General features: G+C 44.4%; 1 protein-coding gene across 1 annotated transcript; it reads left to right on the top strand.

The window, feature by feature from the left end:
* Positions 1-8146: 8146 nt before the first annotated feature.
* LOC139552227 (NMDA receptor synaptonuclear signaling and neuronal migration factor-like) lies at positions 8147-46762 on the top strand. The gene is made up of 15 exons (XM_071363743.1): positions 8147-8519; positions 24401-24462; positions 24699-25502; positions 25782-25848; positions 26304-26309; positions 31285-31337; positions 32022-32111; positions 34409-34536; positions 35311-35394; positions 35639-35672; positions 36539-36609; positions 36869-36948; positions 38156-38258; positions 39954-40029; positions 43224-46762. Exons 1-15 carry the CDS (start codon positions 8449-8451, stop codon positions 43319-43321), a joined length of 1827 nt encoding a protein of 608 aa, XP_071219844.1. The 5' UTR covers positions 8147-8448; the 3' UTR covers positions 43322-46762.
* The last annotated feature ends 6010 nt before the right edge of the window (positions 46763-52772 follow it).

Consider the following 52772-nt stretch of genomic DNA (forward strand, 5'->3'; position numbering starts at 1 on the left):
TTTTGCCCATAAACCCTTTCTTAAGGTTTATCTTAAAACTCCCTAGCATAGGTAGGGATTTTATATGGTTTGGTACACCATTCCATTCCTCTGTACCAGTGTTAAGGAAAGAGCTTTTTTCAGCCATGCTCCTATATCGCAGCGGTCTGATATTGGCAACACCGGGTCTCTTTGTGATGGCTACGAGTGTCTAATGAAATTAAAATAACCAGACAGGTATCTGGGGGCAAAAGTCAAGTATAACTTTAAAAACCATCAACAGTTTGATCTGCACCAACCGGATATCAACTGAAAGCCGGTTCAGTTCCCTGAAATGACTAGGACCTGTGCATTCTAGGGCTGAGCTTGAGTATAAATCTCATTTGTTTTGGGACATTTGAAGTTTGTCCTTCAGATTTGTTTTTATATCACTGAACCATAAGATACAAGCATAGTCATAGTGGCGCTGTATCAGAGATGTTGCCAGGGTCCTCATAGTTTCTGTAGCCAGGAACTTGGCTACCTTTGCCAGGAACCTTGTCCTGGAGTGAACCTTCTCAATGACATTCAGAGCCATGAGTTCACCTATCATGTGTTGGTCCAGCTCACATCCCAAGTATGTAACAGAAAAATGTTCCTTCACCGCTACACCATTACACTTGAACAAGAAGTTGGAAGAGATTCTCACTTTGTGTTTGGAACCAAACAGGATGCATTCTATCTTGCCTAAATGCAGAGACAGTTTGTTGTCAGATACCCACTTACTGACTTTAGTCAGTTCGCTGCTTAGGGCCTTTTCAACGGTCTCCTGATTCTTAAGTTAAACCAAGAGGGCAGAATCATCCGCATACAGGAACAGAGCGCATGAACAGGCAGTGCATGTCATTTACAGTGCATTCGAAAAGTATTCAGACCCCTTCACTTTTTCCAAATGTTGTTACGTTACAGCCTTATTCTAAAATGGATTAAATTGTTTTTTCCCCCTCATCAATCTACAATCCTCCATAATGACAAATCACATTTGCATAATTATTCAGACCCTTTACTCAGTATTTTGTTGATGAACCTTTGGCGGCGATTACAGCCTCGAGTCTTCTTGGGTATGATGCTACAAGCTTGGCACACCTGTATTTGGGGAGTTTCTCCCATTCTTCTCTGCAGAGCCTCTCAAGCTCTGTCAGGTTGTATGGGGAGCAATGCTGCACAGCTATTTTCAGGTCTCTCCAGAGATGTTCGATCAGGTTCAAGTCTGGCTAGCCCACTCAAGGACATTCAGAGACTTGTCCCAACGCCACTCCTGCGTTGTCTTGGCTGTGTGCTTAGGGTCGTTGTCCTGTTGGAAGGTGAACCTTCGCCCCAGTCTGAGGTCCTGAGCGCTGTGGAGCAGGTTTTCAACAAGGATCTCTCTGTACTTTGCTCCGTTCATCTTTCCCTCGATCCTGACTAGTCTCCCAGTCCCTGCCGCTGAAAAACATCATCACATCATGATGCTGCTACCACCATGCTTCATCGTAGTGATGGTATTGGCCATGTGATGAGCGGTGCCAGGTTTCCTCCAGACGTGACACTTGGCATTCAGGCCTAAGAGTTAAATCTTGGTTTCATCTGACTAGAAAATCTTGTTTGTCATGGTCTGAGAGTACGTTAGATGCCTTTTGAAAAACTCCAAGTGGGCTGTCATGTGCCTTTACTGAGGAGTGTTTTCCGTCTGACCACTCTATCCTAAAGGCCTGATTAGTGGAGTGCTGCAGAGATTGTTTTCCTTCTGGAAGGATGTCCCATCTCCACAGAGGAACTCTGGAGCTCTGTCAGAGTGACCATCTAGTTTTGGTCACCTCCCTGACCAAGGTCCTTCTCTCCCGGTTGCTCAGTTTGGCCGGGCGGACAGCTCTAAGAAGTTCCAAACTTCTTCCATTTAAGAATGATGGAGGCCACTGTTTTCTTGTGGCCCTTCAATGCAGCAGACATTTTTTAGTACCCTTCCCCAGATCTGCGCCTCGACACAATTCTATCCCGGAGCTCTACGGACAATTACTTCGACCTCATGGCTTGGTTTTTGCTCTGACGTGCACTGTCAACTGTGGGACCTTATATAGACAGGTGTGTGCCAAACCATGCCCAATCAATTGAATTTACCACAGGTGGATAACATTTCAAGGATGATTAATGGAAACAGGATGCACCTGAGCTCAATCTCGAGTCTTATAGCAAAGGGTCTGAATACTTATGTAAATAAGTTATTTCTGTTTTTTATTTTTTATTTTTAACACATTTGCAAAAATCTGTTTTCTTTTGTCATTATGGGGTAATGTGCGTAGATTAATGAGGATAAAAAAAGGCTGTAACGTAACAAAAGGTGGAAAATGTGAAAGGGCCTGAATACTTTCCGAATGCTCTATATAGAGCTAAAAAAGCAAAGGCCCCAAAGTGCTCCTATGGGGGACACCACAGTTTATTTCCTTAGCATCAGACAGTGTTCTGCCCACATCCACCCTTTGGACCATGTCAGTTGGGTATGACTTCACCCATAAGGGTAGGTAACAACACATCTGCCACGCTGATCCTCAACCCAGGGGCCCCTCAGGGGCGCGTGCTCAGTCCCCTCCTGTACTCCCTGTTCACCCATGACTGCATGGCCAAGCACGACTCCAACACCATCATTAAGTTTGCCGACGACATAACCTGATCACCGACAATGATGAGACAACCTATAGGGAGGATGTCAGAGACCTGGCCAGGATAACAACCTCTCCCTCAACGTGATCAAGACAAAGGAGATGATAATGAACTACAGGAAAAGGAGGGCCAAGCACGCCCCCATTCTCATCGACGGGCTGCAGTGGAGCAGGTTGAGAGCTTCAAGTTCCTTGGTGTCCACATCACCAACGAACTGTCATGGTCCAAACACACCGAGACAATTGTGAAGAGGGCACGACAACGCCTATTCCCCCTCAGGAGACTGAAAATATTTGGCATGGGTCCTCAGATCCTCAAAAAGTTCTACAGCTGCACCATCGAGAGCATCCTGACTGGTTGCGTCACTGCCTGGTATGGCAACTGCTCGACCTCCGACCACAAGGCACTACAGAGGGTAGTGCATACAGCAAAGTACATCACTGGGGCCAAGCTTCCTGCCATCCAGGACCTCTATATCAGGCGGTGTCAGAGGAGGCCCTAAAAATTGCCAAAGACTCCAGCCACCCTAGTCATAGACTGTTCTATCTGCTACCGCATGGCAAGCGGTACCAGAACGTCAAGTCTAGGTCCAAAAGGCTTCTTAACAGCTTCTACCCCCAAACCATAAGACTCCTGAACAGCTAATCAAATGGCTACCCCCCCCCCCCCCCCCATTTTTACGCTGCTGCTACTCTCTGTTTATTATTTATGCATAGTTACTTTACTTCTACCTACATGTACATATTACATAAACTACCTCAACTAACCTGTGCCCCCACACATTGACTCTGTACCAGTACCCCTAGCCTAATTACTGTTACTTTATTGTTGCTATTTAAATATTTGTAATTCTTCTATTTTCTTTTTTTTATTTTTTTTTTATTCATTTATTGTTTACTTCAGTTTATATAGTAAATACTTTCTTAACAATTACTTCTTCTTAAAACTGCAATGTTGGTTTAGGGCTTGTAAGTAAGCAATTCACTATAAGGTCAACACCTGTTGAATTCGGCGCATGTGACAAATAACATTTGATTTGATTTTGATAATAAGGAGTTGGTGACAAAACCAATTGCTTTATGTTTGTACAACAAAATATTACGCTTCACCGAATCAAAGCTTTTTGTAGGTCAAGCATGACCGTACCGCAGAGGTTGCTCCCTGTCAATTTCCTGCTTGATAAAATCTGTCAAGTATAGTAAACAAGTGTTAGTAGAATATATAACCTTTATTTAACCTTTATTCTAAAAAGCAACAACTCTTGCATGTTTCAACTCTTGTGATACCTTTCCATGTTGAATGGAATGGTTGATGATGTGTGTTACACGAGGTCCGACAGCTGGTATGTTATGCGGTCCTGTGGTTTCTGGTTGTCGAGATTTTCAAGCATCTTTGTAACGTCTGAAGTTGAAACTTGGGAAAATGGAAACTGTCCTCCGGAGAAGCCCCTGGCTTAATAATAGGTTTGAATATGATGGTTTCCAGAGGTGACAGTGCATTCTGGGAATTGGTCAACAAGGTTGCTGGCAATGGTGGTGAAAAACTCATTAAAATGATCAGCCACCTGTGCTCTGTCAAAGTTCCACATGGTCAGGTCATCTGAGGCTATGACTGTGTCCCAAAATGGCATTTGGGATGCAGCCTATGTCTATTGCTGTCCTATCTATATTTGATGAGTAGGTCATCCCAGCATTAGTATTCACCAGAAAGTACATCACAGTGAAATGTTTTCCACCTTTGAGAACACATCGCCATCCCATTCCAAACCCAGTGATGAAATTGAAATAGAAAACCACTGACTGACACGTTCAATTAAATCAAAAGCTGGTTTGGACAACATTGACATCATTCCTGATGATTTGCTTATGCAAATCAAACTGCTCGTTGGTGTTATTGGCAGCTGGTCTGCCTCAGTTGGTAGAGTAAATGTCACAAAGTTGACATCTGGTCCAGACAAGACAAGGACAAAACACTGAGGGACATGTCTTATGCTGCATACGGCCTCATCAGTGCTTCTGGATGTGCTCATAGCCGTTGATTATCTACATGCCTGGGCACTATAATTACATTCATAGCAGCCTTAATACCGTGAGATTGATGCTGTGGCTAGACCATGTGTTCAGGGGAAATGGATGAATAGTGGTTGGCTGAACTTGTTTAGCTGTTTGTTTTCTCTAGCAGCTTTGGCAAGATGGAGAGGAGAGCAGAGGCATAGCCAGGGAGATGAGAGCAGGCAACGAGCCCTTCCTCCTCTACATTCACCAACGCCTTCTCATATTACAGAACACAGATGGAGACGGAAAATGTGTGTGTTTCTGCATGCCATTCCCTTTCGTCTGTTGATCAGGGTAGTAGATCAAACATACTTATCCATGTAAGAGGCAGAGTGGAAGGACAGCATTCTGGATCCACACACACACACACACACACACACACACACACACACACACACACACACACACACACACACACACACACACACACACACACACACACACACACACACACACACACACACACACACACACACACACACACACACACACACTTTCTCACTCCTTGCCCGCTGATTGCACTCTCCATCATCTGTCTGAGAAAATCTCCCTCCTTGGGCACACTTAATTTCTATCTTATCCCTCCATTTCTGTCATTTTACTGCTGCCATCTATCTCCTACAGCCCTCCCCCTCTTGCTTTCTCCTGTCAGCTGATCTGTGCCTTCTAAGAGAAATACTGCCATAGGTCACTTTACCTAGGTAGAGAACCATTTAACTGCAGAACTCTGCCTACATTGTACCTCATTTATGATGAGGTAAATATCTTCATTTGCATTCTATATTTCTTTCTTTGTGATCAAGTGTCTTATCAGAAACAAATAGCAGGACAAAGGAATTGAATAATAAACAAAACCAGAGAAGCCATCAAGAAGCTAGACATCCTGTTTCCCTCCAACACTCCCACAGGAGCTCAGAGATTTGAACTATAACTTATGCTGGTAAGCGTGGCAGTTGAGAATTGATGGCACACTCTCTGGCATATTCTTTCTTAACACAGTCTGTTCTTCTCAGTTCTTAGTCTTTTCTAATTGTATCACCCTCTTTATTACCTTCAATTAAAAACTACCCCTCTTCTACAACTCCTGCTGAGAACGTCCTCATATGGACACCATACTCTTCAAAGGCTCGTTTTTTGGGGGGCAACCAAGGGACAGTTACCTTGATGTCTATGAGCAGCTCCTCTGGGTGAAATAGAATGGTGGGGCTCCGGTGCGCCTAACCGATTAAAACTGTCAGGAGATCAAGGTCCTGTGGGACTCTCAGGCCACTGTCTGTCTGAGCACCGTGTTGCAAACATACACTGACAGTAGAGTAGCTATCAGACCTGTGTGTATTGTTTCAGGACCATGGAAAACGAAATACTGTACATTGTCTCCTAGTAGTACAGCTGAGCTGATGTTTCAGGACCATGGAGAGCAACACACATTTTTCGCCATGTAGGTTACATCTGGATTTTGTTGGAGCATTGTCTTACTTTCTCCCTCCAGTCTCACAGAATTTGATCAAGTAAAGCAGTGCTTTTACTCGAGTGCCTTTCTTTTCAGGACCACGGAGAGTGACATAGTTTTTCTTACTGGTAGTGAGATCATCTCAGCTATCCCAAATCTAACTAAGATGGATGGTTGAGAGCAATATTTTCCCCATAATTGCTGATCATGTTAGATCTGAGATCAACTTGTGGAATGAGGAAGGAGGAAGGATGATGTCCTTTCATAGTACTCAATGGGGCAGAGCCAAACAAGAGCGACACTTCAGCCATGCACTATAGGCCGGTATAACTACCCGACTCAGACTCAAATATTGATCAGCTATTTCATCAGTCAAACATGAGTGGTTTAGGGGTTAGTGGAGACATATATCTCTGGCAGACTCATGAATTGATGCTTTTAGTGAAAGGTGTGGTTGGAGGTCAATACAGTAACTCTCTGACTCCTCTTTAACATTTCTCTCATCTCTTTCTTCACACACACACACACACACACACACACACACACACACACACACACACACACACACACACACACACACACACACACACACACACACACACACACACACACACACACACACACACACACACACACACACACACATACACACACACACACACACACACACTACCGTTCAAAAGTTTGGGGTCACTTAGAAATATCCTTGTTTTTTAAAAGAAAATCCTTTTTTAAAAGCCTTTTAAAATGATAAACTTGGATTAGCTAACATAACATGCCATTGGAACACAGGAGTGATGGTTGCTGATAATGGGCCTCTGTAGATATTCCATAGAAAAATCAGCCGTTTCCAGCTACAATAGTCATTTACAACATTAACAATGCCTACACTGTATTTCTGATCAATTTGATGTTATTTTAATGGACAAAAAATTTGATTTTCTTTCAAAAACAAGGACATTTCTAAGTGACCCCAAACTTTTGAACGGTAGTGTACACACACACACACACATTACCTATTTTCTGCCCGCACTAGTCATAGCCGCACCCCTATCTTTAGTCTGTACAAGGAACCACCCTGGTTCCCCTCTTCATACATCTCTCCTATTTCTTCCCTCGTCTGCCCCTCCTCTCCACTTTAGTCAGTGGAGCCACGCTGTCTGTTCTTCATTCATCCCTTGTATTCCTTCTTTTATCTGCTGCTTTACTTATTTGTATCCCTTTTGTCTCAGTGTGTGTGTGTGTGTGTGTGTGTGTGTGTGTGTGTGTGTGTGTGTGTGTGTGTGTGTGTGTGTGTGTGTGTGCGTGTGTGTGTGTGTGTGTGTGTGTGCGTGTGTGTGTGTGCGTGTGTGTGTACGTGAGTGTGTACGTGAGTGTGGAACAATGACTGAAAAAGATTCTATAACAAACTCCCAAGGACGTCCAGTGCCTTCATTTGTTTCACTAGCAGGTTGTTTTGTGGATTGATTGATTAGTATTCGAAGGCTGATGGACCGTTACTTGTTTGCTGTGTCTGCCGGTGGAGTGTGTGTAGACAACCACAATTCCCCAGTGTATCCTTCCCTGGGGGTTAACTATTTGTGTGTGTCTCAATCCCTCGCTTTGTGCTAGCTAGAAAGTGACTCAACTAAGCACCAAAAAGACTCGGGCACACCTTATATCTTGACTTTAGGCACCTTAGAATTTCACTGAAATGTAGAAATGTACTAACTAAAACGTGGTCCTCTAGGGACAATGCACTTGTACATACCTGTATTTGTGTGTACAAACTTATACTGCAGGAATTCACTTTGTGGTGTAGGGGATGACAGCTCCTTATATGGCTCTACTCAGTTTCCTGTCCACTGCCTCCACCCGCGCCCCCCCCCCCCCCCCCCTTGTACACACACACACACACACACACACCTGATGATGACAAGCAGGAGTCCAACCCCCTCACATCCCATTTTCTCTGGTTCTGATCAATGAATAGAGAGAGAGAGAGAGAGAGAGAGAGAGAGAGAGAGAGAGAGAGAGAGCGTGTCACAGTGTTTTCGTTCAGTACACGTTACCTCACACGCACTCTGAAGACACAGCAGCTAGAAAGGGCACCCGTATCTATCCGTTGCATTACTGTTTTCTTTCCGAGAGAGCTCTGCAGACGTGAAAACACCGCGATTCCTGCCGAAGTGGAACGCTCGCCAGTTATCACAGTCGTTCCTGGATTCCCTACAACCTTCTCACCGCATTTCTCCATCCTAGGTTTTCTGGAATGAGCTGTTTTCCTGCTTGCGTCGTTTCCATGTCAGCATGGGAACTGCCGTGTCCAAAAGGAAGAATATAAGAAACGATGCGACATCTTCCGTGGCAGCAAAAGTTAGGTGAGTGCCCTCTGTCCCGACCGACCAAACACCCACCGACAGACTAGCATTTCGGCATTACCGTCACACTGTAGCAGATATCTGCTGTGCTACAAAATTACTGAACATAGCGTGACATAGGACCTAACAGTGACATTAAGGCTACCTCTTTATGCAACAAGAACAGGTGTATTTAGGCTAACCAACGAAATTGCGTAATTGCGCGTTTATTAACGCCTAGATCTATTCATGGTGGGTCCCCCACAATTATTATACCTTATGTCGTCCCGTGCAGGACAGTTAGGATAGATATCATCATAATAATCGGGGAGCAACATCAACCCGTCACTGCGTCTGCAGCTTCCTCGACATGACTTGGTTGCACAAATAGCAATTGATGGGTTACACAATTTACCGTTTAGGTTCCCAAAGTGGCCTTTGTTCTCACCATTGGCGCATGCATGTCTCAGGGCGCATGCAGAAAGTGTGTATCATGACAGGGAATATGTTCACGTATACTGGACATCTGTATGATGCAGTGCAATTTAGATTCGTTTGAGCTTAGTCCATTTCAACTTCAGTTCACTCTGTCTGGATCTCGTTCACAGACAACAGTTAACACATTAGCACATATAGCTCTTGACGGTGGCCTAAAATCAAACATGATATGCAAAGGAAAGGTAAAATCATGGCAACATCGTCTAACCCATTTAGGAGACTGTAGCCTTTGGGTCCCACTGCACGGATGGTGACTTGTTTCCTACCAATGGATCAGATATGAAGGACACTTACCATTAACCGTTATCTTTAGAAACAATTGGATTTGTAATGGTCTGCATTTGACATTAATGGCAGCGACTACCGGTATTGGATGCACTGGCGTTGCACCCTGCGGGAAAATGATCGAGCTATCAATTCATCAATCAGCCGCAATTGACTCGCGCGCCGTCGGTGATCGGGCGTCACGGTGAGTTATTGCACCAGTCGGAAAATGGAAACAGAATGCCTATAAACGCCACCGTTAATTTATTAAGCAAAGAAAGCATAAACAATCCTATATTTGGCAGGTCTCTGAGGCTATAGCCTAGGCTAACCAGTCTAAACGACTCACGTGAGCTAAACGTTACTTCGCATGTCCTGTGAAAGTTTAAACACAGGTCATTCATCTGGGAGATTTCTGAAACCGTGTCACCAAGACTCTGGGAGATTTCTGAAACCGTGTCACCAAGGCAATAATTTCTAACAGCACCGCATTAACGTTTATTCTAAAGTTGGCAATGCGCAGGTATCCTGTGTTTACTGTTTGGGTATATTGAGCGGAATAACCCTCAGTTTTCTCAATGCACGTCGTCTGCTTATAGATTCCCCCCAAAATGGATAGGTCTCGACTCAATTTAGCCAATAATGAAATCAGTGTGATGGCTCCCTCATGCCATCGTGGCTGCAGCTGCACCTTGGTGGGATTAAATGGACCGTACAGCAGTTGGAATAGGAGAGAAATTCACAGAGATAAACATATCTGATTGGTCACACATGAGTTGTCACACAACCTTCGTTTAATGGAGGTCACTGCATGACCTTGAATCCAGATGCTGGGTTAACGTCATAGAGAGATGTTGGATTATATTGGCATGCTTATGTCATTCTATGTGTGTGTGTGTGTGTGTGTGTGTGTGTGTGTGTGTGTGTGTGTGTGTGTGTGTGTGTGTGTGTGTGTGTGTGTGTGTGTGTGTGTGTGTGTGTGTGTGTTTGTGGGTGGGTGTAAACCCTCTCTGTATGCAGTGCTGTGTGTGTGTGCTCCACTCTGTACTGCGCTACTTTCTCTGAACACACACAGAGGGCTATGACGAGAGAAAGGGGACATCTTTCTCTTTTTCATTTCTCTCATCTCTTTCTTCACACATACACACACACACACACACACACACACACACACACACACACACACACACACACACACACACACACACACACACACACACACACACACACACACACACACACACACACCAATCTCCTACCTGACACATGGACAATATCTCTCATGCCTTTCAATTGACTGGAGTTTGAATGATATGATTGAACATACAGTAGTATACACTAGAGTAGGATCCAGGCTCAGTACACTCCTCAGTACACTCCTCAGTACACTCCTCAGTACACTCCTCAGTACACGCCTCAGTACACGCCTCAGTACACTCCTCAGTACACTCCTCAGTACACTCCTCAGTACACTCCTCAGTACACGCCTCAGTACACGCCTCAGTACACTCCTCAGTACACTCCTCAGTACACGCCTCAGTACACTCCTCAGTACACTCCTCAGTACACGCCTCAGTACACGCCTCAGTACACTCCTCAGTACACTCCTCAGTACACTCCTCAGTACACGCCTCAGTACACGCCTCAGTACACTCCTCAGTACACTCATCTCAGCTCAGTCAGCTCCAACCTTTACTGTCATTACTGAGATCACACATCTAACACATTCAATATTCATCACTCACTCACCTGCATATGAACTCATCAATGCATAGTCACGCACAGTACTAACCTAATCTCTGTAACACGCACACCCACTCATCGCAGGGGGAAAATAATCCTGCAGCAAGAGGATTTGAATATCTGAAGAAAGATTTAGAATCGCCACCAGGGGGCAGCTGGAAGCGGGTTTTGAAAACAATGCAGTACCGTACATACATTAGATACATTGTTTTATTATATGTTGAAGGCAAGCAGTAGGCAGAATACATTGTTTTGGTTACCTGTGTGGACTTGCGGTTAAAGACACGGACCCCAATACACATATGCCAGAGTTGGCAAGGATTTGATTCCTGCTCTTTGACTCGTGGATGAATGTCTATTTTTGGCACATTAATTCCACGTCGTTACAGAGTTAAAACAGAAACAACTCAAAGGTTAACCGTTTAGGCATTAATTCCGAGTGCTTAAGGTTAGGGCTATGGTTTGGGGAGGCTTAAAACGAAATCCTTAAAAAGGCGGGCATATGTATCATCAGTATTAGTGCTTGCTAGAACATTGTGAACCGTCGTAGCACAGTGATCTATCTATACAGCGCACTCCGGCTCCGATCCACATGAGTGCTGGTCGATTTCGTGACCAGCCCGAACCTACATTAATTAGGCCCACAAATTAATTGCGTTTGTTTAAAGAAGTTCAATAAATAGTCTGATAATTTATGCATAAAGGAAATGTGCCTCAGCTCAACATAAGCTTGAAGATATACTACTCTGGAGGAACGTTTGTCGTTCTACAGTAGGCCTACATCGATCAATCAATTGATGGCCCAAATCAGCGCATCAACAGCCGTTTGGAAAACGGGTAGCATGAAGAATGTACTGGAATATATTCAAATAACAAGGGGCCTTTTGCAATCATCGATGGCATGAGGTTATCACCAGTTGATGTCTCATTAGACAATCAATAGCACTAAATTCACCCACACAGCTGATCTCAATTGCAACCATTATTGGTCACCTCATTACTGCGCCCTAAAATACGATGTCAGTGTTACATTAATGTTAGTCCTGCTTGCAACCAAAGTCTTTCAAGATACACTATATATATACAAAAGTATGTGGACACCCCTTCAAATTAGTGGATTCGGCTATTTCAGCCACACCCGTTGCTGACCGTGTATAAAAAGGAGCACACAGCCATGCAATCTCCATAGACAAACATCGGCAGTAGAATGGCCATACTGAAGAGCTCAGTGACTTTCAACGTGGCACCGTCATAGGATGCCACCTTTCCAACAAGTCAGTTCGTCAAATTTCTGCCCCGCCAAAGCTGCCCTGGTCAACTGTAAGTGCTGTTACTGTGAAGTGGAAACGTCTAGGAGCAACAACGGCTCAGCCGCGAAGTGGTAGGCCACACACGCTCACAGAACTGGACTGCCGAGTGCTGAAACACGAACATCGTCTGTCCTCGTTTGCAACACTCACTACCGAATTCCAAACTGCCTTTGGAAGGAACGTCAGCACAAGAACTGTTCGTCGGGAACTTCATGAAATGGGTTTCCATGGCCCGAGCAGCCGCACACAAGCCTAAAATCACCATGTGCAATGCCAAGTGTTGGCTGGAGTGGTGTAAAGCTAGCTGCCATTGGACTTTGGAGCAGTGGAAACACATTCTCTGGAGTGATGAATCCCGCTTCACTATCTGGCAGTCCGACAGACAAATCTGGGTTTGACGGATGCCAAGAGAACACTACCTGCCCGAATGCATAGTGCCAACTGTAAAGTTTGGTGGAGGAGGAATAATGGTCTGGGACTGTTTTTCATGGTTTGGGCCAGGGACCTTAGTTCCAGTGAAGGGAAATATTAACACTACAGCATACAATGCCATTCTAGATGATTCTATACTTCCAACTTTGTGGCAACAGTTTGGGGAAGGCCCTTTCCTGTTTCAGCATGACAATGTCCCCGTGCACAAGGCGAGGTACATACAGAAATGGTTTGTCGAGATCGGTGTGGAGGAACTTGACTGGCCTGCACAGAGCCCTGTCCTCAACCCCATCGAACACCTTTCAGATGAATTGGAACACCGACTGCGAGCCAGGCCTAATCGCCCAACATAAGTGCCCGACCTCACTAATGCTCTTGTGGCTGAATGGAAGAAAGTCCCTGCAGCAATATTCCAACATCTAGTGGAAAGCCTTCCCAGAAGAGTGGAGGCTGTTATAGCAGCAAAGGGGGGGACCAACTCCATATTAATGCCCATGATTTTGGAATGATATGTTCGAGCAGGTGTCCACGTACTTTTGGTCATGTAGTGTATGTTCGCCCTCTGGTTTGTATTGCAATCGGAATAACTTTTTGGACAGACTAAAGGCGATTTATCTGTTTGACCAGCATTCCGTACAATAATATAAATCAAGCATTTCCTCGTTTACCACGGCAAATCTACTGTGGCAATTTACCCAACACTTTGTATGAATGGAAACTAATGTTGGTGTAGTCTATTTTATTTGTTTCTTATTTATGTTATCTAATAGTGTCTGGTATGGTCATTTCTTATCAAGATCAGGGGTAAAATATCCCTGAACTGTCCATATTTAAAATGGTCAATAAATCAGGGCGATTGAGTTATTTGTGCCAGAAGGGCCAGATTCAAACCAAAACTAACACTGTAGGCCTCTATGTGCCCTGAAGGCTGTGTCCCTAACCTCTAGACCACCCCAGGCCACAATTGAACTGAATCTTGACCTTAGCATACACTTGGCACTTGTATGCCGTAGCCTAGTGGAGACCAATATCTAACTTGTGTTATTCAGCTATATAAAACAATGGTGGCTGATGTGTATGGCTGCATTTCAGACACATTTTTGTACATTTGAATGTTGCAGTAATAGGACCTTGGCCTGTAGTGTTTGAGGAAGCAAGAGACAATTATTTTGATAGCAAGCCCTGATCCCAATGACTCTACTGCCCATGCATGGAGAGAAAGAGAACTGCTCATTTTCAGGGACTCTCAACGCTCATTTGAATTTCCCGATGCAGGGGGAAAGTTCTCTGCGACAAAAGAGTGATCAAGTTAAGATCCGACATCTCTAAACACACACGCACGCACGCACGCACGCACGCACGCACGCACGCACGCACGCACACACACACACACACACACACACACACACACACACACACACACACACACACACACACACACACACACACACACACACACACACACACACACACAGTATGTCTCTCTCTCAAAGACACATACACACAGCTGGCCTATATGATTGGTATTCACAGCCAGGTCTGTGCTGCGTGACGTTGTGACTACAGAAAGCCATTAAAAGGGTGTTAGGCTGAACGTGCTCAACACGCAGAAGCTCCTCCAGTGGTCCTGCTTTCCACACACATGCATTCACGTATACACATACACACACACACACACACACACACACACACACACACACACACACACACACACACACACACACACACACACACACACACACACACACACACACACACACACACACACACACACACACACACACACACACACACACAGACACAACAGTACAGCGGGTACACAGAGTCCTTCTATTTGATGCACCTCGTCCTGCTCTCCTCCCCGTTGTCTAAAGGGCAGGCAGGGCTCTGCAGCTCTGCAAACTGCTCCTCTAATCAGAGTGGTCTTTCTTTTTGCAGTGCCTGTTCTCCTGCTCTATCCCACTGTGCTTTACTCTATGCCTTCTCATATTCTCTCCTTCTGTGCGCCATCAAAGAGCCTCATTCACAGTACCTTCTGTCCCTGCTGGATCCCAACACGTAGCATGTTCCCTCTTTATCTTAGCTAAAGTACCTACAATTTATGACATTTGGCATTCCCTTTCCCTCTCTGTTGCCCACCTATGGATTCATTGCGATGCTTCCTCTTTCCTGTCCTCTTCTTTTAGGCCACTCAAACCGCACTCATCTCCGAGGCTGAACCTGAACCAGAAGCAGTGGAACCGACAGTCTCAGGTGAAAGTGTGCGCCCTGTGTTAGTGGGACATATGGCTGAGCTCCGTGGCTCCTCCGTGCTCCCGTAGGCCGGTGTCTGTGTGATGGATGAGGCCAGCTGGTCTCATCCACAGTGGCGAGGCCTCTCTGTCTCGCTCATCCGTTCCTGGCGTTAGCGTCAGGAAACACAGGGTCAAACTGTGGAGGGAGGGCCTCACTGAAGAGCTCCGCCAGGGGACACAGCAAATGACTGGAGGTCACGCACATCTCAGCCGCTGCGTCCGGACAGCCGGTGTGTGTCCGGTGTCTGAGTCATCACTCATTTTCGTTTACCGGTATTTTTACACACTCTTGTTAGTATATACAGTCTGGTGAAGAGTAATGCTTCGCATCTTTACAGCACACAGTGCTTATCGTATAGGGGTGGATGGGGTCGGACAGTTAATCGCATCCAACAGCCAATCCAAATGCCCCGCACTATGAGGTGTCTGGCCACTCTAGGTGTTGATTGGACAGTGCAGACACAGTGTCAGATTGACACAGTGAAGATGCGGAGACAGCCGCCTTCTGCCCCGGTGTGTGAACACCACAGAGATAGATAGTCTGTGAGAGCACGGGCAGCGCCATTGAGGCCATCTCCATTTTGAAGTATTCCATTTTCTTCTTCTACTACTACTATGAGTTGGTATACAAACTGAAAGAGTGCACACTGCCTAGTGTTTACTCACAACTATAATTCATTGGCTGGTCCCTCCTGATGACCCTGATGGAATCATGTAATCATCCCTTAACCCATAGAATGCCCCACCAAGTTGACTACTTTAAAATGGTGGAAGCCCTCAACGTCCATGCCAAAACAGGTTTTATCCATCTAGAGTCCTCTATCTGACTATATGATGTATACCTTATTGCATTACAGATCACACAAACTACCGAACCTTTCAAACAGCTCGGGCTAGAGCAACAGTTAGCTCACCCTGCAGCCTTTTGGATTGTCTTTGGAAATATGGCATCAGGAAAATCCCCAAATCCTTGATCTGTGTGTCCTTAAGGAGAGCGATACGATTGATCAGTTGAAGCTAACTACGAGAGCACTCTGACAGATGGAGCGATGAGACAGAGGGCTCACACTCTCACGTTCAGACACACTCATGGGTTTTTTTCAAAGAAAAGGCAGGCGGGTTGAAAGGACTGCCAGTGCAATAGAAATACAATGAGTCGTTCTATCTCTATGGCCAGTGCATTGTCTCTAGTGATGGAGCATAACAGATAGCCTTACCCCGTTTCTTTTGTCTGCTCCCGATCCTCTCACATAATGCTGCTTTCCCTCTGTATTTATTCCTTTACCCCCCTTGTCTGTTTGTTCTTCTGAGCTGAACTATCTTAAGATTAGCTTACTCAACTGTAAAAGGAGCTATCGAGCTCCTGTGTTCTCTCTCTTTCTCCCGCCCTCTCGTTCCCTCCCTCCCTCCCTCTATATTAGAGGTCATTAAAGTGATTGCTGTTATTACGCTGATTGGGTGAGATGATACCGACACACAGCAATTAGGCGTCTGTCGTGTTTTGTGCTGGTTGTGTGTGTGTGTGTGTGTGTGTGTGTGTGTGTGTGTGTGTGTGTGTGTGTGTGTGTGTGTGTGTGTGTGTGTGTGCGTGCGTGCGTGCGTGCGTGCGTGCGTGCGTGCGTGCGTGCGTGCGTGCGTGTGTATGGGTTTGAGTGTAAATGCTTCTGTGCATGTGTTTGATGAGCTGCGTCGGGGGCGGGAGGGAATTCAGTGCCAAACTCAGGGTTGAGGAGGCTGAAGTGGCACCTACTCTCTGACGAGGTGACATTTTAATCGGTCCTCTGATCAAGTGCTGGGCCCCAATGCCCTATAAAGCACCCCTACAAGAGCCTGCAATTAGAGAGCCTAACTATTCACACCTATCAGGTGGATTTAAGCTCAGGGAGTTGAGTTAAACAGCTGGAAGAGAAAAAGCTCTTCAATTAGTGAAACGGCGAGAGGATTCGATTAACCAACATTTAGAGATATTGCTGGCCAGCCCATTGTTTATAGATGAGGGGAGCCAAAGGCTGGGGAATTGGTCTACAGGTATTCAAGGACCACTGACAATCCTGCCAGTGAACTGCTGGTTGTCTTACGGCATTATAGTTGTTTGTCCTCTAAATGATATCGGAGTATGTCGTTTCACTGCATTAAGAGGCAAAGAGAAATGACAGGAAGGGATTGTGAGTTGATAGAGAAATGACAGGAAGGGATTGTGAGTTGATAGAGAAATGACAGGAAGGGATTGTGAGTTGATAGAGAAATGACAGGAAGGGATTGTGAGTTGATAGAGAAATGACAGGAAGGGATTGTGAGTTGATAGAGAAATGACAGGAAGGGATTGTGAGTTGATAGAGAAATGACAGGAAGGGATTGTGAGTTAATAAAGAAATGACAGGAAGGGATTGTGAGTTGATAAAGAAATGACAGGAAGGGATTGTGAGTTGATAGAGAAATGACAGGAAGGGATTGTGAGTTGATAGAGAAATGACAGGAAGGGATTGTGAGTTGTAAGAGAAATGACAGGAAGGGATTGTGAGTTGATAGAGAAATGACAGGAAGGGATTGTGAGTTGATAGAGAAATGACAGGAAGGGATTGTGAGTTGATAGAGAAATGACAGGAAGGGATTGTGAGTTGATAGAGAAATGACAGGAAGGGATTGTGAGTTGATAGAGAAATGACAGGAAGGGATTGTGAGTTGACAGAGAAATGACAGGAAGGGATTGTGAGTTGATAGAGAAATGACAGGAAGGGATTGTGAGTTGATAAAGAAATGACAGGAAGGGATTGTGAGTTGATAAAGAAATGACAGGAAGGGATTGTGAGTTGATAGAGAAATGACAGGAAGGGATTGTGAGTTGATAGAGAAATGACAGGAAGGGATTGTGAGTTGATAGAGAAATGACAGGAAGGGATTGTGAGTTGATAAAGAAATGACAGGAAGGGATTGTGAGTTGATAGAGAAATGACAGGAAGGGATTGTGAGTTGATAGAGAAATGACAGGAAGGGATTGTGAGTTGATAGAGAAATGACAGGAAGGGATTGTGAGTTGATAGAGAAATGACAGGAAGGGATTGTGAGTTGATAGAGAAATGACAGGAAGGGATTGTGAGTTGATAGAGAAATGACAGGAAGGGATTGTGAGTTGATAGAGAAATGACAGGAAGGGATTGTGAGTTGATAGAGAAATGACAGGAAGGGATTGTGAGTTGACAGAGAAATGACAGGAAGGGATTGTGAGTTGATAGAGAAATGACAGGAAGGGATTGTGAGTTGATAAAGAAATGACAGGAAGGGATTGTGAGTTGATAAAGAAATGACAGGAAGGGATTGTGAGTTGATAGAGAAATGACAGGAAGGGATTGTGAGTTGATAGAGAAATGACAGGAAGGGATTGTGAGTTGATAGAGAAATGACAGGAAGGGATTGTGAGTTGATAAAGAAATGACAGGAAGGGATTGTGAGTTGATAGAGAAATGACAGGAAGGGATTGTGAGTTGATAGAGAAATGACAGGAAGGGATTGTGAGTTGATAGAGAAATGACAGGAAGGGATTGTGAGTTGATAGAGAAATGACAGGAAGGGATTGTGAGTTGATAGAGAAATGACAGGAAGGAATTGTGAGTTGATAGAGAAATGACAGGAAGGGATTGTGAGTTGATAGAGAAATGACAGGAAGGGATTGTGAGTTGATAGAGAAATGACAGGAAGGGATTGTGAGTTGATAGAGAAATGACAGGAAGGGATTGTGAGTTGATAGAGAAATGACAGGAAGGGATTGTGAGTTGATAAAGAAATGACAGGAAGGGATTGTGAGTTGATAAAGAAATGACAGGAAGGGATTGTGAGTTGATAGAGAAATGACAGGAAGGGATTGTGAGTTGATAGAGAAATGACAGGGAATGATTGTGAGTTGATAGAGAAATGACAGGAAGGGATTGTGAGTTGATAGAGAAATGACAGGAAGGGATTGTGAGTTGATAGAGAAATGACAGGAAGGGATTGTGAGTTGATAGAGAAATGACAGGAAGGGATTGTGAGTTGATAAAGAAATGACAGGAAGGGATTGTGAGTTGATAAAGAAATGACAGGAAGGGATTGTGAGTTGATAGAGAAATGACAGGAAGGGATTGTGAGTTGATAGAGAAATGACAGGAAGGGATTGTGAGTTGATAGAGAAATGACAGGAAGGGATTGTGAGTTGATAGAGAAATGACAGGAAGGGATTGTGAGTTGATAGAGAAATGACAGGAAGGGATTGTGAGTTGATAGAGAAATGACAGGAAGGGATTGTGAGTTGATAGAGAAATGACAGGAAGGGATTGTGAGTTGATAGAGAAATGACAGGAAGGGATTGTGAGTTGATAGAGAAATGACAGGAAGGGATTGTGAGTTGATAGAGAAATGACAGGAAGGGATTGTGAGTTGATAGAGAAATGACAGGAAGGGATTGTGAGTTGATAGAGAAATGACAGGAAGGGATTGTGAGTTGATAGAGAAATGACAGGAAGGGATTGTGAGTTGATAGAGAAATGACAGGAAGGGATTGTGAGTTGATAAAGAAATGACAGGAAGGGATTGTGAGTTGATAAAGAAATGACAGGAAGGGATTGTGAGTTGATAGAGAAATGACAGGAAGGGATTGTGAGTTGATAGAGAAATGACAGGAAGGGATTGTGAGTTGATAGAGAAATGACAGGAAGGGATTGTGAGTTGATAGAGAAATGACAGGAAGGGATTGTGAGTTGATAGAGAAATGACAGGAAGGGATTGTGAGTTGATAAAGAAATGACAGGAAGGGATTGTGAGTTGATAAAGAAATGACAGGAAGGGATTGTGAGTTGATAGAGAAATGACAGGAAGGGATTGTGAGTTGATAGAGAAATGACAGGAAGGGATTGTGAGTTGATAGAGAAATGACAGGAAGGGATTGTGAGTTGATAGAGAAATGACAGGAAGGGATTGTGAGTTGTTGGAGAAACGGGAACTTCTTATGCATTTTAAGCCTGCGTTTACACAGGCAGCCCAATTCTGATATTTTGCCCAATCATTGGCAAAACAGCTGATCTGATTTTTCAAAAGACCAATTACTGGAAAAAATCATCAGAATTGAGCTGTCTGTGTAAACGCAGTCATTGATACACACACACACACACACACACACACACACACACACACACACACACACACACACACACACACACACACACACACACACACACACACACACACACACACACACACACACACACACACACACACACACACACACACACATACACACACACATATACACATTGTAAAACACAGAAGAGGAGTATGTGGGCTGTTTGTTTTGTATACAGTGTGTATGAAGTGGTGTATAGAACTCTATATTGGCCCGGCTAGTACTAGTAAGAGGGTCGGAAGTGTTGAGTTGCAAAGTGACAGAGAGAAAATGATGCTGAAGCAAAATGGTGCCCCCTATTGGCAATCTGTAACAGCGCAAGAACTAATGGAGCGGAGCCTTTAATTGACTTTTACAGACTCATAGAATGACTCTATCGCGTGGATTTGTTTGTATCTCTGATGTTCTCTTGCACAGTGAAGACTCCTCAGTGTAGTTTTGGCAGTGAATTGGTTGCATGTCACCCTGTACAGCTAGATGCTGTATAAGGCATTCATCCCTCCTTTAAACTCTTTGTTTTTGTCAGTTGGAATATCCCATGACAATACCTCTATACTCACACAGACTTCAAACTCTCTACTATAGTAGCATCCTCACAACGTTCCACTACCCAGCCCTGTTATGACCATTGTGTAGCTACAGCTGTAGGTTCCTGGGCTGCCGGCATAGGCACTTGTCACCTCCATTTTCTCTCTCTCTCTCCTCTCCCTCTGGTTTTCTTTCCACATCCTCCTCCTCCTCTTCTTCCTCTACCTTTCATCTTTAATATGCTCCTTTCTTCTCTTCCGCTCAGTTGTAATCTTCCTCCCCTCCACCTTCCCCAAATCCTTTACCTCAACCCTCTCCTCCACTCACATGTCTGGGAGCATGCTTCCCCCTTCCTCCCCCCTCTGTCTCTCGCTCTCTGTCACTAATATGCCGTCTCACTAACCCTAGTGTTCCCTCCCTCCCTCTCACCTCTATACAGTTAAGCATCCTCCAGATGTGTCAGCCTCTGGGGTGTGATGGTGGAAAGGAGGGAGAGAGATTGAGAGAGGGAGCGAGACAGAGAGGAAGAGAGAGAGGGAGAGAGAGAGGGGGGAGAGAGAGAGAGGGGGGGAGAGAGAAGCAGAGAGGGAGCGAGTGAAGGAGAAAACGAGAAAATAAGATGGAATTGGAGAGGCGGTTGGCTCTCTCTTTTCTCCTCTGTTTCTGCTCATGTTTTATGGATGCTTTGTATCTCCCAGGCAACCGTATGTATCCTGTTGTTGATTTTAATCAAAGCTCCGAGCTGCTGAATAATAAAAAAAAAGGGGGAAATTAAAAAGTCTTCAGAAGCTTCAGAAGGGATGGAGTAATTACCCATTACACCAGACCAGCTTAATCACACTCTACACCGAGAGAGAGCTCCCAGCAGGCCTGACTAATCGCACCATGACGAATTCCACTAGCTCACACACACACGCATGCATCCACAAACACAAACACAAACACAGAAACACACACACCAGAGGAGGCTGGTGGGAGGAGCTTTGGGAGGATGGATTATTGTAATGGCTGGAATGGAATAAATGGAATGGTATCAAACATATGGAAATTACAATGAGCCTGTCCTCCTATATCTCCTCCCACCCGCCTCCTCTGACACACACACACACACACACACACACACACACACACACACACACACACACACACACACACACACACACACACACACACACACACACACACACACACACAAACACACAAACACACACACCACACACAAACACAGCATCCCGGAGAGGATGCTACTGTTTAGCCAGAGAGGAAGGAGGAAGGTGCAGTGACAGACACCTGCATGCAGGGCTATTTTTAAATGTGCACAGGAGCCGTTTGGTGCACGTGTCGAGCCACTCCTTTGCTGGTGACATCCCGAAACCCAGAGAACCAGACTGTTCCTGTAACTGTTGTGTGGAGGAGCTTAAAGGCCATGTGCATTTACAATACCACATAGGGGCTCTGAAGTGGACCCTTTTTAACTGATGTAAACACTGAGTCGGAGAGAGGGAGGTAAATAGAAAAGAGGGAGCGCTCTCTCCGACTTAAGGCTCCCAGTCAGTCCCAGGGAATTGTCTGTAAAAGACCTCACATGGTGGGGATGCCTGTGTTGGCTGGCCTTCAATAATAATTATAGAGTGCTGTCAGGGATAAGACGTCCACCCACTGTGTGCCTCTTCTGTTTCCTGACAAAACTACTGAGAGACAGATACCAGGGTAGGGCAGGGGTGGTACATAGGAACACCTGCTGTATGGATTTCCATTTCTATGTGTGGATTCGCAAGTCAGTCTTTTTAATGGCTGTCAATGTGAATAACGTATGTTGGTTCATGTGTGTGGAGCTTTGCATATGAGTGTGTTTCACGTTCTCAGAGGAGAGAGCTGGCGTGGGCCCTATCCCTGTGTTGAGGGGGCCGACAGGAAGTGATGTCGCTGTATAGGATCATCCCTGGCTCTAATCCGTCTCACTGTCAGAAGCAGGGCCAAAGATGCAAAGCTGTTATATACACACACACACACACACACACACACACACACACACACTCACACTCACACTCACACACACACACACACACACACACACACACACACACACACACACACTCACACTCACACTCACACACACACACACACACACACACACACACACTCACACTCACACTCACACACACACACACAGTAAAAGATAGAAAGCTCTCTGCATGGGTGACAGTGCATTGCATGAGGCTGTAGGAAACATCTGACAGCTCCTATTGGATCACAGACAACACCTGTCTGCACTGTTTCCAGCGCCAATATGTCTCAATCCCCATTTATACCTACAGCTAGCATGCGTCCTTCTTCCTGATCTTGTCCTGATCGTGCCCGTTTACACTTAAGATCTGACCAAAAATCAGTTCACCGTTTGTCTTTTAATCGTGTACACCTGTCTTAAAATGTGAGCACAATCAGAATGAGGACACGATCAGGACAAAGGAGGCATGTTAGAACCAGGTATAAACGTGGCTTCAGACTCCGTTGATGGGGAGCTCAGTCACACTGTCTGTTTGTTATGCTGCACATCTAACCACAGGGCTCCTGTTTCTCTGTAGGCCTGTCAATCAAAGGCTGATAATTATGCATGTGCAAAATGGAGGATACGCTATCTAGATTCCATGATGCTATCTGTTGAAAAGACGGCGGTGACTTGACGGTGACTTTCTGAAGGGAACACCTGGGGTCTAAACTATATCATTAACGCCTTTCTCTCTCGCTGTTTGATTCAGAGTAACTCTTGTAATCCGCCGTTGCTGCATTTTCCCTCCAGTTCGAGCTATGACATTGATATCACTTACTTACACTCTGATATCTAGCTCTCTCTTTTTTGTGTCTCTCTTTCTTTTTCCACTCCCTCTTTCATACCCGCTGATGAATTGAGTCGTGTCAAAAGTCAACGTCAGTCTCCCAGAGGCATTCTATCAATGAGGAGTTATTTTCATAATCTCCCAGTTTCTATGTATGAATGAGTGTGTTTGTGAGTGTGTGGATGTATGTTTGTACGGAATGTGTGTGGGTTTGTCCCACTCGCGAGTGTCTAAGACCACTTTCAGCTATTCTGTCACAGCCATTTCTCAGTTGCTAGGACTGCATTGTGTAAGACACCCGTACACACACACACGCACGCACGCACGCACGCACGCACGCACGCACGCACGCACACACACACACACACACACACACACACACACACACACACACACACACACACACACACACACACACACACACACCCCTCCACTCCCTGGCATCATGTGGTTTAGATGTATTACCGCAAAGAAGGGACAGTGTCGGCTGCATTGACGTCTAATGGCGCAAACTAAGACACATGAGGTCATATGATTACAAATTAAGTTATTTTACCAACCATCATTTTCCCTGTCTCCTCCTCCTCTCATTTTCTCTCTCTCTCGCTCTCTCTCTCCCCTTGGCGCTCTCTCTCTCTCTCTCTGCCTGCCTGGAGTTGAGAGATAAAGCAGCTACATCTTAATCTGTGGCTGGCACAAACCTACAAAGCAGGCAATTAAGTTCACATTTCCTCCTCTTTCTCCCTGCTTTACTTTTGTTCTTTCTCTCCTTTTCTCTTTTTCTCAGTCCCTCTTGCTGTCACTCGTGTTAACGTCAGTGTGTGTCATGTGCGTGTCTCTACAGAGCAGCGCGAGCGTTTGGAGAGTACCTGTCCCACACACACCCTGAGAACCGAAACGGATCAGGTCAGAGTCTCTCCCTCCCTGCCACCTCTTCTTCTCCCTCCATCTTTCTGTTCGTTTTCCTCTTTTACTTGTTCCTTTTTTCTTTTGTAATAGCGTATTTCATCCTCCTTCCGTATGCCGTTGACATAATGTATATGTGAACCACTGATGGCGAATGGATGATAATGTTCCGCTATTCTCTCTCGTCTTCTGCTGTCTGTTTCTATTTCTCTCTCTCCTTCTTCTTTAACCTGCAGCCCATCTCCTGTCTGACACGTTTGTGGGCCCAGACTCTGTCTCCCCTGGAGGTGTCCGTCACCACCACAACAACAACCATCCATACCCCCACAGGGGCTCTCCGGCCTCCCCTGAGTCCAGCCTGGTGAAGCATCCGCTGGACCACCTCCAGCCCCCGCCCGCCTCCATCACCACCACCAAGACCCGCCTGTCTCTGGAGCGCAGCTTCTCGGCCGAGGAGGACCAGCAGAAGTGTGTGGAGTGCGCCCTGCAGCCCGCCCGCGTCTACACCATCACCGGAGAGCACGGTATGCTGGGTAGCAACCGCGGCAGCAAGGAGAGCCTGGAGCTGGAGCTGCTGAAGGGGGCGTCGCCCCTAGTCCAGCCCTCCACCTCCCCCTCCTCCACCTCCTCCTCCTCACCCACCCAGCACCACCTCCGTCACGGTCACCGCAGCAACACTCACCGCGATGACGGGAGCCATCGTCACGGCAACCCCGTGGCCGGCGGCAGTGGCAGCAACCATCACTCTCTGACTGTTACCGGTGGGGGAGCCTCCCACCATGGTCACCATGGCAGCCACCACCATCTATCCCAGCAGCCTCTGTCGAGCTCGGTCAGCGCGCAAAACATCCGCAGCTGGGGCGAGGGGGGCAAGGGGGACTCACGGGAGGACTGCAGCCTCAATGTGGTCTTGGACTCTAGTGGGGCCCCGTCCCGTAGCCAGGGCTCCCTGGATCTAGAGAGCTCCCGCGAGGCAGGCAAGCAACACAGGCGCCTAGAGAGGATGTGCAGTGTGGACCGGATGACTGGGCTGGAGAGAGGTGAGACGGGGGAGACAGAGAGGGAGAGGCGCTGAAATCAAAGTGGGGTTGTGGGGGGGGGTCGATGTTATTTGGATTGTGACGTGGTCTGTATTTCTGACTCTTCGTCTCTCCGTCTCTCCTCTGCTGTCTCTCCCTGTGTGTCTCCCTCTCTCCCTCTGTGGAGTGGACTGGTGCTGTGTCCTTTAAGGTTTCCTATTGTTGCTTTACAAACATACACACTCTATGTGGCTGGCTGGCTGCTACTGTAACTTCTATTCATTATATCTCTCTCCACAGAGGACAACAACTGGTACCCAAAAGACAATATGTTCAGCTTTCAGACTGCTACTACCACCATGCAGGCGTGAGTACCCAGTCCTAATGCTCTCACACACACACACACACACACACACACACACACACACACACACACACACACACACACACACACACACACACACACACACACACACACACACACACACACACACACACACACACACACACACACCTACACACACACAAACACACACAACCTTAGGGTCTGGTGCTTGTGCAGGTGCTACTGCTGCTAACCCCTGAATACCTGCCTCTCTGGGGACATGCTGACATGTCACGGGGACTCAACGTCCACACTTTACCCCTTTCTACCCCCCCCCCCCCCCCCGTCTCTCTCCCTATCGTCTACCCTCCCCCCTCTCTGACCTCACTGACCTCGCTTCTTTAATACACACATGTTGTAATGGCCGTGACCTAAAGGATGTTGATATCGTTCATTTTCTTTCTTTTTCATGCACTCCTTTCTCTGACCCGCTGCAGGATATCGTGAGTATCTTTGACCTGTTGAATCCAGCTTTCCTCCCGCTCCTAACCCTGTGTCCCCTAACTCCATGACCCTTAACCCACTGACCATTAACCCTTCCTTGGGGTGAGTGTTTGAAGTTACAGAGGAAACTGACTTTACTGTAAGTAGAGTGAACCAGGAAGCACATACAGGTATCAATCCAGGAGCTGTGTTTGTCAATGTTACTGTATGGGAGAGTGGGGTAGGTTGAGAGGAGAGTGGGGTAGGTTGAGAGGAGAGTGGGGTAGGTTGAGAGGAGAGTGGGGTAGGTTGAGAGGAGTGTGGGGTAGGTTGAGAGGAGAGTGGGGTAGGTTGAGAGGAGAGTGGGGTAGGTTGAGAGGAGAGTGGGGTAGGTTGAGAGGAGAGTGGGGTAGGTTGAGAGGAGAGTGGGGTAGGTTGAGCCATGTTTTACATTCAGCATCACTCCGTCAAGGGAAATATAGTATTATAGTATTCAAACATAGCTTGTCTCTTAGCACATCTTACCCTGGGTACGGGGTAGGTTGAGCTGTGGGACAGGGGAAGTTTAGCCGCCTGCAAATTTCTTTACTTAATTCAAAATTACCACTACCTTTTTAAATGACAGGATAGGATTGAAAAGTTTTCAAATGGTGATTTACAGAACTTGCAATGGGTTTCTAGCCAGAGGGAGGGTATTTTCTGGCTCCCCACGTCACCGCGGAGCTCATAGTGTTTGAAAATCATCAACACCTTTCAACTTTAGATTTTTTCCGAAAAAATGTCCAAATGCGCCATTTTCACATACACGTATGTGGATAACGGTATTATGCTGGAGATAGTATTATGCTGGTTGAAAGTGGTGGAGTTGCCCTTTAAGTACAGTGGGGAAAGTACTCTGTCATACTTGAGTAAAGTAACAAAAAGTAAAAGTAAATTCTATGCATCAAATTCCTTATATTAAGCAAACTACACTGCACCATTTTCTTGTTCCTTTTTTCTTTTTGGACAGACAGGGGCACACTCCTGATCACACTCCTGATCACACTCCTGATCAAAAAATTTTCAAAAATATAAATATTAAAGTAAATTAAAGGTACCTAAAAAAATTACTTAAGTAGTACTTTAAAGTGTTTTTACTTGTTAAGTACATTACACCACTGGGGGATCATGGCACATACCTACAGCTAATAACCCAGACCGGCTGTAAACTGTAGACTGGTCCGACTGCAGTACTGTTCTCCCTCCCTCACCTCTGGCTAACCCACATGGTCAACTCTTCAGCTAAACCCCAGCTGGCCCTACCTTCTAACGCTAACCTTCTTAACTAACTCAAACAAAGAGACAGCATCCCAAATCCCCATGATGCAAATCTAGCCATTACAGCCAAACCCCCCCCCCCCCCCCCAAGAGCTGACTAAACCCCGTACTATAGCTAAACCCTTCCCTAGCAGTACCCCCCCCCCCCTCTCACTCTCCTCGTGATAAGCCAGCATTCCCCCTCTCATCTTTTCATTCTGTACCACGTCCCAGCAGGGCTTTCCGGGGATTTGTGCAGAGAAAGAGGGGAGAGAGGGAGCTGGATTCGGCTGAAGTCATCCAGAGGTATCTACTGTGTTCCTGGCTGGTCAGTGTGTACTGCTGTGCTCCTGTACTCTCTGACTCCCCCATCCATTATCCATAGGATAGATATAGACTCCCGGGAGGGGTAAAAATAGCATGGGGCACAAGCAGATTGAAATGACGTTACTACCACAAGTGAGAGAAAAAAGCCCACTCAGAGTGTGTTGCGCTGTGCCACAGAGGTAGATGGTGTGTGCAACACAATGCCATACATCTGCACTATCCTCTCACTGCTGCAGTGGAAGTGGGATTCAGTGTGGTAAGTCAGCCATATGTGAGGTTGTACAACGGTAAGGAACCTAGCTAGTGCAGCGCTATCGTAGCTAAAACGCTGTCCAGTTTATTAGGTTTACTCCGTTCACAAAAAAAATTCTGCTACAGACAATGAGTCACGTGGTCGTGGCTCGCTATATAAAGCAGGCAGACAGGCATCGAGGCATTCAGTTACTGTTCGATTGAATGTAAGAATGGGCAAAACGAGTGACCTAAGCAACTTTGAGCGTGGTTTGATCGTCGGCGCCAGACACTCCGGTTCCAGTATCTCAGAAACGCCCTCCTGGGGTTTTCATGCACGATAGAGCCCATTGTTTACCAAGAATGGTGCAACAAACAAAAAGCATACAGTCAGTGGCAGTCCTGTGGGTGAAAACAGCTTGTTGATGAGAGGTCGAAGGAAAATGGCAAGAACCATGCATGCTAACAGGCTGGCCACAAACAGACAAATAACGGCGCAGTACAACAGTGGTGTGCATAACGACATTTTGTAATGCACAACTCGTCTGTCCTTGTCACGGATGGGCTACTGCAGCAGACAACCACACCAGCTTCCACCCCTATCAGCTAAAAACAAGAAGAAACGGCTCCAGTGGGCACGCAGATCACCAACACTGGACAATTGAAGAGTGAAAAAACATTGCCTGGTCCGACGAATCCCAGTTTCTGTTGGATCATGCTGATGGCAGAGTTGGGATTTGGCGTAAGCAGCATGAGTCCATGGCCCAATCCGGCCTGGTGTCAACGGTACAGGCCGGTGGTGGTGGTGTTATTGTGTGGGGAATGTTTTCCTCGCACACGTTAGGTCCCTTGATACCAATTGGGCAATGTTTCCTTGCCACGAAGAAGTCAGGCTGTTCTGGAGGCAAAGGGGGGTCTGACCAAGTACTGGATGGGAGTACCCAATAAACTGGCCACTGAGTGTATATGAGGCATACGTTGCTATGCTTAATGAAGCTAAAGCTAACTCCTAGAGACATGTCAGTTGACATTGGTAGGCTAAAAACCCATGAGCAACTGCATATGGGGCCTAGTTAGATAGTTAGCGACGCTAACGAGGCTAAAGCTAACTCCTGGACAGCTGACTCTGGGAGTGAACCCATTACTGGCAGAGGCTTAGCGGAGTGGCCAACAACTGGATGCATCCGATTTTCAGGGATACAACTAATTCCTTTTCCTCTGAAAACCGGATGTGGGAACTCCACTCAGGCATTTTCTTTTACGCCTGCTACGTAAGGTTAGGCAGATTCAGATGGGCAGACGAACGGACAGATGTTTTCCCACAATGCCAGGCTGGTGCAGTAGAAGGTTACTGTGGCACGAAGCCTCAACTGGTTAATGGAGGAGCAACAGACCACCCTCCCCTCTGTCTGGACATAGAGAGGTATGAAGAGAGAGGGAGAGAAGGAGAGGTAGACAGAGCTGGAGGAGATAGGGATAGTGAGGTAGGGAGAAAGAGATGGGGAAAAGAGAGGATGAGAGGTGCATTGGAGCAGCGTACACAGAGGGAGAGAGAAGAAGGGGACATAACGCCAGAGGAGCATCGGAGCAGCCCTTAACGCGTGAGCAGCATAGATAGATAGATAGATAGATAGATAGATAGATAGATAGATAGATAGATAGATAGATAGATAGATAGATAGATAGATAGATAGATAGATAGATAGATAGATAGATAGATAGATAGATAGATAGATAGATAGATAGATAGATAGATAGATAGATAGATAGATAGATGACTGTGTAGAGGGGGGTCTCTCCTTCTCTTTCATCCTCTCATTAGGGGACATGCTGCGTGTCTCTAGTCTGTAGGCATGCGGGGAAAAAGAGGAGAGCTAGACTTTGTTCCACTTCATTCTATCAGCTCACACTCCCGCCATCCAACACGTGAAGATAGTGACGAGGCCTGCTCTGTTTTAGGGTTAGGGAATGTTTGAGAAATAATTGTTTTAATCACAATATAAAGCTAGTCCGACTGAGTTTTGTTTGACTCTGTGAGTGAAATGAGGTGAAGATTGGATTATCATTCATTGTTGGTGAACAATGTTTCTGGGGGGTAAAACAAGGACTCTTTCTTTCTCCCTCGCTTCTTTCTCCCTTTCGCTCTCTCACTCCGGCTTCCCCATGTCTCACATGCATCCACCCACACGCGGTGGCTATTTTTGACCCTTTCACCAACAGACATGTTGTAGCAGCGGAGAACAATCGCATGGCGTGTTGGAGAGATGTGACATATTGTATGAGGGGGGAGTTGGCCAGAGAGATCAGGTGTTTATCTCTTAGAAAATAGCAATTATACAGAATGGAATTAATAGGGAACGACAGGCGGACCATTAGTGAAATGTCACTCAAAGCTAATGCGGTTATGAAGAGTCGGAACACTTTAAGTTGATCAATGAAGAAGGCGTCTCTGTATTTTCTGTTTTGGGATCTAGGCCACTAAAGGAAACAGGTTGAAACATCTCTATGTCAGGTCAGAAACTTTTTGGATCTAGGCTACTAAAGGAAACAGGTTGAAACATCTCTATGTCAGGTCAGAAACTTTTTGGATCTAGGCCACTAAAGGAAACAGGTTGAAACATCTCTATGTCAGGTCAGAAACTTTTTGGATCTAGGCCACTAAAGGAAACAGGTTGAAACATCTCTATGTCAGGTCAGAAACTTTTTGGATCTAGGCCACTAAAGGAAACAGGTTGAAACATCTGGTCAGAAGCATCTGGATAAGGGCAGTGGTGTTGAATATACAGCAGCAGCAGCTGACAGCAGGTGACAGATACTAGAGGGTATGCAGTAGCAGTTGAATTTTCCTCTGTTACTTAAAACACTCACCTGACTGATCTAAATTATGAAACAATTCAGTCGAAAATCTTTAATATTTTTTTTTCATGTCTCTGTCACTATTTATCTTATTATGGCAGCCTATTCCCTATATAGTGCACTGCTTTCCATAGTGCTGTGTTCCTGTGTGTGTCGAAAGTAGTACACTAATTAGAGTGCCATTTCGGACACAGCCACTCTCTTTCCCTTATTAATTCACTTCTTCCTCTAAGTGATTTTGACTGTCTCCTCTTCTTTTTCTCCTCATGCCCAATCTGCCCACAGGAACTTCCGGAAGCATCTCAGAATGGTGGGCAGCAGGAGGATGAAGGCACAGAGTGAGTCACAGTGTTACTGTGTGCTGTGTGTTCTCCCAACATGTCCGCCCTCCATCAGTGGTTTTGTGTTTTGTTGACTTTGTGTTCATGCATGCTGGGGATTATGCATGGCCTTGTGTGTGATGTGTGTATCGGGGTGTGGCATGCCGTTGTGCACCGGTGAGTGTGTGTGTGTGTTGGCACACGTTTGATGAACCTACATGTGTGTTTATGCTGGTGTTGAGGCGTAGGTGGTCTGGATATGTGAGACGTTACGCTAACGAATGGGAGATCTCCCCAGTCTCTCATTTGTGAGGCTGGTCATGTTGCACTGAGCCAAAACTCACCCACCCAGTGTGTCCTCTGGAGAGGAGTATGTGTGTGTGTGTGTGTGTGTGTGTGTGTGTGTGTGTGTGTGTGTGTGTGTGTGTGTGTGTGTGTGTGTGTGTGTGTGTGTGTGTGTGTGTGTGTGTGTGTGTGTGTGTGTGTGTGTGTGTGTGTGTGTGCGTGCGTGCGTGCGTGCGTGCGTGCGCGTGCGCACGTGTGTATACGCGTGTGTATGTGTGCTTGCTTGTGTGTGACTACAACGGCCCATGTGCGGTGTGTGTTGGGTTGGGTGTTCAGGGTGTGTGTGTTCAGGGTGTGTGTGTTCAGGATGTGTGTGCGGTGCGTGGGTGTGTGACTCTCTCTCCCCACCTGCACTAGCATTTGCCGAGCGTAGAGCGATGAGTTTCAACCGCTCCTGGAGTGACCCCACCCCTGTCAAGAATGACTCTCTACATGACCCCAGAGACAGTGAGTCAATACAGTCACACATGTTACTAAACACACTCACTCAGACACTCACAAACTGGGCACAGGCAAACACACTCATACACAAGCACAAGTATGCTAAACAGAGTTTGGGGTGGTCAATTCCAGTTAATTCCTCTTCCAATTCTCTTCCATGCTTTTCATTGAGGAACATTTTGAGTTGGAATTTGGTTTACTTTCTGAACTGACTGGAATTAAAGTGGAATTGACCCCAACCTTGATGCTGAAGCATTAAGCATTGAAAAGCATTTATGATCAAATACACACGTTCATACAACACCCACACACACACACACACACACACACACACACACACACACACACACACACACACACACACACACACACACACACACACACACACACACACACACACACACACACACACACACACACACACACACACACACACACACACATTAATCAGCTGTGTCTGCTGTTGATTCTGACACTGTCTGTCTTCCTCTGACCGTGGGTCTGTCTCCAAGTTTGTGATGCTCTCTCGCTTTCTCTGTGAGTATTTGTCTCAAATGGTCTGGGAGTGTGTCAAGCTCAGGTCTGGGAGTGTGTCAAGCTCAGGTCTGGGAGTGTGTCAAGCTCAGGTCTGGGAGTGTGTGTGTGTGTGTACGCACTCTATGTGTATGTCGGCATGTGTTTTTCTCTGTAGTTTTTGAATGTTTGTGTGTTTGTTTTCTGTTTTTCCATCTACTTTGTGCCACAGTGTGTCTGACAGTCTGTTGATAGAGGTTACTGTTGATGACATTTGAAATGTCTATTTGTGTCATGTATTTCTCTCCTCTCTGACAGTCCAATGTTTTTCCTCATAATGGTTGACACAATCTGTGTCTCTACCCTGTCACCTTTCCCATTCTCCTTTTTACCTACTCATTCATTTTCTTCTCTCCTTTTTGACTAGACGATGTTCCTTTGTTTCTCATTTTCTTCTCTCCTTTTTGACTAGACGATGCTCCTTTGTTTCTCATTTTCTTCTCTCCTTTTTGACTAGACGATGTTCCTTTGTTTCTCATTTTCTTCTCTCCTTTTTGACTAGACGATGTTCCTTTGTTTCTCATTTTCTTCTCTCCTTTTTGACTAGACGATGTTCCTTTGTTTCTCATTTTCTTCTCTCCTTTTTGACTAGACGATGTTCCTTTGTTTCTCATTTTCTTCTCTCCTTTTTGACTAGACGATGTTCCTTTGTTTCTCATTTTCTTCTCTCCTTTTTGACTAGACGATGTTCCTTTGTTTCTCATTTTCTTCTCTCCTTTTTGACTAGACGATGTTCCTTTGTTTCTCATTTTCTTCTCTCCTTTTTGACTAGACGATGTTCCTTTGTTTCTCATTTTCTTCTCTCCTTTTTGACTAGACGATGTTCCTTTGTTTCTCATTTTCTTCTCTCCTTTTTGACTAGACGATGTTCCTTTGTTTCTCATTTTCTTCTCTCCTTTTTGACTAGACGATGTTCCTTTGTTTCTCATTTTCTTCTCTCCTTTTTGACTAGACGATGTTCCTTTGTTTCTCATTTTCTTCTCTCCTTTTTGACTAGACGATGTTCCTTTGTTTCTCATTTTCTTCTCTCCTTTTTGACTAGACGATGTTCCTTTGTTTCTCATTTTCTTCTCTCCTTTTTGACTAGACGATGTTCCTTTGTTTCTCATTTTCTTCTCTCCTTTTTGACTAGACGATGTTCCTTTGTTTCTCATTTTCTTCTCTCCTTTTTGACTAGACGATGTTCCTTTGTTTCTCATTTTCTTCCACCTATTCATCTGGAAGGTTGTTATTCTCTGTCACTTCACGTCTGTTTCTCTTTGTGCCTCACTGTCACTTTCTATTGACATCTCTCTCCTTCCCTTACACTCTCTCTCTTACCTTTCCCCTCACACACACACTCTCTCTCCCTCCCTTCCACTCTCTCTCCCTCCCTTCCACTCTCTCTCCTTCCCTTCCACTCTCTCTCCCTCCCTTACACTCTCCTTCCCTTCCATTCTCTCTCCCTGCCTTCCACTCTCTCTCCCTCCCTTCCACTCTCTCTCCCTCCCTTCCACTCTCTCTCCCTCCCTTCCACTCTCTCTCCCTCCCTTCCACTCTCTCTCCCTCCCTCCCCCTCTCCCTGTCTCTCTTTCCTTCCCTCCCTCCCCCTCTCCCTGTCTCTCTTGCTCTTCCCTTCCTCTCCCGCCCCACTCTCTTACTCCCTGTCTCCCCTCCTCTCGTCCCATCTCTCTCCCGTCTCCCTCTCTCTCTCTCTGACGTTGTGCCTGCTCTTTGTGTCGGGGGGTCAGGTGGGGACCTGCCTGCCTCATGTGGGACCCTGGATGAGGGGGAGCGTGAGGAGCTAGACTGGGAGGAGGAGAGGGAGATGGAGAGACTTGCCTGTGAGGGAGATGACTTCATCCCACCCAAAATCATGGTGAGGGACTAGGGTTTGCAAAATTCCGGTGTAGTCTCTCTAGACAGACAGGTTGCCTTCAACAATGTACCAATGTTCCATCAGTTTGGCAGAGAGGAAAGGGCAGAGTTGGTACGCATGCCGGATATCCGTCCAGAGCACTATCCGCTCATGTCCTGCTGTAAACATTTCCGCTAGCTAGCTAGATGGAGCTCGCAGAGGATACGTTCAATGAGTGTATTTCACAAGTGAATAGTTTGCATGCGCCATGACGTTACCGTCACAAGCTTACCACCACTGACTGGCTGTGTTATCTGTTATCTGGGACCACATTGTATCCGCCTCTGTCCTGTAATTTGTAAGCCCTGCCTACCCAAACTTGTGATTTGGTGGGAGGGTTGTCTGTCTGATAGGGCTGTTATTTCCCGAGACTAGTCTGCATGTGAACATGTTTACTGAGTTGGAATAGCAAGGTTGTTGTGATTCTTCAACACATGAATGGAAATTAGGCTCGTGAATAAACCAAAAAATAACCTACAGAAATAAATGGGCTATTTTTAGATCCTTAACTGACTGAAATAAAGTGGAATTGACTCCAATCCTGTTGAATGGCAGTAAAGAGCCGTAGATATAATGCAACTTGGCTGCTCAGACATACTAGTATGAATAAGGAATGTTAAGGGCCCAGCAGGCATTGGTTTAGAGACAAAACACTACAGAGAGAGACACAAGTGAATGTGACCCCCCTTTCTCTTCCTTCTTCTTCTCTCTTCTTTCTCCGTCTCTCACTCTCAGCTGATCTCCTCCAAAGTCCCCAAGGCGGAGTACGTTCCCACCATCATCCGCAGGGATGACCCCTCAATCATCCCTATCCTCTATGTGAGTGGAAGCATTTATGATCAAGTACACACATGCATACAACAGCTGGAACAGAGCAGTAGCTAGCCAACTGCTTTGCTTTGGTCTTTGACACACACAAACACACACACACACACACGAACACACACACGTGACACCATCAACTTGTTCTCTATGTGTCTGCATGCACAGATGATAAATCAATTATCATGCATAATATTCAGTGAATGGATATTGAGTGGACATCATGTCTCTGTATCTCCAGGACCATGAACATGCTACGTTTGATGATATCCTCGGTAGGTAAACTGCCCTTTATGTGACTATGTCTTTATTAGTCCCAAATGGCACCTTATTCCCTGTGTAGTGCGCTACTTTTTTTTATGGGCTCCGGTCAAAAGTAGTGAACTATGTAGGGACTAGTTTTCCATTTGGGACGCATCGCGTGTTTGTGAGAATAATGCAGTGTTCCATACTGCTGGCTTTTTGTGTGGGGAAAGTCTCTCTCTCCAACCCCTCTCTCTGTCCCTCTCGCCAACCCCTCTCCCTGTCTCTCTCTCCAACCCCTCTCCCTGTCTCTCTCTCCAACCCCTCTCCCTGTCTCTCTCTCTAACCCATCTCCCTGTCTCTCTCTCCAACCCCTCTCTCTGTCCCTCTCGCCAACCCCTTTCTCTTGCTCTCTCTCTAACCCCTCTCTCTTGCTCTCTCTCTAACCCCTCTCTCTTTCTCTCTCTCTAACCCCTCTCTCTTTCTCTCTCTCTAACCCCTCTCTCTTTCTCTCTCTCTAACCCCTCTCTCTTGCTCTCTCTCTAACCCCTCTCTCTTTCTCTCTCTCTAACCACTCTCTCTTTCTCTCTCTCTAACCCCACTCTCTTTCTCTCTCTCTAACCCCACTCTCTTTCTCTCTCTCTAACCACTCTCTCTTTCTCTCTCTCTAACCACTCTCTCTTTCTCTCTCTCTAACCCCTCTCTCTTGCTCTCTCTCTAACCCCACTCTCTTTCTCTCTCTCTAACCCCTCTCTCTTTCTCTCTCTCTAACCACTCTCTCTTTCTCTCTCTCTAACCCCTCTCTCTTTCTCTCTCTCTAACCACTCTCTCTTTCTCTCTCTCTAACCCCTCTCTCTTTCTCTCTCTCTAACCCCACTCTCTTGCTCTCTCTCCACAGAGGAGATTGAGAAGAAGCTAACAGCCTACAGGAGAGGCAGCAGAATCTGGAGGATGCTCATCTTCTGTCAGGTGAGACAGGGAGAGAGTAGAGCGAGAGAAAGATAGGGGAGAAAGAGAGATGACGATGATTATGAAAGGACAAAAGAAAACCCTTGTTAGGTTGAATGATGTAAATCCCAGCGGGAAGATAGATAACAACTCAATTAGCGATTTGAAACTCTGGAGTGGAGGGGCTAATTATATGACTACTGTATTTCATGTGAGTGCCAGGTAGTGGTGTTGGTTTGAATCTTGACTGTAAACTTGAAAAGCAGTGGGTTTGTTATAGGGAGGTCCAGGGCATCTGTACCTGTTGAAGAATAAAGTGGCCACATTCGCCAAGGTGGAGAAAGAAGAGGACATGAGCCAGTTAGTGTCATCAGTCATACTCTTCATACAGCAGTCATACTCTTCATACAGCGGTCATACTCTTCATACAGCGGTCATACTCTTCATACAGCGGTCATACTCTTCATACAGCGGTCACACACTTCATACAGCGGTCACACTCTTCATACAGCGGTCATACTCTTCATACAGCGGTCACACTCTTCATACAGCGGTCATACTCTTCATACAGCGGTCAAACTCTTCATACAGCGGTCACACTCTTCATACAGCGGTCATACTATTCATACAGCGGTCATACTCTTCATACAGCGGTCATACTCTTCATACAGCGGTCATACCCTTCATACAGCGGTCACACTCTTCATACAGCGGTCACACTCTTCATTCAGCGGTCATACTCTTCATACAGCGGTCACACTCTTCATACAGCGGTCATACTCTTCATACAGCGGTCACACTCTTCATACAGCGGTCATACTCTTCATACAGCGGTCATACTCTTCACACAGCGGTCATCCTCTACTCTACATACAGCGGTCATACTCTACATACAGCGGTCATACTCTTCATACAGCGGTCATACCCTTCATACAGCGGTCATACTCTTCATACAACGGTCATACTCTTCATACAGCGGTCATACTCTTCATACAGTGGTCATACTCTTCATACATCGGTCATACTCTTCATACAGCGGTCACACTCTTCATACAGCGGTCATACTCTTCATACAGCGGTCACACTCTTCATACAGCGGTCATACTCTTCATACAGTGGTCATACTCTTCACACAGCGGTCATCCTCTACTCTACATACAGTGGTCATACTCTTCATACAGCGGTCATACTCTTCATACAGCGGTCATACTCTTCATACAACGGTCATACTCTTCATACAGTGGTCATACTCTTCATACATCGCTCATACTCTTCATACAGTGGTCATACTCTTCATACAGCGGTCATACTCTTCATACAGTACCTGGATGGATCCCAAATGGCACGGTATTGCATTTACAGTGCACAACTTTTGACATTGTGGAACCCTTTTCCATATACAGTGCACAATCTTTTACCAGAACCCTAAGGGCCCTGCTCAAAAGTAGTGCACTAAATAGGGAATAGGGTGTCATTTGGGACGTATACATACAGTACTTGTCTCTCTGTTAGTACTGTTAGAGTAGCAGGATTGTTGTAACTGAACCATGTTGTCCTCCTACAACAGGTTCTGGAGGAGGCTGAGTCGGTTTATGAGCAAAGTGAACCCTGAACCCAACCTCATCCACATTATGGGCTGCTACGTCCTGGGAAACCCCAATGGAGAGAAGGTACACTACAGTTCTCAATGAAGAGGGTAGAGAATCTCTCTTTTTCTTTTCTCTCCCTCTACTTATCTCCCTACTTCTCTCCCTCCTCTCTCTCTACTTCTCTCCCTCCTCTCTCTCCACTTATCTCCCTCCTCTGTCTCGTCATTGTTGGTAATGAGGCCTACTACTGTTGTGTCATCTGAAAACTTGATGATTGAGTTGGAGGCGTGAATGGCCACGCAGTTTTGGGTGAACAGGGAGTACAGGAGGGGGCTGAGCACGCACCCTTGTGGGGGATCAGCGAAGTGGAGGTGTTGTTTCCTACATTCACCAACTGGGGGTGGCCCGTCAAGAAGTCCAGGACCCAGTTGCACAGGGCAGGGTTCAGACCCAGGGCCTCAAGCATAATGACAAGCTTGGAGGGTACTATGGTGTTGAATCCTGAGCTATAGTCAATAAACAGCATTCTTACATAGGTATTCCTCTTGTCCAGATGGGATAGGGCAGTGTGATGGCGATTGCATCGTCTGTGGATCTATTGGGGCAGAAAGCAAATCTCAGTGGGTCTAGGGTGGCAGGTAAATGATCCTTGACTAGTCTCTCAAAGCACTTCATGATGACAGGAGTGAGTGCTACGGGGCTATAGTAATTTAGTTCAGTTATCTTTGCTTTCTTGGGTACATGAACAGTGTTGGACATCTTGAAGCAAGTGGGGACAGCAGAGTGGGATAGGGAGAGATTGAATATGTCCGTAAACACTCCAGCCAGCTGGTCTGTGCATACTTTGAGGACGCGGCTAGGGATGCCGTCTGGGCCGGAAGCCTTGCGAGGGTTAACACACTTACATTTATCGCATATTGACTGGGTGATACATCATAATTTACACTTCAAGTACTCGTATCCTCAGAATTCAGGATCTTGGGAACAGGTTCTTAGAATTCTCCCTCTTGGACTTGACTCAATACCCCCACCACATTAGCATGCTATGTGTATTGGCAGGGTGTATTTACTGGGAGACAGATTGGCAGATCAGAAAAACAGCTAGGATGGGCTTGCTGCTGAGTGGAGACTGGTGTGCTCGATGAAGAGAAATCAAGCTAGCTTCAATAAAACACTAAAGCAAAGGCTCCCAGAATGAGAGTTGTCAACCAGCCCATTAAATTACAGATGAGTTAATTATTTGATTCTCCACAAGCGCATGTCTCCAGCGGTGAGTATGAAAGAAGTGTGTTCCTCAGTGTCATCACCGAGTACAGCATCATGTTGTTTATACAGAAGAAGCAAAGCACATAGACTGGCAATCACTGGGTGCCTTTGAAACGTTTTCTTCTACACACACACACACGCACACACACACACACACACACACAGACACACAGACACACAGACACAGACACAGACACAGACACACACACACACACACACACACACACACACACACACACACACACACACACACACACACACACACACACACACACACACACACACACACACACACACACACACACACACACACACAGTCTCTCTCTCTCGCTCTCTCTCTCTCTCTCTCTCTCTCATTTGCCCTTCCTGTCACCCATCTTGGATGAATGAGGAGTTTGCCATAGCCTAAAAGCTTGGAGCTGGGTCCTTTCGAGGTCCAGGCCCCCCTGGCGAGGAGGGAGAGCCTGGCTGGAGGATTAATTGGTGTCTGTTCTTATCTTTGGCCAACAGCTGTTCCAGAAGTTGAAGAACCTGATGAGGCCTTACTCCATCGAATTTGAGTCGCCACTGGAGCTGTCTGCGCAGGGTGAGGACTGTCAGCGACACACACACACACACACACACACACACACACACACACACACACACACACACACACACACACACACACACACACACACACACACACACACACACACACACACACACACACACACACACACACACACACACACGCACACATACACGACCTGCAATAGCTTTTATTGATGGACTTGTTCCCTCAATCAAAATAGTCATTATTTCTCCTTCTCCTCTCTCTCTGTCTGTCATATTGTTCATTGTTCATTCATTAACTCTGATAAAACTATCTCTCTTTCTTAATTTGCTTTTGATTTCTTTTTCTTTCACTCCTTTGGGTCCATTCACTGTAACTGGACTATCTTGTCTGCCTCTCCCAACCTCCCTCTCTCCCAACCTCCCTCTCTCCTTCCCTCCCTCTTTCCTTCCCTCCCTCTCTCCTTCCCTCCCTCTCTCCTTCCCTCCCTCTCTACCTTTCCCACTCTATTTTGGTGTGAGATAGATAAGGTCTGCAAGGTAAATGGCACTGTGGAGAGGGTCAAACGAACCTGCCCAGCTAGCACATTTGGTTCCTTGGAAGTAGCGGGAACGTATGTCTTTGGTTTCACATTGGTTGTGGGAACGAAGCCATGCGTTTCTTGACCGGTAAAATTGAACTTTTTTTCAACATTCTGAGAACATAAGGGAACATTTAGCCTGTTATGGGAACATTTATTTTTAGGCTGCAGGGAGGTTCTTTGAACATTTTCCTGGGAGGTTTTATTAACTCTGAGAACGGAAATTATAGGTTATTTGGAGGTTTTTGATAAACTTCTTTAAAACATTCACTAAATGTTTCAATAAGACTTTTAATAACACTGCCAGCTTATTTTTGGTTAACTGTTTTTATTACTCCAAGCACAGATAGAGAACAGAAGATTAGTTTCCATGTGTCCTATCTATGGAATTTGACAGTGTGCCACCAGGATGGAGCTAGCATGCCATTTTTTTACACATACAAAGCTGTTCATTTTAGTCTATTCAAACAGAACAAAGAAAACAAGCACTCATTAAGATCAGGTGTGGCCAATTAGTTTTGTTGATGCTGATAACGGAATGTATACGTTTTTAAATAACATTCTTAGAACGTTCTCTGAACGTTACTAAAGTTTTTCTTGTTGTTTTTATGTAAAGCTTTCTTAACGTTCTCAGAACAATTTGAAAACATGACTTTAAACAAAACCATGAGGAAACCTGTAGGAACTGTTATGCTGAGGTACCAAAATTCCCAACGAAGAATGTTGTTTCTTAACGTTCTTGAAACAATTTGAGAACATGACTTCAGTAGAACCATGAGGAAACATTATGCAGAAGTACTGAAATTCCCACAGAGGAACGTTGTTTATTAATGTTCTCTGAAATATTTGAGATGATTCCCAGTGTCAAACCAGTTGGAGAACATTCCTAGAACATTACCAACATTTAAATTAAATGTAACCATGTTTGAACCTTTAGGAAGCGTTCTGTTAAAGTAATGAAATACCAAGAAACAACTTTTTTTTGGTCAAGTTCCGTAAATGTGCTGAGAATGTTCCAAAGCCAAGCAACTATCCTGCACCATTACCAGAAAGTTGTGGGAAGGTTGTATGCAATATAACCATAAGACAACCACTCTCACCAAGCTCTAAAGGCCATGATGCACTGGCAATTTCTTTGAGGCAATATTGTCGAGCAATGTTGCTGGCAACAGAGTAGGGTATGAGACACTGGAGCAGTGATGAGCAGTGAGCAACATGGACATGAATACTGTAATAGATTTCATATGAAGCAGCATATATAAATTTAAAACTCAATTTCCCCATTAATTTACTCATCTCTTATAGCTTGTTGTTGCCTGTTAACGCCCACATCTGAACTGGAATTTATCAGCTAGCAAACAAGCAACAAAGAGGTGTTGCCTGTGCCCTGGTTATCCACTCAAACCTACTGCCAATGCAGACATAAGGATAACTAGATTTAGGAAACATTTTACTTCACAATTCTAAGCACAGAAGTGTAAATTTTAAGCTAACCAGCTAGTTAAACATACAAAAACAATTTAAAACGAAAAATGAAATATAAAATCTGCATGGCTAGCTAGCTAACGAATTAGCCTATTTGTCCCATTGACTTATCATGGGTTGCAGTTAGCATGCTAATCGATTAACATGCGCACCACCGTGGATATTTTTGTCAGTTAAACATGACAAACTGAACACAGTATGTATGTATTAACGTATCATGATATAATATTGTAGTAGATTTTTTCTCGCTTCAGCTCAAAAACGGTCGCCATGTTTTCCAAAATATTTTGGAACAGCAGACTGATCACATGACCAATATCTGTGCTCTGATTGGAGGATTCCTACAAATTGCCCAATAGGTGGCGCTGCTGATCAAGATTCCCCAGATAATAAAAAGTTGCTATTTTTCAATGTAAAATAGTTGCAGCAAACATTGCTCACAACATTGCCTCTCCAAATTGTCAATGTATCATGGCCTTAAGAAACATATGGTTGTCAGAACTTTATGCTCTAGCTGGGTGCTCCCTGAACAGTGAATGTCAACACACAACGATAGATGGTAGAAGTTGAACCATTCATTGTAAATGATATTGTTCTTGAGAATAACAAGTCAAATGCTAAAGAGATTATTATAACATTCGATATCTGTGTGTAACACATACAGTATATTAACTGGGCAATCAGCAGTTGCTACATCCATTTTTGGACTTATTAATGAATGATATGTACCCATTGATTCTTGAAGAATATAATTTATAAATGCCATGAGCTTAGTTCAACTGTCACACCCCATTAGAACACAAAATATAAACTTGTTTTACTCCAATGTTTGTAAATAAAGCAAATGTAAACAAACACTATATAGCCACAAACATGGTTAAAACTATAATTTTGATATCATGCATGGTCAGTCTTTGCATCCATAGCTCTGTCTATGAATTTGAGAGTGGTTACATTTCTCCAGCCCCATCCCTCAGCTTTTTACCAAAACACGGGCGGGGAGGACACTTTGCAATTGTTTCAACTGCTGATTGCCGCTTAAAGGTGGAATCGCTTGAAGGCAACATATAAATGAGCAAATTCTTTGTATTATTAACTAGGTAAGGTACCCTGAAGTGAAACGCATAATTGAACCTTTACTGTATCTTCTTTTATCTAGGAAAAGAGATGATTGAGATGTACTTTGACTTCCGTCTCTTCCGTCTGTGGAAAACTCGCCAGCACTCCAAACTCCTGGACTACGAGGATCTTTTATGACGGGGCTCCAAGTCAAGTCAGTCCTGTAGCAGACATACAGTCTATACTGGGACAGGAGGACCTACTGAACGCCACTGCTCAACTCAACCCTACTGCTCAGCCCCACTGTAACATCTATCATACCTGCTTTCATCCAGGAGAGGACTGGGAGAGGGGGGTGATGAAGAGGAGGAAGAAGAGAAGAGGGACAGGAGTTATAGAGAGGTAGAGGAGGAGGTGAGGGGTGACATAGCAGCTGTCATGGTGCTGTGTGTGTCACCCATTATTTATTTCAACCCTCCTCTTCACCGCCTTCGCAACCACAAAGGTCGAGGGTCAAAAAGAGAGACACCAAGCAGAAGGGATGCTAGAAGGACAACAAGACCTGAAGATGGAGAGAACGAGTGAAAGAGTAGAACGGGAGAGAGATCTTCTGTGCTCTTGCTCTCTCCCGTATGAAACGAGGAACAAAAACATGTATTGTCATGTTTGAGGTGCTCATAGCACTTTAAAGGGCAATTGTTTGGTTCGGTTCTTGTTGGATCTCTCAGAGAATCTGGATTGGAAAAGCATAATTCAATCCATATGTAGGTGTGTATGTATACATCACATGAATATCGTCTAGCTCTAGTCATGCAAATTCTCACTCTGTAAGAATATGATACATTATTTATGTTCGCTGTTTCTTCTGAACTCTCTTCAATAACTCAGGTTTTAGCCATGAAATCATCTCTGTTTGTTTGATCCCCTAATGCACCAGATATTGTAATCCTCATTGCCATTGCTTGGGATGAATGTAGATATAATTTATCTTCTATCTATTTCAACTGATTCAGCTCCAGAGCCAAAAGTGTAGGGGCGATGTCACGAATACATATGTGTGTGTGCATGTGCGTTCGTAGGTCCGTGGGCGTGCGTGCGTGCGTCGTGTGTGTGCCTGCGTGCGTGTGCGTTTTCCCTCTCTGATATAGCCATGCTGAACCATTCCATTTCACACCACAGAGTGAAGTCACTGACACACACTTCCTGCAGATGAGTTGTGATGTCAGGTCTGGTATCATGGCCAATAGCTCAAGCAAACCCCCTATCAGTGTTACCCGGTGGATCCCTTTCTACTGTCTCCATCGGAGTGATGCCATTTAAATGGCCCATGTCTTCCGTCAGTAGCTGTACTCCATCTAGCCTCAAGCCTGTTGGTTGCTCTATCCATCAGCTAGGCCGCTCTGGCTCCCCCTCAGGACCTCTTCCTCCACTGGGCCTTAGTTCAGTCAGAAAATAGGCACTTAATAAATTGGTCTGATCTTCATCATTCCAAGCCATTAAGGAGCCATCTGGGGCTCAGCAGAGTTATGTGCTGTAATGTAATGCACGAGGGGAGAGAGAGTAGTGTGTGTGTGTGTGTGTGTGTGTGTGTGTGTGTGTGTGTGTGTGTGTGTGTGTGTGTGTGTGTGTGTGTGTGTGTGTGTGTGTGTGTGTGTGTGTGTGTGTGTGTGTGTGTGTGTGTGTGTGTGTGTGTGTGTGTGTGTGTGTGTGTGTGTGTGTGTGTGTGTGTGTGTGTGTGTGTGTGTGTGTGTGTGTGTGTCCATCAGCATCACACCATAAAACTACTGTATCAAGAACATCAAGAACACTGGGGGCAGGCAGTCAGATTGCCAGAGGACGGCCAGTGGACATCTAAAAGAGATGACTCCACACTAGTCAAAGCCACCCTGCTCACACACACAGCATTATTCCCTGCACAGCTAACTCTTCTCTGTCGGCGCCAAGTTAACGCAACATAACACGTTTGTCTTCTTTTGTGTGGCTGTTCTGTTGTCCTTTTTCATGTTCATGAGGGTGAAGAGTTGAGTGGTGGATATCGATGTCATCCCTCAGATAGAGCAAAAGATGCCAACGCATTGTCTGCGACGGAGAGCGCTCTCCCTGTTGGAGTCTGAGTCATGTAACCCAGACTCTGACTCAGCAGTCAGCAGAAGTTCTATAGGTTCTGTTCTGTTCTCTGTAGTTCATATAAGCCTTCGTTGCTGCATCTAATGAAAGATGCAAACAGCCATACTGTCTCTCACTCCACCCGTATCTTCTCCTTCATGTGACACCAATTTCTATGACTGTACTGTTACCTTTTCAATATAAAGTGTGAGGGAAATATAAAGTGTTTGGGAAATATAAAGTCTTAGGGAAAACATAAGGATTAAAAAGAAATATATTTTTAAAAAAATTAGGATTTGTTTTAGCTAATCATTTAAGCTATTTGCTTCTTGCCTCTATCAATGTTACTGTATGTGGCATGGTATAGAGCGCAGAGTAAGAATCCACAAACATGTATTTCTCCTCCATCTGTGTTTTGTAGCAGCAACGTTGAAGAGATGGGGGGGTAAGAAAGTTGAGAATGCCCTAAAATGATTGATGTCTCACTCTTTTTGAAACTCTCTTGCTAACAGGGCTTAATGTGCAGCGACTCACTGTACTGTACGCTTCAGAGTTCTAGGCACTGAGGGAAAACAAAAATGCTTGTTTTCTTTCATGTCTCATAGGAACTCAGACAGAGGAAGATGCTGTTTCTCATGCCTGCCTTGTTGACATGGACTTTGGTCAAAAGTAGTGCACTATAACGGAAAGAGTGTGACATTTGGGACGAAGCCCAGTAGGTGTGCTCTTCAGCCACGTCTTCCCTCCTCCCTCCGCTGCCCACTCAGAGATGGACGGTGGCTGGCTCAACGGGAAGATGATTGGCTTAGTTAGAGGAGGATCGCTTGATGACACACTGAGGAGGCATACAGCCCGCCCACCTGGTGGATTATGGCCGCCTTACTGGCTGACTACATTGCAGACACACCCATGTCAGATGTCACAACACCTGGATAGGTGTTTAACATATCAGCAAACAACATCATATGATACAGCAGCAATCTGATGCCCGACTGTACAGTCGATGGCCTGGCACACAACCATTGGTTGATGCAACGCAATGTCTGCAATGTAGTCGGCCTGGAACGCGACCATTATGTTTTGGGGAGGGGAAGGAAAGCCCCATGATTGATATTTAGTTCCATTAAGAAATCCACAGCCTTTTGTATGTCTGTTTTTATTATATAGCAAGTAGTCTAAACTGAATTATAATCTATGAGTCATTTAAGATAATGTGATCATTTGTTTATTTTGGAGCACTCTGACTCTCAATGTGTTTTATGAGGTAGATCAATGTAAATATCAACAATAAAATACACACTGTATATCTCTACTGGTGATAAGAATCATTTGAAATGACCAACATCGAAAGCAAATATGTGTAGTGAGCCTGTCATTGTACTTTACCCTCATGGTATTGGGAGGGAGAAAATGCCTTTTTGAGTAAAGTTGGCTATCAAGTCTACTGAGAGAAACGATGTACACAACTGACATTGACTTGTACATAATGGGTTTTAAAGCATATTTTCCAGTAAAGTGTTCTGTTGAAATTGAGACCGGTGTGCCTGTTTTTCTTTTCAATCGCGTCTTGTCATTTCATTAAAGCGAATATTAACGGCGTTGTGCTGAAGCTGGTGTCTTTGATCCTGACAGGACATCTCCTACTCTGCTCACACTCCGCTCCTAAGAGAAATGACAACTTCCAGTGACCCTGTGTCATGTCCATAGCAGGGTCGGGGAACAGGTCAATTTAACATAATTGAGTGATTTGCTTGGAAATGAAGTCTGAACTGACGACGCACTACGCAGACTGCACACTCCACAAAGCAATGGGACTCTACAGAGACTAGCATTGATTTAGATGAGGCGGCTATAACTTTTTAAATGAAGGGGAGAAGGAGAGTAAGGGGTTGCTTCAACAAAATGACTTTTACGTTGGATATTCTCAGAGAAAACTGACCGTGCCTTGCAGTATCATTTCATCTGTTGGGCTGATGATGTGTATTACTTTGTCGAACATTGACGTTACACTCTGTTTGCCCCCTCTGAACTAGGCTACAATAGAACAAGAGGGATAGACTGACGTTAGACGAAAACAAGCTCTAGTATGTAGTAGTAACATAAGACAGCTGAACATTAAAGTAGCGAGCCACATGTTCACGTTGATCATGAGACTGTGGTAATGGAGATATACTAGGGGACGTTCTGGCCCTCTTATTTTCTCCATTGTGCTGACAGACTGACCAGACACATACCAGAGAAATATGCCTAGGTAACTGGATGCTAATGGTAGAAGAGACATATAGTCTGACAATTCCAATAAGACACATACCAGAGAAATATGCCTAAGGCAACTGGACACTAATGATAAGAAGAGACATAAAGTCTGCCAATTCCAATAAGGACATACCAGAGAGGCGCCTGGAGCAGTTGGACACACTAAGCATGGGGTCTGTTGACACACTGGGATAGAGGGTCCGGCCACCATTATAAACTGATTGAAGGCAGATGGTGGTGAATGACTTCATAGGGGATGGACATAATACTATGTGTGTATAAATATAGGAAATGGACTTCTGGGAGGTGTGGGTTCCGCGGGGTGGGTTCCGCAGGGTGGGTTCCGCGGGGTGTGTTCCGCGGGGTGTGTTCCGCGGGGTGAGTTCCGCGGGGACATGCCAGTTGGCTGTACAGTTGTAATAAAGAGCATGTTTGAATTTACAAGTTCTGATAAGCGTTGTATTTGAAATGATTTTCCACGACAAATTTGGCGAGCTTGCCAGGAGCTGATAGGGACTGGGACGTTCTTGGCTGATGATGGGTTCTTTGGACAATCTGACAAACAAGGGTGGCCGCCCAACTATAGGACGGTAAGCAAGTTCTTACAATAGTTGAAATGTTTGTGTAAGATTGCTTCAGAGATACTGTCTCAGCGAGAGGAGCGCCACGTAAGTCTCTCTTTCAAATTTCCTAAAATGAAACCAGTAAATACAAAAGAACTTTTAAATTCAATGAATTTGCATGTATGTGTAATTTGGGGAATTGTATTAAATATAAATGTATGCGCATGTATAGAGACTGAGTGAATAGTTGCTGTGAACTTTGCTTGTGTTAGATGTAGAGTGAGCATGCATGCGCTCGTTCAGATCAGACCGTTCGAATGTGTAGCTTAAATGATGCGGTTGTTTGAGCATCTGGCTGAGATGGCTGGTTATAATAAGGGACAGCTCATACGGTCAAAACAGATAATGTAGGTAGAAAATCCTGTGATAACTCTTCAATAAAATTAGTAGAAGGAATGCTTGGACAGGTTACTTATGAATAACGGCTCTAAAGATAACAGAGAACTGCATAAATAAGTAGTTAGGAAGCCACGATACCGCTCTTTAAAAAAGGAACATTTTTGAAGAGGTCTGCTTGGGTGGGTTATTCACGTCACGGCAGAAGGGTCTGTTGGTGAATATTTAGTAGTTAAATAAATATTTCATGGTTACCGCCCCAGAACGGGGGACTGAACGGATTAATATTTAGAAGGCAGGAAGAACGTTAGCCCGATTGTGCGGCGTTCAAATGCAAAAGAAATCCTGCGAATAAAAAACCGCTCTGTCTAGCTAACAGGGTTTTGTAATTCAGTAGGTCACGCCACAATACTACTCTAATAATAGAAGAAAAGATCAGTATTGGGGGGGTGAATAGGATATGAAGACAAGCTGATCCGATTAGACAGTAGTCTCGTCATATTGTAGAAATCTTAGCAGTCTAGGCTTATGTAGGTGGAAGTGAATTAAGTCAATAAAGACAGACTAAGTTGTTTTGAGGTAAAAACAAAGGGATTGAATGAACAGGTGAAAAATAAAACGGATGAATGAGAATGTTGTAAGAAATGAGTGGATCTGTGTAAAAATAGAAGATTAGGAAGGAAAGACAAGTTGTGTATGTGTAGGCAGAACGTCCAGGAGAGGGAGCGCGCAGCTCTCCTGTGACAGAGTAGAGTTGATGATGGGTGCCGTTAACTGCTATTAGGCAGAGGGAAAGAAGTTAAGAAACATCGAAGTAAAATAAGTTATAAGCAAGGATAAAAACACTGATGTGATAAAATGGTAAGAGACCGCGGTAAGAATAACAAAAAGGTGTCAAAACAAATAATAAATAAAAATACTTAAAAAGGCGTTAACCGAATAGTATAATACGAATAGGAAGTGGGTAACAAAAGAGAAAACAGAATCGCCAATAAACTGAAATTGTACTATAACGTTAAAACGAATCTAAGTTGGTTAAGATAAATAGTGGAATCCAGGACACATTAAGAATTCGCGTATGGTGAAACAAAGAAGGAGGAAAAAACAGGCCGTCAGACACTCTGTGTCTACAGAAGCTACGGTCTAAAAAATAGCCTGCAGGGTAGACAGCGGTGCAAAATCGAGTGGCCAGGATAAAAAGGAGAACAGGGGTGGCTTGACTCACTAGTAAATTGACCATAGGATCAAACAATAAGAATATGGAGAAGAGGTAAGAAAGTAGAGACAAAATAAATAAATAAAGGTAAAAGTAAGACGTTAGATAGAGATCTTAACGGAGCGGGCAGTGGACCTGTGTGGCTCAGTTGGTAGAGCATGGTGCTTGCAACGCCTGGGTTGAGGGTTCCATTCCCACGGGGGACCAGGATGAATATGTATGAACTTTCCAATTTATAAGTCGCTCTGGATAAGAGAGTCTGCTAAATGACTTAAATGTAATGTAAATGTAATCATAAAATTGATTAGAGCTATAAGAATAGAATAAACCAAACGGATAAAATGAATTAATAATGATATCTGTAAAGGGACAAACACAGTGAAATTTGAAGTACTGTACTAGAATAAGACATTAAGTCATCTGTAGTATTCAGAAATAATGTCTGTACTATAAAGAGTAGGCTTTGATAAGAGAAATTAAGTGATGTGACAAATGAATTATTAATTGGAAAGGAGATTAGCTCTACCTCGGAAAAATAATAAATAAAAGGTGTATAATACATGGGAGTATTTAGGAAAAATAAATGAATAAATAGTGGCATGAAAACAAAAATGATTGTTTCTCCCTAGCATAGAGGGATTTTAAAAAGCCATGGAGTCCCTGAAAGACGCGCACATTAGTTCTACCGACTTCGGATTGAATATGAAAAAAAATGGATAATGGGGGACGCCATTACCCGGTAACATTCTATCTTCAGAAAATCCATTACTATAAAAGACAAATGTGGTTCCACTCGTCCTCGCAGACGTGCGGGTGATTAGTAGAACTATTGACAATATCTAAAAACGAATAAGAAAATAGTTCCTGTTTTGAATATGGATATAGCGGAATATGGGGAAAATTAGTGTAAGGTGACACTAGAACTTAGTGCGGTAGCAGGAAATGCCGATATACGAGAGTTCATTTCCTTGTCAAAATAACAAACAACTAATCGGTTTGAGGTTAGTGTGAATGGAATTTTTACTTGGCGGTGTATTGTCTCTGAGCGAACAATGAGTGGTTCATAGAGATTACAGTTTATATGTGGTCAAGAAGAAGTATTAGATCACGTTTGACTTGACATATAGTAGAGTACAGATGGAATTTTAATTGTTAGACATTCTATACCGTCATTCTCTGAAAAATGTTAAGACGTTTATGGAATAAAAACTATTTGCAGATTAAAAGCTGACGTTGTGTAATTAACGATATGTATACTTTCTTTTCCAGAAAAAAAGGGTTTAATCTTCTCTGGTCAAAATATCATTGGAGACTGTATTACTGTGGAAAGCAGTTAATTAAAGTCAGCTGCTATAAAAATATCTGGATAAGGCTAAAAAATGGAGTTCTGGATAAGTGAGTCCAGTCCCTGTGTGCTATTGGCTATGGTTTACTAGTAAGTGCACCATGTACTGGGAATGAATATACATTAGTAGATTTATTGGAAGGGCTTTTTCCACTTCAGTTTCAATTTGGGTATGCAGAAGGATGGAAATGTTTTTTGAAAAATGTATTTAAGTTGTTCCTAAAGACAGGGGAGTGGAAACATTTTAATGGTGTCAAAATGCCCTGATTCCTAAGAATTTCCTGTGAAAGACTGATCACCTTTTACTAGAAATTGTTGGAACAGGTGGGATTTAATTTTTAAATGATTAAAAGACACAAGACTCTATTCAAAATGTATAATTACTTTGAAAATCTATTATGTCCCTGGGAAAATTATGAAGAGTTGTACCCTTCAATTGAATAAGTTATTCGGAATAGGTTTATTTTTGTTTTTTTGATATAACATGTGTTCATAGGTAAAATTATCAGTTCCTTGGGGTTATGGTCTTTGGGTAAATACACAAATGTGCTTTGTTCATTCTGCATATAAAAAGTGATGTAAGTTACTCCAAAGGGTTTATTGGAGTGTGGGTCTCTGTGAGGGTTTTGTTGATAAATACATCATCTGTAATTCATCTGAGAGATCACCAGTAGAATAAGGGAGTTGTCATAAAAGGTGATGTCAGAATGCTTTAAGGCATGGGAGAGAATATCACCACAAGTGGGTGTGGAGCTCATACCCACCCTAATCGACTGAATAGTGTGGGACAACTGTGTCTGATGACCTGTGAACTGTATCAAATAATAGACATGTTGAAATGATATGGGCCAGGGTGAATTATGAATTAAAGGAATTGGGGTATTGAACTTTTATTACCAGACCACTCATGAGAGAAAAACTGAGACAAAAGGGCTATTGGGAAAATAGATAATACTGGTAATAAAAGTGTTTAGTATAAATGTTAATTATTAAAGGGATGATGTGTATTGAATTGATCAGGTCAAATTTGAGTTAAAGTAAACACTAAGGATTGTTATCCTGATTATTGGGTTGGAAAATGTATAAAAAATAAAAAAAAATAACTGTTTAGTTATTTAGATATAGCACTGTTTAAATTTAATAGGCCTAGGGCCGCTCTGGAATCTAATCCTGGGACAAGGAGGTTGACAAAACTTCCAGAATATTTGATTAAAGGTTTTTTGTTTCTTTTGTTTTATAATGTCATTGGAATTGTAATGATAAATTGTATTGTTTGATTGAATATAAAGGTAGTCTGTTGTGCGATGATACCCAAGAATGAAGAAGAAAGAGACCAATAATTACATGGGCATAGAATGACACGGATGGACGTTTTCTCCAGGTTTAATTACATTACAAATAGTGGTAATTTATTGCAAATGTGTAATTAATATAAAAAAAAATGTTTTTTTTTTAGTTTTTTTTAATGATTATATATATATATTTTTTTTTTCTCTTTTTCTCGTTTGGTCAATTTATTTTTGTTTTGAGGAACATAAGGTTGTGTATATGTTCCTGAGGAGGGACTGATACTGATATAAATGATATATAAATTGACTTAAGGATGTTTTAAGTATGTATCAAACAATGGCAGTTATGGGTTAGGGGACTCATAAAAGAAGGTAATGGTAGTGAAGGGGTGTTATTTCTAGAAACTATGTATAAAAATAGAGATAATTCACAGAAAAGGAAAGACAGCTGGCTGTGTAAAATATAGGGACAATTCAA

Source organism: Salvelinus alpinus, chromosome 24, assembly GCF_045679555.1.
Source record: "Salvelinus alpinus chromosome 24, SLU_Salpinus.1, whole genome shotgun sequence".
In the NCBI taxonomy this organism is placed as follows: Eukaryota; Metazoa; Chordata; class Actinopteri; order Salmoniformes; family Salmonidae; genus Salvelinus; species Salvelinus alpinus.

Excerpts from the sequence above, each read along its gene's own strand:
- LOC139552227 (XM_071363743.1), top strand. The coding sequence starts at position 8,449 with ATGGGAACTGCCGTGTCCAAAAGGAAGAATATAAGAAACGATGCGACA. Across the intron at positions 35,673-36,538 it reads TACGTTTGATGATATCCTCG|AGGAGATTGAGAAGAAGCTA; the intron begins GTAGGTAAACTG and ends CTCTCTCCACAG. Across the intron at positions 38,259-39,953 it reads GAAACCCCAATGGAGAGAAG|CTGTTCCAGAAGTTGAAGAA; the intron begins GTACACTACAGT and ends TTTGGCCAACAG.